Genomic DNA, 72,089 nt, shown 5'->3' on the forward strand with positions numbered 1-72,089 from the left:
CAACTTTAAGACATGTAAGGAGGGAAAAAATCTTCTTACCCTTTCAGATGTCCAGTATTTTTTTTACTTGGGCAAAATGTAATTTTTCTTCAAGCATTTGTCATTATTTCACACTTTCTGCCTTGAAACTGGTAAAACTGTACAAAAGGCTCAGAACAGTTCTAAAGCAGAAAGTGAAGCTTGTAAATACGTGCAAGTAAGAAAAAAATGTTACAAATTGGACCAATAAAGAACCTTTGGACAGCCTTTACATTTAGTGGAGTATTTCACCACATATACAAGCAGTCCCAGAGTGTTGGTCATCTGATCTGTATTTATCATGGGAAAGAACAGAAATGAGAGTAAGGCAAATGTTATCAAGATTAATACATGGCATGTCTGAAAACTTTCTATTAAGATTACTTTGGGGACACAGGAGATACTTTAGACTGTCTTACAACAAAATGGATAGCAACCTTTTAACATAAAGAAATTAATGTGTTTAACTGTTCATCTGTAACGCCCTTTCTCTTTGAAAAAAGTTTTCATTACGACCTGTACTAATACACACTGTGAAAACGCAAGAATTCCCCAAACCAAAAATAGAACCCCAAACCCTATATGCCTTTTATGACCTAGGTTTTTATCATTTTTCACAATACAGAAACCTGAAATCCCTGCATGCAATTAAAAAAAAAAAAATCTTTCAGTCCATTCCTTGAGGTGAACAAATACTTATCAGCTCACATGTTGACATGTTTGCAGCTGACTGGCACCTATTCCTTTCAACCCAATTAAAAAAAAAAAGTAGGTATTTTTTAAATGATGATGGAATGTATCAAGTGTTCCAGGTTGGCAGGTGACATCTTGCCATTGCACCATCAAGCAGAAAAACACATTTTTGCAAGTGGGTATAAAGTTGGCTGTTAGCTATAGACCCATCTAGGTGACCTGGTATATAAAATAGTGGTCTGACTCTTCTCACCGATCATGTGGAGCTTTAGTTCTAGTTAAAACAGTTTGTCAGTCCCAGATAAGATCACCTAACTTCCGTAATAGCATAACAATTTTGATAGTATTGCTAGAAATTTTTAATCAAGGCCCTGGTGAAATCCTGGACTGAACCTTGTATTCCGAAATTTAAAAAACCCTGCAGCCCATTTGCTTTATGTTTGCTTTTTTTGTTTAAATAAATGTAAGAATATTTGTCGAGGAATAAACAGCTGGTCTGCCCTCTGCTGTTTCTGTCTGTCTTCCAAGAAATGCACTGATTTTTACGTGGATTCAGAAGACAAATCTATGCATGTATACTATTATTCAGATAAGCTAGTCCAGACGGTTACTCAGTTGTCAGCAGCAAAACTGTGTCCTCTGCAATCTATGGCTGAGCACACTTTCTCATAGCAATAGTTGTGTTTTTTGGTTGGTGTTGCTTCACTCACCTCCGGCTCTGTAACTGTGATGGGGCTATCCCTTGCAAATACTTCCGTTGATTCCCTCCAAATGCAGTCTGCAGTCACTTTGAAGCTATAATTGTGACATTTTGGCCTAATCACTTGTGTTGTGTTGTTGAAAATCTGACGGCTGTTTGAAGTAGCAATTTTGATTTTCAGTGCAGCGTCGACTCGATCTACTACAGTGTAAGTACCTATACTTCCATCATCAAATCCAATAATAATATTTAAATGTCTCTGTGAGAGTGCAAGAAAAGTGGGAGTTTTATAAAGAGAACAGGCACCGATGTTTTTGCCATCTGCTAGCCTCATTACTATTAAACTAGAGACTGCACCATTGTCATCATCATCTTCACTGCGGAAACAGATGTACACAAGATAGCGGCCATCCCGAGACAGCCTCTGCCGCCAGATGACACCTGGAGCGTGAACCACACGAAGTTTTCCACTGTATAAATCAAGCACATTGATGTTCTCATCACCACGGGTTATAATTCCTAGCTTCCCATTTGGGGATATTTCAAAGTCTTCCAAATTTTTTAAGAAATTGGTAGGCAATTGTACGCGTCTGCAGATGACTTCCTCTGTTAGGCTCCAGATGTTCACAGTTTCAGTAGATGTTATAAATACTATAATATCTGGGCAGTCTGGTACCAGCTTAATATCCACAATGCTTGCACCATCATCACAGCAGAACTTCTTGGTTATACTGCCTGTCCAGAGACTCACTGCCAACACTTTATTCTTTGCCATTCCGACTACGAATGTATTTGCGGTTGTTATAAATGCATTCTGTAAGGCAACTAAAATATTGCAAACCCTATGTCCTGTAGCCAGTCGCCAAACTCTGGATGCATTTTGCTCACACAGAGAGACTACAAATTGATCGTTATGAGTAATCATTAGCTCTGAGATTTTTTGTCCATTAATGCGAAAGATATTTTCGCCACTAACAGTGTGCCATACGTACTGGCTGCATTTATCATCCGATGTAACCATTATCTCTCCAGAAGAGGTCAGCACACAGTTTTCAACGATACCTTCATGCTTGAACACGGCTTCAATAAATCCAGTGCTGAAGTTCCACTTATGGACAGAATCTGATCCATCCAATGTGTATATTAATTCACCTCTGGCTGGCAACACCAGTCTTTGGATGGGCTTGCCAGATTTGTCAATGTTGGACATAGCAGTTATGATGTCTATATCCCAAATAGAAAGGACACCACTGGTGGATAAGGATAGCAGCATGTTATGATGATTTGATTTAATTAGCCTGACTATGGTTCCTGAGATTTCCTGTAAGCTTGCCATACACTGTCCTGTATCTCTTCTCCAAACAAAAATGGCTGAGGTATTTTCCATTGAAGCAATTATACAGTTGCCATTTTTGGACAACACGGCAGATATAAAGCGCTCATTGTGTTTAGCTCTAAACTTTTCAGCCACCTTCCACACACGAGTGTCAAGAAGTTCAATGCTGACAGCCTTACAAATTAAAATTGCACTTTGGTCTTCAGAAAGCTCTATGTTGACAACTTCACTGTCTTCTCTCCTGCAGTCAAAGTCATCTGTAAGCTGGGGATTCGTGATTTCCTCTGTATTCCAAACAGAGAGGCTACCCTCGTTGTCCACCATCACCATTTCTTGGGCTGTGTCCAGAATGAGAAGGAATTTCACAAATCCACCAGAAAATTCAGAGGTCATGGTGGCCAGCTTCTCTCCGCTGCCCAAGTGAAAAATGGTCGCGGTGTTCAAATACTGTCCGCAGAATGCATAAACGCCATCTGGAGAGCACTGCACACAGGTCACTTCGTACCAGCAGTGGAAGTGATAGAGAGGCCAACCGTAAAGCAGATCTATTACAGTAACGTCTTTGCTGGCCTCCAGCCAAGCAAGCGCATGGTTGACTGATAATGTAAATCCATTTATAAAACTGGAGCCCCCCCCAATTCCACAATGTTTTGACCCCTTAATTTCCACCTCAGACAGAAGACAGGAATTTATGTTATCATATATCAGAAGAGTGTTTTTTGTTGTAGCCACTACAAGGTACTTTTCATCACTAGTAAGCTTCATCCCTAAGATAACAGATGGAGCTGTTGTAATCTGCCTTAGTAACTGGCGTGTCTCTACATCCCAAGTGCTGATGGAGCCATTTTCTAAAGCAGCAATAACTGTGCTGGGATTAAAAGTAGGCAAAATCTCAGTGACGTGCACGCAGCTGGATGACAGTGGCAGGCGCTCAGGGCTGTAAGTCACATCCATAGAGGAATGCAAAGGGACGATAGAGCAGTACTTGGGTCCATCCTTGTCACATTCTAAGAGGAGATGTCTGAGTTTGGGCAATGAACTTACTACTGGGAGAAGCCTCTGCTGCAATTCAGCGGAGAGTGAACCTGGGTATTTTACTACTTTGAACTTTATACTGCGGAGGGTACTGGCCAGAAATTTCAGCTCCTTTTCTTGTGAGTAGGTGTAAGCCAGTTCTATGTCAGAAAGTGCTTTATCAAACTGCCCTATTCTAATCATGGTGTACAGCCAGCTGAAGTTCATAATAACTCCGTACAGAAGATCATCTGTTCTTCCACATCTTGTCAAGTGATGAATAAGCTCTGTCATTTTTCTGTGATTGATAAAAAAGATATCAGGCTCTAATGGATTACACTGAAAGACCCATGGCTGATCAGGTGCCTGCCTGTCAAAAGCAGTCTGATCCATGCAGTGCTTTTCATCCTTGTTCAGGCCTCTACTGTCATGGTCAGGACAACCATTCAGATATTGGTCATTGCTGTAAAAAGGTTTTCTTCGTCCACCTGACCAAACACCAAGGAAATACTCTGCCATGACTGTGTGCATTTCCTGTAAATCTTCTTCATTGTGCAGGTACAATTTCTGGGCAATTAGTTGCAAGTGCCTATTTGCCCAAAGCAGCAGTGTTACATTTTTCACCTGTCGCTCTATCAAGTACCCCTGTAAGCCCTCTTTAAGCCTTGCAATGTATATATATGGAATTCTCAGTGGGTTACTTTCTCTGATGCTCTCACTCAGTTCATACATAACACTATTGTCAAGAGCCAAAATATCTTCCAGTTCCATTTCACTCAGGCCAGATTTGGACATAGTGATATAGCCAAGTGCTCTTGACAATAGTCTTGATCCACACTTGTTTTCCAGTGACCAAAACAACTGCTCTATGCTTTCATGGACAGTGACACAGAGGGAGGACTCATCCACATCTTTGTGAGATCTCCAGTTCCTGACCTCTCTGAAGGTTAAGTTCACAAACATAGGCAGTGTGCACTTGGAGAATGCTTCATTGACGTAGATTTGTTGCCCTGATGTTACTTTTCTTTTAACTCGCAGCAGCTGATGTTTCAGTACTTGGCTACACATCTTTCTGTCCCTTGCAGTCAATTCAATGTAGTTGTCTTCTTCATGAATAAGGCACCTCAGTTTTTGCAGGATCCCATGCTTGTTTGGCAGTGTTGACAAAATTATCCGTACTGAACGAGGAAGGTGAATGGGAAGCCACCAGAGCTTCCTACCATCATCACTATCTGTTAACTGTTCTAGGGCATCGAATATTATCACCAGTGGCCTGTGGAATGAAGACTCATTCAAGAGGTTGATGAACAAGTCCCGAAGGTCATGAATCTTTTTTGGGTAACTTTGTACGAGGCAACGGTAGTTGACTGCTAATTGTTCACAAATGCTTTGAAGTATATTCTTCAGATCTGTACTTGTTTCAGTGGATCCCAAAAATCTTATAACTACCACAGGGTCAGAATCTGGTCCCATCTCTTCTTGCAACCAGGAATAGGACTAGAATATAGAGCATAATGTAGTTAATATCTAAAGGAAGCACAGTAACAGAGTTTATAAAGAGTTATTGCCTAGATATAAACAAACATTTTTAAATGTTACTGGTTAAATGGAAATGCTTTCACAGGCAGAATTCAAGGCCGGTTTGATTTATATGCACTGAATGAAATTCATATCATATGTCATTTTTATTTAGCACAGGTGATATCCCAAAGCACTAAGACCCAGATCCACAAAAAGGCTTACATCTAAGGGGACACGAGTAAAATGTAGTCCATAAATCCCAGGGTACTCTGCAAAGTCTGTGTCTCACTTCTGAAAGTCCGTAGGTAGATTTTCTTATTAATAAACTTCCTTAGATACTAAGCAATGTCATCCTTGGCCAGGCAGACCAGCTTGCCACATAAACTTGTTTAACATTGATTCCCAGCTGAGTATAAATGCATACCCTGATGGTTTTGGAGGACAGGGATCAGAGTACAGATTGCTCTTTACTAGCAGGTTACCTTAATTTCTGGATCACAGAAGTATGCTCTGTCGTGATGTCCCTGTAACCTTTGCTCTTACATACTGCCACAAGGGGTAAAAAGTATCTCTTGCTGGTTTTTTGGTTAGCATTCTCTAAGCAAGTGAGGAATGTGGCTTTAAATCCTCTCAGTCTGCGCAGGCTAACACACTCAGTTCTTTTAGTTGCTAAGTCTTTTCACCTCACTTTAAGTTATTACAGAATATTGTAAAAGAAAAGTGTAACCAGAGTGTCTAGGTTAACTTACGTACTCAGATCTGAAACGAGATCTTGAGTTGCAAATCCCAATTCCATATACACAACTAATGTGAATCTATAGAAAGCCACATTTAGGAAAGACATGGATTTTAAACATTACTGTTCCCTTCTCCATTTCCTTCTGGCTGATACCACTGTTTCCCAGCCCACTGTGCTAAACTCTCTGAGCACCCTGCAGGGAACTCAAAAGTTGTGACTCCCAGCTGGAGATTTAGGCTTAGAGATGCCAGCTTGGTCTTTTTCTGCATCTGGTCTTGCCTTGTACAAAGCATTTCACTCATCTCCCTGTAGTGCTCAGCTCAATGACTTAAACAGCATATGTCAGATAAATGAGTACAGGTATTTTTGCAGGTTATTACAGATAGATTTGTAGCAAGTGTATCTGTAGCAAGTGTATCAGGCTAATTCCGGAATAATTTCTGATGGGAACATAAGATGGCATGACTTGGAAAGACATGTTGTATTTGTGAATAAGACTAAAAACAGCATATGATGTTTAGATGGTTCCAGATTCATAGGACCTCAGTAGAACAAGAAGGAGAGAGATCCTTCCAAAATACATGTTGTTAATTCAGAAATATATTGATTCCTATTAGGTTTTTAAGAGCTCTGATAAAGTATTTTTTGTTTGGACTAAGCACATGATACAGACATGTTACTATTGAAAGGTAAGTCTTTTTCTGAATATGTGTACAATAATATGCAGAATGTACTTTTTATTATTTTTATTTTGTATATTGAGGGCTGCTATCAGATCTACTGACAAAAGGAAGAATGAAAACTATGTTGGCCCTTACACACTAACGCTCCTAACATCACCGCATTATGTAAAGTATTTATTTACCTTCTTCGCCACTTCGGCTAATAAAAGAGTCTTCCCTGTGCATGGTCCTCCATATATGATAAGAGGGTTAATGTGTCCTATTTTGCTAGGTAGAACGTACTTGTGAACTATGTTTAATGCCTCACATCTGTATTCATAAAAAGTGGAGTACGTTTTACACAGCGATGAGTGTTGAAGAACTTCATCGTACAGCAAGTCTGTCTCGGTGTCAAAATTCTGCTGCACTGTTGCTTGGATTATATCAATCATGTCTTCATAGAACTGTTTACCAAGTCCTTCGATATAATGGTTCTCCACTTCTTGGGAGTAGCCCAGTTTCATGTCACAGTGAGTGACAGACGTGTACACTCTCAGATTGGACGATGCAACAATGGTAGGAATGAATTCATCCCTGAGCTTGATCAGTTTCTCATGGGCTTCGGGATCTCGTAGAAACTTCCCCGCTGTACGTACCACATCCATGTATTTTCCCATCTCTGGAATTTTAACAAAACGCTCAATGTTGGCAATTTTCCGAATGTAGCAAACACACTTCTTTAGGAAAGCTGGTGTTTGTTTACCCAAGGCAAAATCAAGTTCATCTTCAATAGCTGAGGATGAAAAGAGAACACAGAGTCTCTGTTATCTTTTCTTTATAAACAGTTCAAGAACATCCCCCACCCCCAACATGCAGGCTCTTAAATGATTGCATCTGTTTTCTGTAAAAAACATAAAAAGCACAGAAAAATCGCTGTTTGCTTTCCTATGGGTTTTGGTCTCAAGCAAGCACAATGAACATTTTTTTTTCTCTTCAATTATATGAGAAATGCTGACAGAAATATATTTTCATGTCTGTGGACAGGTTGATAGAAAAGATAATAAATGAATATATAGAAATAGTTAGTCTGAACTTTACCAGAGGAAAGATATCTCTTTGCTTGGCTGTGTTTCATTTTTCCTTTCTCATACAGCAATTTCACAGCAGTCTTAAAAATCTTCTTGATCTCTTCTGATATATCTTGCCATTTGTTCTCATTCATAGAGTTTGAAGAAGATTCCATCTTTTAAAAATATCCATAGTTAAACAGTAGCTGTAATACACACATCTACAGCTTCAGAAAGTAAAAGTCTAATATTCAACGTCATAAATGGTAACAAACACATACACAATAAATAAATAAGAATTCAACTTTTTATACTGCAGATAATCATAATGTATTCCAACTTAGAATTATAAAAGTTAGCTACTTTGAGTATTTTCTGGATTCCTACTGAGGAATCTAATGCAGTATATTTCAAGAATAAGACCAGTAACACCTTTATAGGAAGAGGGTTTTGAGAACCAAGCCTGAAATAATGTAATAAAGCAGTAGTAATACTGCTACAATTATCACTCCTTTAATGAGAAGTAATAATAATTTAAACTTGGATCTCAAAACTGAAAATGAGGTTCCTGGTACCTGTAATTAAGCACCTCATATTACCTACCATATTTGAAAAATAAGGGATTATATCTGACATTACTTTCGTTCATTCATTGCTATAGTAACAGTAATCTTACTGTCATCAGAGAGGGACTGTAATACAAGTTCACTAATCCTTTCGGATGGTATCTTGCAGATGCCAACGATGGAGGTTTCTCTAAGGCAGCTGGTAGTCACTGCTGTGTTACTGCAGGTGAAGTGTTTAAGGGGTCTCCAGTTTTCCTGGAGGATGTAATAGGAAAAAGAACAGCCTCCAGGATAAGCTCCCTAGCAACTCTTTCTTGACACGTTCAGAGCTGTGTATCTTTTACTACTTTCTGTAAGTTTATGAGATGTAACTCTATGTTAGCTTTAAGTTATGAACATCTTTTTACTTACTCCTGTGTATCAGTAGCTTGAGGAAAGGTACAAAGTTTTAATAACAAAACAGCCAAGGTTTATTCAAAGGGATACTGTGGGCATTAGCAAAAAAATGCAAAGTTACAAAATGTGCTTTCTCCCTTGTGATCAATACTTCAGAATTAGCCACATTATACTCACTTCAACTCATCAAATTTCTTTCTGTGTCTGTTTTCAATGTTTTTTCATGCAACAGAGAAAACATTCTGCTACATGATAAGTGAATGCATTATAATGGTTTAATTTAATTTTATCGTACAATAGACTACGCACTCAAAATGAAGGGAATACTCTGTTAAGGACTTCATTTTTTGTACACTGAAATCTGTCCTTGGGTATATAGGACATGTAGAAGGGTAGAACTGAGCCCTGGGTAATACACAGTTGTTACTGTCATCCATTAAAGATAAATGCCTGTTTTAAAAATGATAATTAACAGCGTTCAGAAATCTTCTGTTAGAATACAGTTAATAAGTTAAAAGTATGAGATCTGACTCGGGACAGCAGTAAGCACTTGTTTGACTGTTAAAGAGCTTTCTTGTATGGGCATAGAAGGGAAAATGTGTATTTCCTCTGCAAATCCTGTTCATTGAAATCTAGTGAAAGCACAGCACCAGGGCAGAAGAGCCTGAGCTCTCCCTATTCCAACATCAGGGAAGGGAAGAGAAATCTGTACAACTGTCCCACTAGTCCTAACAGGTCACGAATGACTGCAATCCACTTGCTCTAGCTGTTGTCAGAGGGCGCATCAACGCAGGAGTCATGACCTGCTGTGTTCCCTGGTGTTTTCGCAGCTGCTCCCTTCACCATGTATGGGAAAGGAGCATCGCAGCACCAGTTGCTCAGGTGTGGACAGGGCTGTAGAAGCTAATTCAGGGACAGCAGCAAGTGCCTGGCCCTGGGGACTGCCTGCCACTGTAACTGATAGAGAAGAATTTTGTAAGGAGGTGACTATGACTTACCGTATTCTGGTAGATCTTCAGCATTTCAGATTTTGGTCTGAGGTAATACGCTGGTGGCACTGCATTCTCATCCCTGCAGTACCACTCTTCTAAAATCCTTGTCTCTAGCTTGGCCTCTACAGCAGCATCAAGGATCATTTCAAATTCTGCTGACTCAACTTCCCCAGGTATTCGGATGTTCCCATACTTCTCTCCCAACAGGCCCTGTGTATTTGCAGGAAAGCAGGGATTAAATTTTTCTTTTTAGTTATGCAAAAACCCTCCTCAGGATCTGAATTTCATAAAAATCAGTGTGATAATAGTTTAATGACTTTGAAATTTCTAGGAAGGGAAACAGATACAGTGTAAGATGAATTACTGTTGAGGGTACTGTACTGAGCTGCATCCTACTATGATGACTTGGCAAAATTTGAAATAGATGCATTGTCTTTCTTAATAACTGGTAATAAAAATACAAAGGCATTCAAAAGAAGAAATTAATAAATACCCAACATACTTTCCTAGCACAGTATTGACTCATGTATTACTGATTCCCATTAGTCACAGGTTGGCATTAATCTCACATGCAAAAGCGAATGTGGAAATCCTTTTCTCTGGACTCAGGATGAGGATGCATCTCTGGATTCTTTACCTCTTGGCTTTAGTCTTAGTTTCCACAGTAATGGAACAGAAGATTTTATGTTCTGTTTGATGAAAATTCACATGATGTTATGTACAGCTCATATTGATATTATTAAAAATGTGGCTTATACCAGCAATACCAAGGATCAGTGTCACAGAACCACAAGCTGCTTTGCTGTCTCATATTCCCTTGTTGCAAAAATATTCAATGTTTTGCCCCAGTAGCTGTCCACTGAATAAACAGTGGGGCAAGGGAAAACAGTTTTGATCAAATAGAAACAGAAATTTTAGTACTTAAATGCACATATTTGGTATACAGGCAAAGGTTTGTGGGATTCATTTCTTAAACTGTGGCACAGGAGATTTTTCACCTTCAAAAGTGCGGATTAAAATATTTGTTGTGATGCTCTGAATACCTTTTATTGAATTTATTTCCATAGTTTGCTGTCCATAAATATTTTATAAAAAAAAAAAAATTGGGAAAAACTTTACAGAAGATAGAATTGCAGGACATTCCTGCATTCTTTTGACAAAATTTTTCAAATTTGTGATCATCAGCTTAATTCTGCATTCAAATCTTGGTCCACAGAAGTCAGTGAGAACTCTCACTTCCTTTAAAGGAGGATTTTTTAATTTCTTTTCTCATTTAAATGTATTCAGTAAAGATTTTGAGTTAATGAGGAGTACTTAATGTGGAGAGGAACCAACAGTATCAGCATCTTGATGAATCAGAAAAATCTCTTAGTAAAGTAATGCTAATGCAAATATAGTAGTACCCTAAAAATGTAAATTACCTTGTTTGTAAATAATAAAAATCTAAATATTCATTATTTTTAAAGCACTCATCATAATGAGAAGCTGTTTTAAACTTTTCCAGCTGTAAATAAACCCTGAAAATCAATAACTGATGATGATGAAGCTGGCTTCACTGATTATAAAAGTGTGAAGCTGCAGACCCCTTTTCTGAATCCAGTTGTGTTGGCAGGAGGTACTCAAGTGGCTCATCATGCTAGATGCAGTAGCCTCCAAGCAGAGATGTCAGAGCAGTGCACATGAACACTTCCTAACCTCTTTCAGGCAAAACCACCTCAGTTAGCTCAGACCACAGTTCACATTCTGTAAACTAACCTGGCTGATTTTTGCCTGGAGCAGATTAGGAAAAGCTCACATGAACTACTGTGCTGGCTCTGATGATGAGCAGTTGGCATCCTCCAGCAGAGGAGTAGTGACAAAGAGCTGGTGGACAGGAACAAGTCAATGTCTGTCTGCTGCTTAGAAGAAATGTAGGAATTGTGATAGTTCATATAATCCAGGTTTCAATCTCTGACAAGTCCCAGCTCCCAAGTACTTCAAGAAGCTGTTCCAATAGAGAGGCATTAGGGGAAAGATAGGTTTGCCTGGCTGCCCATTTATATCCCACAGTAGTTTCATTCAGGGTGCACATCAAGGAGTCAGGAGAAAGGAACAAACGTATTCAGTAACTAGAATTAAATAATAATGATTTTAATTAAATGATCCAGTATTTTATTATGTGAATTTATGTTTTCTGTGTGATCATACTAACTAGTAGCTCCCCTCACAGAGCGAGCTACGTTGCTCTCACATAATGAGATAACTGGGGAAAATTTCTAAGTTTTTACTGTTCTGTTCTATTCAGAGTGCTCTATAATTCTGGAATTCTGAAGCTGCAAAGGTTAAACAAAATATAATATTATTTTCCTTCTTTATTCAAGTGAGGTTAATAACTCATATCATGCTGAATTGCAAGCCTTTGCACATTCAGATTGATGTAGAAATCTCATAAATTTCCCTCAGAGGAGCTTTGCTATGCAAAGTTTGCAATTACCTTGTATAGCAATTATTACTTGAAATTCATTAGGCTACAGATTTTTGCTGAATTTAAGTCCAGTGGATTCAATAGACAGTTGCCCAAGCAAAGATCAATAGCTAGGCCTTTCATTAACAATACTAAAATGTCAACATTAAAATGTCTGGTTTTAGTGTACTGCATTTAATCAACTAGATTTGTTTTGGAATTATTCTGTGTACTTTTCTGCTTCTCTGGTACAGTTTGTGCTGTTCTCTCTTCACTGTACTATAGGTAAATAACAAAAGGCAGTAGTTTAAAATGAAAAGACCGATGTTTTTTTCTTGTATCTTATCTGTCACTGCAACAGACATTATGTAAATAATCCTGTATTAGGGATCATTCTCCTGGCTACTAGAGCAAAACACAATAAAAAGGAACTCTGACATGATCAGAATACTAGAATCACTGTGGATGACTGTATCATGAGCTTTTAAATAAAATGGAGGCCTATGCAAATACTATTTGGAAGCCTTCACATTTTTTAAAATCAAATATTAAACAGTAGAGGACATATATTTATCATGGTGTACCTTGGTGCTATAGACGGCATTGCTAATATTTTGCTGGAAGTCTAGCTTTAGTTGAGGGAAGAATAGACATACATAGAAAAGGAATCACGCAGACCAAAGAGTGTCCTCCATTTGGGATGATGGCAGTGAGCATCCATAAAGTGTAATAAACAACAAAATAAACCTTGTATCATTTTGCTTTGAGGTATCTCTCCTCTTCTTGTTTGGTTGTGGTGTATGGAAAAGTTTTAAGGTTAATCTTAAAAGATGACACATGCATAGTGCTAGGAAGAAAAGGAATGAAGACGTGTGGAGGAAAGAGAAGTCTGAGAAAATACACGTTGCACTGCAAGGTGAAAACTACGTCGAGCTTGTTATTGTTAACATTTAGTGTTTAGGAGAGCCTGAAGCTAACAGCTGTACCAAAAAAGGAACACATCAGTTGAACATCATGTAAGGATGTAAATGTGCTAAAACATTTAGTTTTAGAACTTAAAAAGTGGACCATGGCAAAAAGGAAGCTGCAGAGGCCATGCCACATATTTTTTCACTGAGAACTGCTCAGGGAACAGCAGGCAGCACGGTGCTGACCAGTCTTCTGTAACTGTGCCCACTGGACACCAGAAAACCATTGTAGGGATTGTGGTAGAAGTCCTTCATACAAGCTGCATGAGTTGGCCAGACTCAGAGGACACCTCTGAAATGTGGCTGTGTTTAACTCAGGAACGCTGCTTCACGTGGCTGGTGTGAGCAAGGACTCCGTGTTTTAGCCAAAACGTAGGCATTTCTGCAATTAAAGCAAAGTTATGGAGCAGCTGAACAGAGATTCTGAGGACACCTGTGGCACCTACTTGGTGAATATGTGCATTTAGAAAGGCAATTAAATGAGTTAGATTCTTTGATGCCCTAATACTGTAGAACTGACAAGTAAACAAAGAGAAATAGAAATAGGAACAGAACAGGGAATAAAAAGAACAGCACCGGAATGAAGGGGATTGATTACACAAGTAGGACCAGCAGATCATACATACAGTGCTGAGCAGGTCTATCACTGAGAGCAGGGCAGTCCCAGGCACTGCACTGCAGCTGTGTTCCTGCTAATGCCCCAACAGAAGTTAGCTGAGGTTCTGGTATTAGTACCTCATTCTGTGTAGCCATTTGAAAAATATGCTGGTAAAAAATTTTCTGTGGTAGAAAACTCTTCATGGAGTCATTCCTGTGCTTTCTGATAACTCCAGACTAGCCTCAGTTTACAGCCCAGTTTTACTGGCCATTTAACTACATCTTCCCGTGTTTAGACACAGAGGTGAGGCTTGGAAGTATCTCCTTCTAGCTGGTACCAGGGAATAGCCACCTCCCCTCCACTCTTTTGGTATCATTATGGTGAATTTGTATCTGGCTGTATAAGTGTAGTCTATCATGGTACCACAAAAACACTCAAACCTTTAGAGGCCTAAATGAGAAGCTCTGAATTGCCCTTTTCCTCCACGGGCTTCAGTGTCTGAAAGGCATCCATGCCAGAGGCTTGCAGCAGCCTCTGGAAATATCTGCCTCTCTCTCCATATTCCCTATACATTCAAGTAAGTGCAAATTTCTTCATAGAAAAATGAAGAAAAATGAAGCAACAGAATTGAAAGAAAATACAGTTTCTCACAATCTTCACATTGTTTCATACTAAGTCTGCAAGTAAGAATACTGTTATTTCAGACCTTTATGAAAACTACCACAGTACTCTACAGTAATAACCTAAAACTTTAATTTGTGATAACAACATGGCAGCATTTTGATGATTATTATAGGAAATTATTTTTAAAGGGAGCAGTAATGTTTACACTATGTTCAGTACCAAGAGACAGTTTTATATGCAGACTCGTGAATCAAAATCTCCCACCTGATGAGTCATTTTCCTTTAATAGTAAAACAACAAATTAAAGATTCATTAGATTGAAGGTGATTGAACTGTTTAAAGCTACCAGGCTGGCAAACATGTATAAAACCCTCAGCAACCATTTGTATCCAACAAAACCTTATAGAATTAACACAGAGCAACATCAGCAGTAGTCTTGTTAGCTTTGTTGAGCCTAAGGCTGAAGTTTCTATTAAATGAAGTTTCAGAAATTACTGTTTAGATCCAGGTGGGAAATATTTTTCCCTCTGATCTTCTTGGAGTAGAATGATATTAAAATTATAGGCACAATCACAACAGTGACCAAAAGGGGGAAACTAACCAGATTTGGATTTGATCGTGATATGATGGATTCACAGGGCATCTCATGTAATTAGTTCAGACATCATCACTAAAATGTTAAGGAACCCTAATACTATACCTTTTATTAATACATAACAAGTTGAAATTTTAGATATATTTAATTCCAACTAAGATATTTAGTGGTAATTATAATAAAAACAAGCTGTCAAATAACAGCAACTTATATTCATTACTGATTGATTTCATTAATCTGTTGTTTTTTTTTTTTTTTTTTAATTATATGTTAACATCTGCAAACCAAGTCATTGGAAAAGTCAGATTTGTAATGTTTTGTGAGGTGATTTCAGGTACTTGTCAATGTAAGAACAACATTTTTTTTTTCTGCTTTGCCAACATGGAAAGCTTCAGATTAATTGAAAATACAGTTTTGTAGCTGGTGAATGATCTGATCCAATGATCTTTTGCCGGGCTTCATGGGATCAGTCCTACCACTTTTACTTCTTGGTCTTTGTGAAGTTCCACATGTGACACTGAAGTGCATACATATGTCCTCTCTGCCTCTTCTCAGAGCAGTCCTGGATTGCCAACTTTTTGAAGAATAAGCATTCAAGAAATCATCTTTGAAGGAATTAAATCTAACCACAATTAATTTTTTAACCTAAGACACCTCTGTGTGTAGAGATCTAAGCACCTCTTAAACAATTTGGTTCTGCAAGATCCATGAAAGATTAGGAAGTATTATTGTCCCCATTTGACATAGGAAGTAGGTGCAGGGAATTGAGCCTGGGCAGGGATTCAGACCTGTGACAGGTATGCAGTGGTTAGCTATAACTGGGTAGTGGAAGTTGTTCCTAATTCTCAGCCCTGTCCTTCTTACAGAAACTGCTCATTAGTAAAGGAGGAAAGCCTTACCCACTCATGAATTAGGTCTTAAGTGACTCACATTTCAGCCTGCTAAATTAATGTCAGCTTAAACTGAGATCACTTATTCAAAGTAGAACAGCTCCATTAAGAGAAAGAGAGTATCTCACATTATTGAAGATGCAGTGAATGCTTGATGCTCTGGGCTGGAAATTGCCTGCAGGCACCCAACATCAGCATTCAGGTGCTACTGAGATGCACCAAGTGGTTCTTCAGCAGCTGCTTGATTTGTATGGACTTAAGTGCTGTTAAAATGCCTTGGGATGTTATCTTGTTCATCTGTTGTCAAGGGTTGGGAAATGCTGCTCCCACTGATGTCCCAGAGGTATCCTCCTACCTTCCTCAAGGGAACTGTGGACTGCAGTCTGGTAGAAACTCATGCCACACCTCACCAGGAGGCCTCGAGCAGAAAACTGGTGAGGAGCTGGCTGTAGCTAGTGGGTCATAATCTAAAGCAAGGCAGGTAACGAGGAAGCTCACCCATGGAGCAGGAGGCCCGTTGCAAAGTCTCTCCTGAACAGGAAGAAAGACAAGTCTGTGGTCACCAGATATGTACCCTACTCATCAGGCTTCTGGGCATCGGTGGTGGGATAGCAGTAGCGTGTCAAAGCTCCTGCTAGTGCAGCTCCTCTCTGTATATGAAATCACATGGCTTTGTATAAATAACTGCATAATAATTGTAGCAGGAACATGAACCTTATCTTTCCACAGTTTGCATGAGTGCCCTAATCAAGGGCTACAAAGTCAGTCCTCTGGATCCCTGTCTTTCCTGTGGTCACTTGCTCTTCACTGCCTTCTGTGAATCCTGGGGTTGGAGATCTAACTCCCTGCTTCCTCAGCCTGCGCTTCTAGGCTTCCTTCCTCTTGTAGTTAAATCTTTCTTATGAAATAAAAACTTTTTTCCTCTTTAAAGCCACACATTTCAGTCAGCCATTTTACTCAGAGAAATGTGTTTTTTGCATTACTGCTTACTGTGATGTTAATATATTAGCTGATGAAAAGTATGTTACTCTGTAATAGAGCAGACTGCTATAGACAAAAAAGACATATAAAGAAAAATACAAGTGAAAGATTGACATATCTATTTACCTTCAGTTTTAAAAGACCTCAAATTTCTTATGTTTTGTCTAAAAAGCATACTTATTATAATCAGATGCTAATACCCATCAATTTCTTTCAATTGATATATATGTATGTTTGTATTTAAGTCAGCATCACTTCAGCATAACTACAAGAAATGTTTTCAAACCTTTCAAAGAAAATGTTTTCAAACCTTTCTTTTTATACGTATACTGGCTACATTCTATGTCCTGTCTTTCATATTGAATTTGGATGTGCTAACACAGTGCATTTGCATATGCAAACCTGCCTAGGTGCCACGTTCAAGTCAGGGAAGGCATGCAGAATTTGTAACACGTAGGCGTGTTTACCCTCCTGGTCTGCAGAAATGTGGGCTTAACTGACATAACCAAATATACAGGTAAATCATGTCTTCAAAGTCTGGGACAAATGGTCAGGATACCAATTATTAAGGGCCTTTTATTTAACATCCCATTCAAAGAAATTTAGTATCACTATAGGTCTTTTTGGTTTGTTGCCAGTAGATTGCAACTCTCTTGTAACAGTATCCTGTAGAAATTACTTATGCGATATAAGATGTTCAGGCGCAGCCAGAGACATTCTGGGGGAAAAAAAACCCAACAAAGTAACAGGATTAGCTGGAACCTTGTTTCTGAGAAATAAATATGATTTGAATTGAAACTGAGAATTTACTACCAGAAACAAACAGAAAATAATGTCCTATATTATATATTTTTTTTATTCCTTAAGGCAACAATAGCCAGTTCTTCTCAAAGTGCAAATGCTAATGGATAAACAACAGTGAATCATCTGAACTGAAACTAGAAAAGTATATTTACTTAAACTTATTTTCAATGCACTAATGATTTCAGTAAGAAATAAAACAAATATATGAATTCACTGAAAATCTCAGTGGAGTATACATGTTAACTGCTTGGTAGGGTAAACTCCAAGGCATTGAACTGAACTGAAGTGAACAACTGAAACCAAGACGGAGAGAGCTGTAGTAAGGCACTTAATCTAAACCAAGTTTTAGGAAGCTGGAGTTCCAGAGCAGCTGGTGCCCAAGCGATGTCTTGAAAATAGCTGCTTCTACTCCCTTTTTTCCTTCTAGCTGCAAGGTGGTACAGTGTGAGGGCCTCCTGATACAGGCACAGAGAGAATATTCTTCAACTAAATACATTTGACTGCTTTTCTTGCCTATTCGTGGTAGCGATCAAAGGACAACAGTTATGATGCACTGGAATAAAGTCTCCCCCAAAAAATTCCATTAGAAATCAAAAATATGGAAAAAAAGGTTAAAAATATTGTAAGCTATGATTTCTAAGATGTACAGGTCAAAGTGCCTTCAGAACAGCGTTTTTCTTCTACTGCCAACAGCTGTAAGGCAGTGCAACTTAGCAGACAGAACATCAGAGCTGGTGCAGAACTCTTAAATCTTCTTTCCACTTTTGCTTCATCTCAGTATGGAAACTGGTAACTTCCTGGTGCTCTTGCCACTGCCTCAGATTGCAGATCTATAAAATGAAGCTAATGATAGCTTGCAAAATAAGCATTTCTATTTTGAGTGTTGATATGCAAAGGACCTGGTGTATTTATGTATCAGCAGGGATGGGACCGTTGTTTTACATTGTTTGTCCTGTTTAATTTGTAAGGGAAAAATGATACCATAGAGCAGTATCAAACATTTTAATTTTATTTTTCTCCATACCTAGGTGACAATAATAATGTCCATACCTCAGTCCTTTGGTTGAAGCTTTTGGGTAAACAGATCTAGTTTTAGAACTTCAGCTGACTGTACAAAACATAAAATAAGAAATATAATTTTTAATTGAAATTATTGAAGTGAGTAGAAAATTGAAGGCATAATAAAGACATTTCTGTGCTGAGAAATAGATTTTTTTTTTCCACCTGCTTGGTTATGTATTTATGTTCCTTGGCTTGAGAAATGTTGCTGTGCATTGTTTCACAGAGCCATGCCCTCATTTCTCTCTTTCTTTTTTCCCTGGAGGCACTCCAGAAGTACCTGGGGGGCTACAGGTATTTCAGAAACTTGAGACAGGTATTGGTTTCAGTTCCATGAAAAACAAAAAAGGGCTGTTGAGCTACCCGGTAAGAAAACTGACTGGAATTGGGACTGGAAGGATGAGGTGCAAGTTCTGAAGTCTTTTGCTATGAGTAACGTTCCTGACATAAGGTGTAAGAAGAAAATGATGGTGGCGTTAACTTGATGCTTAACCTGTCTTTCAGAAAATTAAAGAGAGCAGCTGAATCCAGCTGTAAATGAACCAATTCCCTCAACTCTGAACTTCACCCACAGTGCAATGTTTTTAAATCTCAAAGCTCTTCCCTAGTGGTAGGGAGATATGAAACAATGATGAGTAATTTCTCAGGACATAGTGGGTAGGAGCTATCATGCACAGTGAATGTGCTTCCTCAGAAGAAATTAATGACCTACTTCCCTGATACACTTTGCCTCATCAGAACTCTCCTTTCTCCTGGCTGTGAAAGTGTCAATGGTCTTCCACACTCTTTCTCCTGTCTTCTACATGATCATGAAGCACCAGTTTAATTCATTTTGTTGCCTTTTCTTTCACCGTCTGTCATTGCTGGGTCTTTGATCTCCCTGAGCATGGGTGCAGGTGAGAAAACCAGTCAAAAGGAATAAAGTCAGGAAAGAGGTCTGTTGAATAAAGGTACGGTAGAGGAAGGACTGGAGAAGATTTTGCCTACGTTTTGCTATAGATTTGGGCTGCTCACTCACTCTGATTCTCCTCCAAACAAATGTATCATTCTCACTTTGCTCTTTTTTTGAAATTGGGTGGGAGATCTCCTCACAGGCATGTACATTTTTCTTCTCACATAAAGCTCAGGACTTTGCAGGTAACTGCCACTGCAGTTCAGATTCCTGTCAACTCTCTGACAAGTACCGTAACACTTTATAACAGTGGAGCTGGGTAGAAAAACAAACTACAAGGGCTAGGTTTAATAAAAGACACTAGCACCCAGCCCAGACTGGAGTCAATAACCTTGTCTGTGGAAATCACGACCCTTCCTACAGGGAGCAGGAAACGTACCTTTTCTGGAAACAGCAAGGAGATCAATCTTGTCTTTTAGAGGAGGGCATGGTGGTGTAACCTCCCCTGCTTTGTAAAATAATCACAACACTTACCCAAGCAGGGAGGAACTGTGACAGGGTTTGAAATCTTGTCTTGCATCTCATAGGTGAAGGCTGGCTAATGGAGAAAAGCCTCTCCTACTGTTACTGTGTAATGTGCCTTACTGAGCATCCAGGGATACAGGCATCATGGAGCCAGAAAGGAAGAAGATACTCTGAGCCTATCAGTGTAGTCAGCTGGGAGGCTTCTGGACACCAACCCCAGGAGTTAAAAACTAGGACTCCTGCATCCTTACTGCCCTCTTTGGCATGCCAAGTACGTAAGAAAGGATGCTGCCTCATGCTGCACCCACGCACCCTCTAAAAAGAAGGGGCCATATCTTTGTTTTCTGGGAAATAGGATCTTGCTAGTGTTTATCAGAAGGGCTGCTTAGTTTCTCAGTTCCTATTTTGGGATGGTATTTAAGTGAAAAATGATAAGCCAAAGAGTTTAGATTAAGGTAATGTTGAACATGGCAGGAAGAGATGAATTAGGCACCTAAGTGATTAACAGAGAGGCACGTAGTCTGTAGACACTGCCAAAGTTGCAGCAACCGAGGAGGGGATTTTAGGACTACAAAACCTATCCAGACCCTACTGTAAGCACATACACACAATGGAAATTGGAAATAGACCTATATATTTATGCTTTTCTGTAACATAATTAAGCTGTGCTTCTCCATAACATATATAGCCACTATGAAGGTATTAGAAAGTGTTAATTAATGAGCATTATCAGAGGCAGAGATCACTGATGGTATAACGGAGTTTTTAACACTCCTCCCAACTTTAGGAAAATCGAAGCTAGTTGTAACATGATATGAGACTTCGCTGCAAATTTCTTTTTGCTGTTTTTTTCCCCTTCTTATTAGAGCTAAACAGATTGGTATTCATTGAGTCTACAAATGAAAACCTAATTTTGTAATTAAATGTCAAGGAAATGATTTCACAACTTGCATAGAATAATACAGTCCCCATGAGCCTGATATGACCCATAACTGTATAGTGTGTGGTGAAGCACCTAAAACACCATGAATAAACATGTTTATTCATATGAGGGACATAGGAAAAGCGAGGAGTACAGTCAGGACCCTAAATTTTAGGAAAGCAAACTTCCAGCTCTTCAAGGAGTTAGTCAGAAGGACCCCCTGGGAGACGGTCCTCAGGGACAGGGGAACGGAACAGAGTTGGCAGATCTTTAAGGACACCTTCCATAGCGCACAAGTGCTATCAGTCCCCAAGTGTAAAAAATCAGGCAAGATGGGAAGAGACCAGCATGGCTGAGTCGAGACCTGCTGGTCAAACTAAAGAGTAAGAGGGAACTGCCTAGGCAGTGGAAGCAGGGACAGGTGTCCTGGGGGGAGTACAGGGAAACGGCCCGGTTGTGTAGGGAGGAGGTCCGGAAGGCCAAGGCGAGGATGGAGCTGAATTTGGCAAGGGACATAAAGAATAACAAGAAGGGCTTCTACAGGTATATCAACCAGAAAAGGAAGGTTAAAGAAAGCGTACCCCCCTTGATGAACAAGAAAGGCGAACTTGTATCAAGAGACGAGGAAAAGGCTGAGGTACTCAACAACTTCTTTGCCTCAGTCTTCAACGGCAACTTCTCTCCTCACCCCTCCCAAATCGATGGACCAAAAGATGGGGACCAGGGGGGTAAAGCCCCTCCCACTGTAAGGAAAGATCAGGTTCGAGACTACCTGAAGAACCTCAATGTGCACAAGTCTAGGGGACCTGATGAGATGCATCCCAGAATCCTGAGGGAATTGGCTGATGGAGTTGCCAAGCCACTCTCCATGATATTTGAAAAGTCATGGCAGTCAGGTGAAGTCCCTGCTGACTGGAAAAAGGGGAATGTTGTGCCCATTTTTAAAAAGGGAAGAAAGGAGGACCCTGGGAACTACCGACCTGTCAGCCTCACCTCTGTGCCTGGGAAGATCATGGAACAGATCCTCCTAGAAGATATGCTCTAGCACATGGAGGACAGGGAGGTGATTCGAGACAGCCAGCACGGCTTCACCAAGGGCAAGTCCTGCCTGACCAACCTAGTGGCTTTCTATGAAGGAGTGACTGCATCAGTGGACAAGGGAAAAGCAATGGATGTCATCTACTTGGATTTCTGTAAAGCGTTCGACAGTCCCCCACAACATCCTTCTCTCTAAATTGGAGAGACATGGGTTTGATGGGTGGACTGTTCGATGGATAAGGAATTGGCTGGATGGTCGCATCCAGAGGGTCGTGGTCAATGGCTCGATGTCCACATGGAGACCGGAGACAAGTGGGGTCCCTCAGGGGTCCGTACTGGGACCAGTGCTATTTAACATCTTCATCAATGACATAGACAGTGGGATTGAGTGCACCCTCAGCAAGTTTGCAGATGACACCAAGCTGAGTGGTGCCGTTGACACACCAGGAGGACGAGATGTCATCCAGAGGGACCTGGACAAGCTGGAGAGGTGGGCCTGTGTGAACCTCATGAGGTTCAACAAGGCCAAGTGCAAGGTCCTGCACCTGGGACAGGGCAACCCCCGGTATCAGTACAGGTTGGGGGATGAAGAGATTGAGAGCAGCCCTGCAGAGAAGGACTTGGGGGTACTGGTGGATGAAAAGCTGGACATGAGCCGGCAATGTGCTCTTGCAGCCCAGAAAGCCAACCATATCCTGGGCTGCATCAAAAGAAGCGTGGCCAGCAGGTCGAGGGAGGTGATTCTGCCATTCTACTCTGCTCTGGTGAGACCTCACCTGCAGTACTGCGTCCAGCTCTGGGGCCCTCAGCACAAGAAGGACATGGACCTGCTGGAGCGGGTCCAGAGGAGGGCCACCAAAATGATCCGAGGGCTGGAACACTTCTCCTATGAGGCCAGGCTGAGAGAGTTGGGGTTGTTCAGCCTGGAGAAGAGAAGGCTGCAAGGAGACCTTATTGCGACCTTTTAGTACTTAAAGGGGGCCTACAGGAAAGATGGGGAGAATCTTTTTAGCAAGGACTGTTGTGACAGGACAAGGAATAACAGATTTAAACTAAAGAAGAATAGATTTGGCTAGACATTAGAAAGAAGTTTTTTACAATGAGGGTGGTGAAGCACTGGAACAGGTTGCCCAGAGAGGTGGTCGAGGCCCCATCCCTGGCAACATTCAAGGTCAGGTTGGCTGGGGCTCTGAGCAACCTGATCTGGTTAAACCTGTCCCTGCTCACTGCAGGGGGGCTGGGCTAGATGACCTCTAAAGGTCCCTTCCAACCCAAAGCATTCTATGATTCTATGATTCTATGTTTTGCAGGGATATAAAATAAATGAAGGACCAAAGGCAAATTTTTAGTATGAGACATTAGCTCTAGCAGCCACCTCTCTACAGCACCCAGAATTTGGTGTTTATGCAAAGCAAGTAGCATAATGTAACATCAGATCTGCTTTGCAAGTACACATGGAATGGCCTATATTGTTTATTTTGACTAGTTCCTGGATTTTGATGACTTTTATTTGATTTCTGTATCCTTATGTGCCATTGTAACAAAACATTCTTTTCTCCAAGCCAGCTGGCATAGGTTTCAGGGCTTGTTATTTGGGACAGTTGGTGGCTGGTACTCTCTGAACAGATACTTTATCATTCTAGTCCTTCAAAGATGAAAAGAAATGATTAGATAATTCCTTGCACAAGAAGAGACACATATAGAAAGAGTATAATTTTCCTTCGTCAACAATGCCAGCAGTATGATGGCCCAGTAAACTTAAGACTGATGTGGAACTATCGGTCCCTTCTCTACGTTCTTAAATTATTTGCATGTGTTCCCTACTTTTCACATGCTTGGAGGGGAAGAACCCTAGCATAGTTGCAGGATGAAAGGAACTAATTCCTATGAAAGGAACTAGTAATCTAAACTGTAATAACAGTTAAGGAGAGAAAGAAAAGTGTGGAAGGGGCCTTCAAAAAAGCTGAAAGAAAAAGACTAAAGCAAGCACTGTGATAATAGAGATTAAAGCTTTCCTTGGCTTCATAAACCATGCCCCTTACACACTTGACAAAGATTGTGGCTGATGAGGAATAGCATTACTTAAAGTATTCACAGTGTCAACAATCTTTACAGTTAATTCACATCACCATTATACACTCTGATTGTCTTAAAAAAACAGACCCAGCTACTGCTAGCTGGATTTAACAATAAGCAGACTGAAAAATGAACTAGTTACTTTGTGGGTAGGTGTTTGTTTCTGGGTCTGTCATTGGAGAACCAAAGGATCCCTGAAGTGAATGTCTGTATTTGAGAAAAGGGAAGGTATACACCCTAGGTGCAAGCCATAGCATTCGGAGTTCTCTTTGAACTTATCAACTGCCAGCTAAATACTGTAAAGTATGCTCTTTCTTTACACAGAAATAGAACTGCAAGGTTTAGGATTTCCCCACCGCCCCCACTTCTGCAGAACAACCAATGTTGGCTTTCTGATCTACAGTTTCATTTGTAGAACAGACCATTACATCTAGCTGATTACAATACTGCCTCAGAAGATAGTTTGGTAAAGGTATTCAGGGTCAAGAGAAAATAAATCTCATAAATCTCATGCAGCCTATTTCTTCCTCTACACATTATACATAGAATGATGGAAATTTGAGTTCATGCTAATCTCGTTCTCACTAATATGGTTATTTATATTAAATATAATATTTAACCTTTCTGGAAGGCAGCACCAAAGATTCTATTTATGTCAAGAAAAAGAAATACCATGACTTAGCAGAAAATATGTACAGTCTTCTGACTCTAGGCTGAAAATGCAAGCTATTTTAAGACTACATCAAAACCCATGCAGTTTCTATGTTCCATGGAAAAGCTGCCTGATGAATCTTGTAGCTATTTTCAATGGGATATGTTTAAAAAATGGGTAAGCATTTTTAGACCCTACATTTTAGATTTAGAGAATCAGAGATGATTCACAGGAAAATACATTCTCAGCCCTAAAGCAGATCAAGGAACTCACTTACAATAGCTTAATCATATAGTATCACTCCAGCTTGATTCCACTCTGTGTGTATGTGTGTTGTTCAGAGACAAACAACACAGAAAGGGATATACACCCTTTGCCTGTTAGTCTGGAGGCTGTGAAAGAAGACCAAGGCTTGCTGAGGGGCAAGTTGCATACTGTGTCTTTAAAATTTAATCACTTTTTCTATTTTGAAGGATTTAAAAAAATATAAAAAGCTCTACTTTGACATTCACAGAAAAATCTTTCCTGTTGGCCAAGTCCATCTAAAACAGGATTAGTATCCACACACATATACTTAACTTCAGATTAATGCCAGTAAGTCCTATGGAGCCATTCCTGATATGCTGTATGACCTCAAACCTACTTACGTTAGAGGGAGTTCTTATTTAGACAGGTTTTGAATCAGATGTGGAGTGAGAAGAAAATTCATAGTTTGATATTTGTTTCTTGGAATATACTTTACTGGGAGAGGTGCGCTGTTGTGCTATGCCTGGTTCCAGCTGTTTCTCCTCATTCACTTAAAAACTATGTATAGAGCTGCTTCCTTGAGGAAAACTGAATTCTGAAATGTACGAAGCATGTGTAAGTTCTGCTGTATTCCCAAAGAGCATTGGGTGCTTCGCATTTCCCCTAAGCTGGCTGTTTTACTATAGACACAATTTGACTGACTTTAGCCTCCCTAACTTAAAATGTGTGGCAATTTTCCCAGGACAGCAAAAGCAAAAAGTAACTCCATATACCGGTTCCAGAACCTGTATATACTCAGTTTTCACAATAGGAATAAACCCTAAAGTAACACCAGAACTGAAATGGGAGTTGAGGAGATTCAGCAGAGCTGGAGTAATATAATTTGGAATATTCTCTGAGCTGGAATGAGCTCAGAATTAATTATCAACCATTTGTACTAAGCAAAGAGAAGCAAGTAGCAGTGTACTTCATGGAATGATTAAAGCATGCATTGTACTGTAGGAACAAAAAGATCCAGAGATGTAAAAAACATTTCACTCCTCAATTTACCATATTTCATCTTCAGTTTCAGGGTGATTTAAGGACATGCAGAATACTGTAAATTGCTAATATTCTTTTTAAATCCTACTGGAATCCAAATTTTATAATGCTAGGTCTTTTTTAATAGTTCATTAATGCTGAAATTAACAACAAGCTGTCAATAATATGAGAAGGATAATGTAAATTACGATGTCTGTTCAGAGTAGGTAGAAAATGTTTTTACTATTCTTTGGACTAGATGATTTGAATGATGGGTGGGGAGAATCTTTTAGGTTTGTACAAACCCAAACATATTTAATTGAACAAACCGTTACAGGCGACAAACTAACATTTCATTTCCATTTCTCCCTTTCATTTTACAATTTTTCAGGATATAGTCATGCAAGAACAGCAGTTCAGGCAGAGACTGTGTGGTACTGCACAGATGGAAGAGAGCACCCATGTGTTATAACTTGCAGGGTGTGTTTGAAGAGAAGTGCAAAGAAGCCTGCCAGTTCTCTCATCTGTACTAAGGCGTAATCTACAGCAGGTTAGTGCCGGCGTATTAGTTAGGGAACACCGATAAAAAGGGCAGTAGACTTATTCTGCAAATAATCTCCATAGACTAACGACACTCTAAATAGCTCAAGGCCTTAATTGATATCAAGCAATGTACTTGGGTTCCTAAATTAGCAGTCTAACTCCCTAGTGTCTCCTTGCTGTTAATGGAGAAACAGTCACCCAGAAGATGACTCGGATATTACTGGAGGTACCTGTATCTTTCTATTAGTTGTCAAAGGTGTCAAGACTAGATCCGTAATAGATGAATCCTTTTCATGATCAGTACTAGCTGTGGGATGATAATATAACCTTTGTTGTCACTCTACCATCCTGTCTGTATTGCCATCTCTTATGAATTTACTAGGAAACATAACTCAGCAAAATGTAAAGGTTCCAGTGATGCTCTGAATGTATTTTGTCTTTGGTATCATTACACAATACAGAGTTTAAGCAGTTCACAATTTAATAAATATACTGCATTTCAATCTCCCCATGTAGATTCCAGAGAACACCAGTATGATTTCTGCATAGAATTTGTATGGAAAGCATTTTTCCCACAGAAACAGTACTTTTCCCCTCAGAAGTAAATCTTCATAAATTATTCTGTAGATCAAAAATAGCATGGTATGTATTTACCTACAGTAAAGGCTATGAGTTTTTAAATGATCATGTATAATAGGCACTGATTTTACACAGCAAAAAGCCAACCAAACAAAAAAACCAACCTAACCAAAACCCAAACAACTCCCCTCTGCCCTAATTGGATCAAGTGTTGATAGAGCTCAGGCAGTAGGTAAGAGGGGGACTGTACATTCCCAAAGACAGTGTCACAGGAAATGAATCACCCATTTTTTTCAGAACTGCTTCCTCCTTTGTGTTTATGAATATGTGTTCATTTGGATTTTGTTGTTTGGTATCTGAAGAAAAGCTTAGGACTTCCAACTTAGGCACTGCACTAATTTAAGAACTGAATTTCATTTTCTCTCCATCTGATACCACAATGCAGGCACAAAGTGCTGTGAAGAAACACTTTCTAAAATCAATCTATATCTGCTAGTTAATTCTGAATAGTCCGCTTTAATCCCAGATCTGTGTCTGAATTAAAGAAGTGGTAATTGAAAAGTTAAAAAAAAAAAAAACAGCTGAATGGAAGTGGCACATTGTATAGAACTTTCTCAAGAAATGGGAAGTTGCCCAAAGCCTGCAGTGCCAAAGTCAGTTTTTAATTATGTTACTATAAATTAAAACTAATTATGCTTGTTGGAGTAGAATCATCTTCAATTTGTGTTGCAAATGAAATAAACCCCATCCCACTAAGGTACAACAGAGCAAAAAACAAATGTGCATAAAGAGATTTCTGTAGTTTTGCCAGTCTAGTCGTTGGGAGAGCTATTACTCTGGCCCATACTTGGAAAACCTGGAATAAATATTGAAGTCGTTGGCTCACTGCAACCTCTTTGCTAACTGTTTTGTTCTGTTTAAAATTTCTGATTTGGCTTGATTTCTTTCCTTAGTAAAAATATCAGGCAGGCTGTTCTTAACAGCTTCAAAATTCTGAGCGGCTAAAATATGCAGCAATGGTACATGATGAAGTTTCCTTCACTCTCAGAGATTTTAGAACATCCATGTCTAAGGACACTGGGTGTTGCTACAGGAAAAACACCATGCCTTTCTGTTCCAACTCTGTTTTTTCCATCAAAGGGAAGATTAAAAAGTAGGAAAATAAACCCAGAAAACTAAATTTAGTCACATAAGATGGAAGCTATCCAAACTCTCTAGATATCTGGGCCAGTGTGTGCTTGTGACAAACAGTGTCATGACAGCATCAAACCCAGCCCAGACTCAGTACTCCAAGCACTGGGCTCTTTACGTTCAAGCGCTGAGAATGGCCTTTGTTTCCCAAGGCTCTGAAGCTAAATAACAGAGTGAGGCAAGCAGGTGAATGAAACAGAGCCAGCGAGGTGGTTGTAAGGGTGTGATAAAAGTACAGAACAACACATGCTACAGCTTGCTCTTTGTCTAATCTTTGGCATGGAGAGAAGTGATCTCCAGCCTTCACAGCAGGCAGTGTTTTGTATCCCTTCTGTCCCCACGGGATTCTGTGGTTTCAATTCACTAAATCTTTAAAATTCTTCCCTTAACAAAAAAAAAAAAAAATAAAATCAAGGACTTGCAGTTTTTTCAGAACTCTCCTCTGCCTTATTATAAGTCTAAGAATTAGAGTTTACTTAGCTACATTCAGGTATAGAGGAGACATCTACCTTTTCCAAATTATTTTCTTAGCAAATATATTATAGAAAAGAAAATTTGGAATAGCAAAGGCATGGTCTTAAAATTGTCTTCCACTGAAGTCTAAAAGTCTAATATCAAAACACAGGTTAATAAGTTGGAATTAAAGCTGCCAAAGGAGAGTGGCAGGTGTGCTTTGATGTCTGAGCGACAAGCATTTCCACTACCCTTCCAACTGCAATAAACAAGTGACTATGGAGAGCACAATCAGTAGTATATCAGCAGCAAACAGAAGCAATGTTCTTTTACTTTCAGACCAATCCTTGAAAACTTGTAAAAAGACATGTAATAGCAAAATGCTTGTAATTTAGTAAAACTCACACTAACAATTAGTGTAATAATTGACAAAATTAGTTAGGTAGAATTAGGCATCTTTACTTGAAAACATTCAGCCTGATGAATAGATACTGAATGAGTCTGTCTTTTGCCCTGTATGCTCTGGTACTTCTACAGCACTAGAATGAAACTGGAACTGAATTTATCTAATGTAGGCAGGATATCTATTTTTTTCTCTGCAAGCACTTTGTCTTAAAATAATGTTGGTTGTCTTCTTAAACACAAATGAAGAGTTTTATAGAGGTTAATTTGAGACTTATCCTAATATATCTGCAGTGCTACAACTATGCATAGAAAAGTAATTGTCATCCATCCCTCATTTATTTCTCACAAAGATGGAGCCTCAAGACAGATGATAAAGAATTAAATATGTTTTGGAATAATATAAATATTTATCTTTCAGAGAAGTATCCTTGATCATAGCAAAAATTGTGGCCATTTTTGTACTTTCACTGAAGTCGCCCTTGCATATAGTACTTATCATATACAAAATAAACCCACATTCTTCACAAATCATCTTGTATTTTGCTTTGATGCTTTAACAGATGCTGTTAAGTACGCAGTATATACCACTGAATAGCCAATCTCATTAGAGAGATTCTCATCTAGATCTACCCAGAAAGTTAAAGAACCGCGTTACTCTTCACAGATAAAGAGGCTATGCTACTCTCTAAGCAGCTGCGAAAAGGGATTTTTCAAAAGCCATATATTTTTTGTCTATGCACTGAAGATGAATACAGTCAGCATACCATGCACTAAACTGGTCTTTAAATATTTTTGAAGTTAACTATGTTCATCTTAAAACATGGTACAAATCTTTCTAAGCACAGAAGAATGAAAAAAAAAAATGCACTACTCTGAATTGTATATGTAATATAAAATCAGTGACAGCAAAATCTATTGTATATGATTCACGGGAAGGGGGAAAAGCATACCTGGAAAAGACCAGACAGCCTACTCCCAGTGCCTTTCAGCTATTAGAACCCTACACAATGTTTGGCATGACTTCATAAATTTATACTGCTTCAGCAGTAACAGCTGTGAGGGATAGCTGAAGACTGTTGAGCTTGATGTAAAAAAACAGGTTCACCTACAGAAAAAGACCTCTGTAAAAGTGGTTCAGTCTCTCCTTTAGGCCTAATAGGAAAAGCCAGTGAAGATCTATCTTTTTTGCCAGCTTTACTGGCTCTTGAAGAATCCGAAAAGCAACACTTGTTCTGGCAACAGTAAAGAGAATGCAGAGAGTAGGAAAACTACAAAGACTCGGAGCCTCCTCAGGTTGTCACCTACCTCCAGTCTTTTCACACTCTAATAACTGGCACCTTAACTTGTCCTGGGTTTACGACACAAACAGCAAAATGCAAATCAGAGCAGATAGTTCTTTGCTGCTGCTGCTGTGCTTTTGTAATAAGTCCTTCTAGGCCAGCCAATAATGCATGTGTGAGAAGTGCCAAGAATTAATTAATGGTGGCCTCCTTAAGCAAGCAGTCCATACTTCTGTTGTGATAGGAGTACAGTCATACCTTGTGGTTTCTAAACCCATCTTTCTATGGGTACTGATCATGAAAGATCCTTCTTTCCTATCCCCTAATACTGAGTAATCACTGTTAATCTACAGTGCTGTATAGGGAAACATTTGGATACACTATGTACAGCGAGGAATATAAAATATTTCAGAAAGAAGAAAAGAATACATTTGCTACTGAACCATGCATGTTAGGATAGCTAACATTATCTTTTTGTGGTAAAGTAAAACATTATGTTTATACCCACAACAAAACATGGACCTGCAGAACTCTTCAAGCAATCTTCTAACAGCTTCATACGAGTCTTTTGCAGCTCAGGACTGTCCCATTCATCTGCTTCAACTCCCCAGTATAAGTCTATGACCTGGAAAATAGTACGCAATGTTGTTACTTTATCATATGCCCTTTCTACCTATCAAATTAAAAATTAGCTTTGTCAACATTTCATGTACTGCTAAGCATTGTCCTGCAGTGCAGTAGAAGGCAACAAGGTCTATAACCAGTCCTTACACAGATTGGCAGGGCTTCCTTAGGTAAATGACAATTCAAGCCTCTTATTTTTCCTCCCAGATAGTCCCTCCTGGGACAGTCTCTCATTTCATATTCATACTTTTTTGCAGAGATTAGCATGACAAGATCTTTATTTGATGTAGTCTTTGCTACTAGATTGCATATAATGGATAGGTAAGAATGACAAAAGCATAGATAAAATCCTGGCTCCATGGAAATTAATGGGAGTTTTGCTGTGGATCACAGTCAAGACCACAACTTGACACCCTTTGTCACTTGTATCCACTGGATATAAACTCATCCTGTGGACATGGCTCAAAAGAAAGAATATGTGCGGTTCTGTAATATCGTAACGTCCTTTGTTAGCTGGTCTTTGTTATTGTGGAAGCAGAGATTGTATAGATAGCAATGGCAGACAGCTTACTGTCTAGCCTTTCATCTGTAGCTACAGACTCAGTGTTGTGATGGTAATTGGTTGCAAACGAACTCCTGGAAGAAACTGGGATATGGATGTTAAAACTTATTTGAAGAAATTAAGTGATGAAGCATGATTTCACTACACATTTCAACTAAAACACTGAATTCTTACAGTTTTTAAAAGAATTTAAAGGAATAGGGATCGTATGTATGCATTTCTTTCGGAATAAAACTTACAGTACATGCTACTACTCTCTCATTTAAGCTACTATTGATTGTTATCATCATGTATGTAACTTGAACAAAAAATTCCAAATGGATAGTTAAAAAAAAATCAAAAGTGTATTAAGACATATTACAATACTGTTTACTGTAATAGTATTTGTACTGTGGAAGCACTCTGCTGTTTCCATAAGAAACAGAATCACAAAACTAGCTGTTGTCTAAACAGATCATAAAATCAACCTGAAGACCTAATATAAGAACTAATAATGGGTTGATGTAAAGGTAAAATTCACCAGTTTACAGCTGGTTAATCTCCTTGGAAAATTTCTCATAACAATAAATGCCAAGGTTTAAGACTTAATCCTAGAATTATTTATGCCCATGTTTAATTTCGCTACCAACAGTCTTGTTGGTTATTTCTGCCAGAAAAGTTTGGGATGCGTGTCAGTGTTTGCTGGAGTAGGCACACTGTTGCCAAACACAAGAGGTAATGTACCGTCTGACTGATATGTGAAATAGCCCAGTGTATAGAATGCATTGTAGCTTACACTGCCAAGAAAATCCACTTAATATCTTTAGTTTTTACAGAAACTGTGTTCCAAAACTTTGCTGGAACAAGTAGCTTCTGCTTTATAAAACTGCATCTCAAACAGCCTTCCTATTTCCCTCATTTGCACTGATTTCTTCTCTGTCCTTTTCTCTTTTAGTCTCATTAGGAAAAAAGTGTTCCCTTCTTCCTCTCTCCCTTCTGTTATTTATATATATGACTTCATTATTGAACTTCACATTGTAGTCAGCCTGTCTGATTACTTGAATGATGTATGATAGAGCTTAAGTATTCTAGTCATAAAATTAGAGCATCTTAGCATACAGTAAAAAATATTTGAATTACTGGTTGAATGAATTTATTGTGCTGCTCAAGTTGATCTGAAACATAAAAGCAACTTCTGTTTTAATAAACTGTTCAGAAATCATGTTAATTCTGTAAATTTCTGAAGAGGAAATTCTCTGGAATAGCAGATATTGTAGGGGCTCAGCGGCTGCCTTCTGTGTGCTATGATGTTATAGATTATTTTTATGGGGTAACACAATTTTGGCGCACAGTATCTTAACGTGTTAGAATTTTGTCCTGCAAGAGGAAATATTTCAGCCATCAAACCTCTGAAGACACGAAGAATTTCAAAATGAGGGGCTTATCAGTTGTTCTTTATGCTAACTAAAATAAGTAGAATTTACAAAATTAAAGAAATGGAACAAGATGACAACTGTATCTGATGTTGAAGTACATTTTTACTTACACTTAGAAAAACTCTGTGACAAACACCCACTGTAACTTTCAGTAAGGCTACCAAGGTGAGATGACAACGAGAGTAAGTGCGAGACCTACTTATCCAAAAGTGGACTGACACCAGTCTAGTTCAGTTCCACACTAGTCACCTAACAGAGACTTTTCATTCATAATTCAGTGTTTCCTTTTGCTTGTTTTAGCTTTTGTCCTACAAACCTTATAGTTTCACAAATTCTTCTAGGGAAATAAAGTAATTTTATCTTTATCGGTTCCAAGTGCTTAAAAAAAAACAGTTACAAATTTCATTCATGCAAAAGTCCACTTTCCTTCTAGCATGTATCACATGGTGAAAATCATAGAATCATAGATTCATAGAATGCTTTGGGTTGGAAGGGACCTTTAGAGGTCATCTAGCCCAACCCCCCTGCAGTGAGCAGGGACAGCTTTAACCAGATCAGGTTGCTCAGAGCCCCAGCCAACCTGACCTTGAATGTTGCCAGGGATGGGGCCTCGACCACCTCTCTGGGCAACCTGTTCCAGTGCTTCACCACCCTCATTGTAATAATGATTTGAACAGTTCACTGTTCCCAAGAAGAAAAGAGTATGCTGCTAACTAATTGTGGTTAGTTATCCTCCAAAAATTTTCTATTATTACAACTACTTTCTTTAACCTCTGTCCTCCCCTAAAAAAATACTGTATTTCAGGTACAAAACACCATGCACTCTGGAAGCCTCTTTCTCAGCTTACTTGCTTTCTGTCTTCACCAATATTTCTGTTTTTCAGAAATATTTTCTGAATGTATGTTCAGTTCTGCTTCCACACACATGGTGGTTATGTTCCCTAACAGCTCTCACCAACTTGAGGACTCCTGACAGACCTTACGCTTTGCAACAACTGAAACACTTATCAGTGCAGCCAGATGACCTAGCGGAAGCTGGACCAATGAACGTACTCACATCCATTTCATTTGGGTCATGATTTATAAGGAAGAGGGCGTCTTCAGGTGGTGTTGGGTTGATGGTTGGACTGATGATCTTAGAGATCCTTTCCAATCTTAATGATTCCTAGTTTTTACTTCCATTAAAAATAATCCTGCCACCAAGCCAGGAAACATGAAATTGCTACTCTACCCTTAACTGGTTTAGTGTGGACTTGGTAGTGTTAGGCTAGTGGTTGGACTGGATGATCTTAAAGGCCTTTTCCAACCTAAATGATTCTATGATTCTGTGATTCAGGACACCCTATGTTATAGCGCTTGTGGTAGTCAGACGCAAGGTAGTTCTTGTTTGGTCAGTAGAAGATTACGTATCAGGATTAAAAGTTACGTGTTCTGCTCTGTACAGGGAAATATAAATCCCGTACTATTGCTGTATCTGAAAAGTACATAATATGTTCTTGACACCACTGCACTAAAAACTGTAGTCTTGATTTTGCATGCTAACCTAAGAAACTCAGCGTATCAGGAATGGAAAAGGCAACAAAAGATGTTTTGATAAAGTCTACCTTAGAGCCTCCTCCAAAATGTTTTACTACTTTCCCCTGGTAATTTGTTGTACAAGTTTTCCCACTTTGCTTCCACAGAAATGTGATAGCTTTCTAGCTGTTTTCAGAAATGTGTTGGTAGAGCTGTCTCTCAGACCTCATATCACATAAGGATGCTTCTGGTGTTGAAACTATATAATAAAATAATTTGCTTCCATGAATATCAACTAGAGTAAACTTAATTATTCCTCCCCTAGAGACTACATTACAATCCGTTTGAAGAAAGACATGTTTCCTCTCACAAAGAATTCAGTGGATTATGATCTACTTGGAAGAGACATTTCCCTCCTGACACTGAGATGTCTCCTCAAAGATGACTGAGAAATAGAGTTTATATTTTCCATTAATATCACATGGTAGTAACAGGAGAAAAATGCTTTATTGTTTAAATATCTTTTGCTATTCCTTGCATGTATCACTGCACCTGGGACTTCCCAATCAGCTGATGAGCTAGGACCTTCAGATGAAAATCTTTTATAGCCATAATCAAAAATCACTCTGGAATTTACCATCATGCAGATTCAGCAACTCCACTGTGACTCAGGGAATTAAAACCAAATATCCTAATTTAAGAACTTGTTATTTTGATTAAAAACCAGCTGCATGTGCGTCAAGAGTAATACACTGGGAGGAACAGGATGTTGCATAAAAGGCATTAGCTGTTTCCATGTAAGCTACACTCTGGAGAGCTGAGTTTCGGGGGTCACTAAGATGGGAGGTTAATACTAGTATGTGAGGAAGGCTTGTGGAAGTAGAACCAGATTTTTTTAAAAACTGAACAACGTTTTTACAACATTGCACGCTGTATTTGTTTCTCCTAGCAGAGAGCCAGTTCCAGGCCTGCTGACATGTATGGGACTTCACTGTATGACTTTACTGGACTGTGAATTAGGATATACCTGACTTAAAAGTACCAGTAGCTTTAACCATGATGCCAAACTCATGTGTTTTAAGGCAAATGCAACTGTACTTATTACCAATTGGCTTTTACCAAAGATGTGGCTGGGTCTATGTCTTCCGTAACACAAAGGAAAACATGAACTGACTGAAGCAATGGGAATTTTACAATTGACATTAAAGAAAGCAAATTCCATAGTATGTAACCACAACAGAAATGCTCCACATGCAATTCATTTTGGTCATCAGTTTCAATATTCACCTCGTTAAATTATTTTCCACATTACAGTGGAAGACAAACCTGTAGTTAGAGTAGATAGATATACTACAACAATTATGTGAATATACAGATGGTGCTACTTCAGTGATAATTACATGAAATTAAAAATAGGTTGCATTAACTTAAGTTTCTAGAAGTACAACATGGTAATTCAGATGTAACATTATTTCTTCTTAAATACTCTGAATATCTAAAATAGAGGTGGTTTCATTAAGTTTCTAATGTGAAAGTCATCAGTTTGTTGCCATATTGCTTTTACTGCCAGTGCAATGTTGCATTGTAAAACTGTGTAGTTTTTTCATCTATTCAGAATCTACCTGTAATCTGCCTGTAAAATAATTTAAGTACATCAGTTCAGTACAATTAACATACGAAATATATTTTTTGCAATTTTCTATTTTACCAATGATACTTAAAAATGTTATCTTTTCTAAATAGAGTTGATTTCAAGAAAAAGTAACACAAGATTCAACACAACAAAACCTACCTGAAATTCCAGCCCATAGTTTTCCCTGCAGAATTCTCTCAGCTTAGGATACACATGTTCTCTTAGGGCATTCCTTTCTGCTATTGTATCTGTGTTGGGGAAAAAGATGTTATTAACAATATTTATATGAACTCTGTTCTTTTAGTCAGAGATAACAGATTTATCACATAACAAAGAGCCCTTAAAACACGCACATACAAACACCACCACCACCCCCTGCCGAAAATCAAGTGCTGGGATTTAATCTCCAAACTCTATGTTGTACAAACACATACATGTGTTTATATGTGAAACATTAGGCTTCATACATATCTTAATATTGCAGCATATTTCAGTACTGTGTAGCTGAAATAACTTTGTAATTCAGCAGTCAGAATTTCTTTATCAGTCTGACTTCTATTTAATTTTCAAGCAGCTGAATTTTATGAATGAGAAACACCATGGAACAAAGAAATATACCAAAGATGAAATAGATCTCTATACTTAGAAATACATCAATAACACGGATTAATGACATTGTGTCAAACACTATCACTTTCTTCACCTTCTTTAATCTGATAGTATCTTAAAAGGAAGAAAGCTGTTAATAGCATTATTTATAGTATCTTCTGGTCCACACGATTCCTGCTATCATGCTAAATGCGCAGTTTGCATGTTATTCTCACCATGCAAAATGACGAGTGTTTTGGTAACAAAGTACAATATGGCATGATGCCAAAATTAATATTAAGTTCTGTGTGTCCAAGTTAATCTGAATACATTTATATAAAATGTATCACTCAAGAAACATACTGTCAAATTTGAAGTAAATTTGGTTAGTAATGAAAACTTGCAGAGATAATAACTTTTATTGTCTCCCCCAGTAAGACTAAGATATGTGATGGATTTTGCTAGGTCTAGATTGTGACCAGTGTCGACTGAGTTAAGACACAGAGGGATGACACCATTGCTAAGTTATTTTCAAAAATAAAACACAACTGATGTAAACTACTAGATCTGAGTGCCACACCTGATGAAAAATAAACAGTGTTAACTTATGAATGATGGAAAACATCTACTGCAGTTAAAGCAATATTTGTATAACTGCACTGAAACAAAATAGTGGTTTAAAACTGATTTAACAATCCCCATATTGTTGTAAACCAGAGATATGTGTGCAAATCTAACAATGTTTTGTTTATCAGAGCCCCAGCTGATACATCTAAGTCAGGAGGTGTGTTCATAGAATCATGGTCACAGATTTATATTCTTTCTTAGTTTGACGATTCTAGGAGAGTGTGAAATCCATAATTTAATTAATTACACAAAAATCTTAATATCCTTCTTAATATTTAAATATACCTTTGAAATATTACATAAATGTGTGCTATAAATACCATTTTAAAAAGTCAAAGGTGTAGTAGTTTTTGTAAAACATCCTCTTTAAGTGCAACCATATTATGTATTTATGATTTCATGTTTTAAAATATACTAACTATGCTAATGTGTTCTGAAGACAAAGAACGGTCCAGAGCATAAGTCAAGTTCTTTGTCCATTGCAAGCTTTCTATTTGACTGTGGGCAGGCCACTCAAGGCGAGATCCTAAATCTGCAGTGCCCAGCTTTTATATATGCAATCTGAACAATGCAAATACGACAGACCCTGCTCTGCGTTACATTCGGAGGAGTGTGGCCTCACTCCCTCTCTCTTCACTTCCCTCTCGGGAAGTTATTACCCTCCTCTCCTGGGCACTGAAGAGGCTGCACCAGGAGTGCTGTGCCCAGCTCTGGGCACCCCAAATCAGTAGGATGGGGAGGAAGCTGGAGAGACTACTGAGATGGTCAGGGGCCTACATGGCCTACAAGGGGAGACTGAGGGATCTGGGCTTGTTTAGGCTGGCAAAGTGTGTAAGGGGGACCTAACTGCACCCTACAACTACTTCTAAGGCACTTACAAAGATGATGGGAGCCGAGCTCTTTGTGGCAGTGTCAGACAGTACAACAAAGGCAACGACAACATATTACAACTTGGGAAGTTCAGGTTGGACACTAGGAGAAGCTCCTCTGTCCTTGAAGCTCTTCAAGACTTGACTAGATGAGTTCATGGTTGACCAAGTTACTGTTGGGAGCCCTTGAAGAGGGAGGTTAGCCCAGATGACCTCCTGAGTCCCCCTTGCAACCAGCAGTGATCCTGTCTCTCAGAAGAATCTGCAGGTTTGGCTTAGTCATCCAGGCCCCTCGTGCAGTGCCTGGGAAGACTTTTGCTACTGCGTGGGCCAGTGGGAGCGAAACTGTAGAGTAAAATAGCTGGTGCCAAGGACCCAATGTTCATGCCATGTGTATTTCAGGGGATTTTACTTTGGATTGGGCTCAACCCCCACAAATATTTGGAGTGCATTAGGTGAGATCCTGGAGTTATCTTCCTGTTTTTCATCCAAAAGGAACCCAGTTCATGCACACCAACACTGCTTACGATGTGAGTCAAAGTATATCATGATCAAGACATTCACCTCAGAAATGTACTCCAGATCTGGATGAATACAGATGCATCCTACAAATATTTAGGAATGGAGTGCAAAAAAGAACACTCTCAGCCCAGAGCTACCTGAGTTAGTACGTAAGGAATAGAGGGATGGATGAGTTGCTCCCTCCTTAGGATCCACAGTCATAATCTTCTCTCATACTTTCGTGCCTAAGTCAACCTTTTCTTGCAGAATGTAGTACACAGCTAACAAGGTTAATTAGCCAGAGGGTTGTACTGTGCCAATGCAGCACTATTATTTTGGCTCCAAAGCAACTTTTCTCAGTGCCAGCTTGGAGTCACTGCACTGCACGGTGTTGCTCTACCTTGTGATAAAGCTACCTGTGCGCTTTGCTTCATTTGAAATACTTTTCACTTTTTTTTTTTTTTTTACCTTCACAGTAACTGAGGCCCTTAGACCAGTCAGTGATAGAAGACTATATATTCTATATTCTTTGCCTTAACACAGGCTAATTTTGGCATGCAAGTCTACGAAAACACAGAGCATATCTTCACAACTGAGTAGAATAAACTCTGTTGAAAACCAACTTACTACTCAGTTACTGAGCTAAAACAAAATGATTCTTGCCTCCCTAAATTGAAATTAATCATGACTACAGCTTTGTTATTAATGAAGCAACAATTCACAGTTACTGTTTGCAGTTATTTAAATGATCAATGTGACAGCAGACAGAACAGTCTTACTAGGGAACTAACATAGGCTAAGTTGCAGGAACAACAAAAAAAAAAAATTATTGGAAAAGGACAGAAGTTAAGAGTAAACATGATTCAATGATAAGTGGGAAATATATTGTCTGAGGTATACAACAGATAAAACCGCATTCTGCTGCTTTCCATTTATGCCCATAGGACTTACCCTGCAGAACCCCACTGGCTCTAGTTTTAGAACATGATGCTGTTCCCCGCAGCATAACTTGTAGAGCTTGTTCAGAACATGAAACAACACACTGCAAGAGTAGTGCTACATTCCTAATACCTTATAAATTAAACAGAAAGAGATAAAACATTCCTTCAACTAGAACCGTGTTCTGGATAAGACACTCGGTATGCCCATTCTGTATTTTTATTCCTACCTCCAAATCTAATGGAATGTGCTTATCTAATTGGAGTTTGAGTCTGGTGCTTATGTTAATTAATTTTAAGAATTCCTGTATTTGTAATAAGTTGTGAAACTTGAAGGAAACAGAAGTGCATATAGTTAAGATGAACTACAGTAATTAGTATGGATGGCAGATAAGCTGGTTTAATTAAATAAAATCTAACCTGATTTACAGTGACAGCAAATCTGTGAAGCTGGCAGATCCTAACAACAAAAATGTCACACAGGCAAATTCCACCTTCCAAGCTGCTGCTGGAGATGAACGGATTAACTAAATGACATTCTTCTTGCAGCCAAAATGAGACAGTATCTGTGAGATGAGCTTTATATATCTCCTAATGTTACTTCTGATACTCTGAAATCCAAAGGATAGTCCACAATAAACTGTGGGAATGAAACTACATCCGCAAAAATGTTAAGACAAGACTTAAAAAAGCCCCAACCCTAAATTAATCTCCAATATTTAAATCAAACCAAAAAACCACCCTGTCCTGAGCGAGACAGTGACTTGCTGAATGCGTATCTTTCTTGCAAGCGCTAACTCTTGCAGATGGTTGCCTCCTGAGCCAGTCCATAACCACACCATCCTGCCTACCCCTACACTTTGAACTGACTGAGAATGCCATCACAGACCTCCCTCTCTCCGTGCATCCCCAGTGTAATGTTGAGGACAGAAATGAATTAGGCGCATATGTATTTATGGTCTTTCTGCCAAATAATAGGCAATTGCTGTTTAAACATGACTGTTTGTGTGAGGTGTGATTTCTGAAGGCTTGTAGCTCAGTCAAATCACTGCCAGTTTTCATTAGAGTACTCCAAGGTGCTGCTTCTCAGCATGAACTATTTCCATGCCAAAGTCTGACCTTCAAACACAAGCTGTTCTGCTATTAAAGTCGCTTATTTTATTTTTAATAGGGAAAGTACATTTTACATTCTTGTGTTAGTAAACAGATGATGTGTATTTACAAACAGTTGCCAAACAATCTCTGGGATAAAATAAGTAATGGAAAATAGCCTAGTTGAAGGAATTTTCAAAACATATATGCAAGTGAACAGAAAGAGTTAACACGGAAGCCTGATGGAAACTGCCCGCTTCCAAGCTCCAGTTACTCTGCCCTAAGACGAAACAGTTTCTCTTCTTGCTGGTGGTCAGTCTGGTCTGAGCTCAGCCACAGTGAAGGGAATGGCTGTTTCGTGTGCATGGGCTGCAGTCACACGACGACTCTTATTCAGCCAAGGCTCGACACAGCTGAATAAGGAGGTTGCTCAGGCCCATCCTGTTACCATGTGTTGCACAGGGGGTGCCAATGTGGGGACAGTGAGCCCCACTCGACCACCCTCAAAGGAGCAGCACATTCAAGTTGAGTCTGTTCACAGAAACATAACCTGTGAGTAACCTTACCCAAGCACGGTGCAAGCTAAGGCCCTCAAGCAGGGGAAAGTCCTAAGCAGGGAGGGTGTTTGCGCTGCCACAGTTTGACTGACAGAGGAACACAGCATTACCCAGCTCGTGGGAGCTGGCAGGAAAACTGTTGACTGACATAACAGGTTGAGGCTGGCAGCTGAACCTGGAAGAACCACGGCAGAAAAAGAAGAAGAAGAAAAAAGCTGCCCTGGCAGCTGTTCAAGGTACCACAGAAATGAACGTCATACGGTATCAGAGAGCTGCCTGCAGGTTTCATCTCCAGCCCATCACCCAGGAAAGAGCAGCTCCTTGTATGCACAGAAGAAACAATTTCTGTATTACCCCCCCGTGTTTGGTGTTCCCGTGCTTTGCAGTGGGTCAGGACAGAAGCTTGCTGGGGGTGTTGACCTCACCTCTTTCACAGCCTACTTCTCTGCTAGTTGAGTCTCCTGCACAAATGCACACAGATAGATTTATTGTCACATAATTATGGAGCCTTCTGTGCAACTATGGAGGCCTGAGGCCCTGGATGAGCAGAGAACATCTTCTAATCTAGTCCGGAATGTATATCCGCTAAGATACCCAGCCATTTGCTTCCTCTAAGTATTCTAAATGCTTAGATTTGCAGGGTGGGTAGGACAGATTCTTGTCACAAGATTTTTTTTTAAGGCATTGCAATATTAAAAAATGTGGGTATTTTATAACTGTTGTCTACTAAGTGCAATGAGAATTTCTGTACTTGAATTATCTAAGGATATGATGCAAATAAGGTTAAAAATTACTTAGCAGCAATACCAAGTAAGGAAGTGGCTGCCAAAATTCTTAATGCTAGTATGTTCTTGTCACATAGGACTATTCAATTGAATTACTTCTTTTAAACTGCCTTTTTAACTAATAATGCACAATAGCATTGTATATTACCCCTGATACTAAAAGCTTTGAATACCAGTAGGTAGCAAATGCCCCTAAATATTATGGAAACCTTGTCTGTGAAAATAATACCATAATAATAAGTCATTTGCATTTCTATAGTGCCTTTCATAGAGAATCTCAGAGCACTTTGCAAGCAATGAGTTTGAATCACGTAGCTGGTAAGAGAGGGAAAAATTACTTGAGCTACCTAGTACCCGTGCCTTCCTAGAAAATTAACTCCATAGACTCTGTTGTCATTTCCTTCCCTTGGGGTTTCTGTGAGTAGAGAGCATTAGAACAAGCATCCAAAGCTCCCCAAGACTCTTTTTAAGGAATAGGAACAGATTGGTTTGGGTCACTTCTTCCAGCGTGCCCTCCGCAAACAACACTGCCAACCTTCAGGTCTCTACTGGCTCTCTGAGAAAGCAAATGAGAAACTGGACAGATGAAATTAAACTAAAACTCACAACTGACTGTAACCCTCCAAATAAATTCTGACTAGTAAAATACTGCAACATTACTGCGATGTACACAGCTGCTTGTGGACCTCACCCAGCTGATGGTGGGAGCTCTCTCGTGGGATGTGCGGAAAGTGTGCGTGACTCTGCCAGACTAAGGAGGACCTAGACTGCAGTCCTTCAGCTCAGAGGTTAGCGCTCTACTTAGCAGGATATTGGATAATAACATTGGTGGCATCTCCCTCTCCTCAACCTTCTCAGTTCTTAAAAAAATAAATACAGCAACAGTGGGCTGAGCATTTGAGCCCAAAGGAATGGCCGGTTGGCATGAGAATCAGAAAAAATAATGGAAAATAACATTAAAATAGTAAGTAATCCTGAAATGTGTCTCTCAATTGTGAAGAAATGACAGGATGTGACTACAAATTTGTGGTCTACACCAGAACATTTAAACAAACACATTTTCAGAACAAAAGACCTAACTATCTGAGGCAGGATTCAAAATGTACAGCATTATTATAAGCCTAAAACTTCTAGTTGCAGCAATTAGCTTGTCTTTTTTAGCCCCAAATCAAACAATATCTGATTTAAAATGAGGTGTAGTTTTAAAACCTATTTCTCAAAAATGTTCCTTACTGTCAGTTCTGTAAGATGACAAATTTAAAACAACACATATAGAACATGTTTTTTTTTTTTTCTAAATTACAATGCTTAACAGCTGGCCACATTTCACAAATGACATCTTACTTATAAAATACCCTGCATCTTGACTGTTAATATGATTAACCAGTGCCACCTATTGGCTTCACAATAACACCCAGCTGTCAATTTATATACATAAAAAAATGAGGCAACTCGTAAAATCAAAGGGGTCAAGACCCATGTTAAAATACAGAATTGTGGGGAAATATCAGTATGGAACTGTCATGACAGAAGGGAAAAGCAGTTCCTATATCTAAATATCAAAAGACTTTTGATTATTCACACATGATTGTGTTCCCAATTTAAAATAAATGTTGGTTTCTGAGAGTTCTGAGTTTTATTATGTGTACAATATGCTTACATGAAACAAATTTGGATTCTGATCCAAAGGTTGGTGAAGTTAATGGAAAGATCTGTTAATCTCAGTGGATCTTAAATGAAGTTCTACACTTGTGGCATGTACTGACATCCAGTACCTTCTGATGCCTTACTGACTTCCACAGAGTTTGGATGAAATCCTTCAATACATAAATAAATTAATAAATAAAACCCCACTACATACTCATTAAATCTAGTGGGTATGGTATGAGTGAGGAGTCCGAAGCAGAATTTTATCTCATAATGTATCCTAATAACTAGCCTCGTATTAACCCTTGGGAACACAGCACCCTTACATGTAGGTGTTCTTAAAGAAAAATGAAGAGTTAGGTTGACCTGGAATCCTTTCCCAATCCTGCAAATGGTCCCTAGATTGTAGCTTGGGTGCCTAGGTGTCCTTGCATCCCTCGGCTATGCTTTGTGGCAAACACTGCAAATGCAAATGCATCTGCCGGCAAATGCCAATGCACAGTGGGAGCTTTAGCGGCACCATGGGTTGAAGGCAGAATCTCTACAGGGGGAGAATTTTGCATTCTGCAAACTGCGCAAGTGGAAGAATTCAACAAAATCTAATTCTTTCATTTAATAAAGCAAACTAGGAAAAGCTCTTGAAAACATGACAATTTACAAACAATTATTGTCACACAATTAAATGATGTGACAGGAGAAACTGAAGACACAGCACATTTAGGGACACCAAAATTAAGTCTGAAAATTATCTCTGCAGAACACCAAAGCTTATTACAACTAAGCACTGGAAAACAGCAAAGCCTGCAAGGACAAGAATTTGCAACTATAATCAAAATTAATGTGAAAGAAAAACTTCTTGTGAAATCCAAAAGAGGACTTCTGAGTGAACAGTGCAAAAATGCATAACAGAAGACTTAAAAAGGGCCAGTGGAGTAACAAAGATATGTGCAAAAATCCTACTAATTAATCTAGAGGTGTCAAGTCACACTTCAAAAAATTACAGAATTACCTAGAGAGTGGAAAAAAAGCTGTACAACACTGGAAAATGTTTTTAACAATTAAGTTGTGTGTACTGCAGTAGCTTTACTATTTTTTCTCTGACATCACTAGACCAAAGAGAAAACAATCAGGGTACGTTACTAAAGCACTTGAGGTAATGAGGCAGTGGCAATCAATAAAGCAACGGGATGTCACAGACATTTTGTCGCCTAACTGAACTGCAGATTCAAGTGCTGGAAGCAAAGAAGTAGTATGTTGTGGCTTTGAGAAGGCATAAAGCAGAGGCGAGCCATAAAAAACATGAGAAAGCAAGGCTTGTAAAAGCACGCATGTATTTCACAGTACAGGCCAGCACAGGCCCATTAAATTCTAGTTAAAATTCTAGTTAAAGATGTCCCTGCTCACTGCAGGGGGGTTGGGCTAGATGATCTTTAAAGGTCCCTTCCAACCCAATGAATTTATGATTCTATGAAACACACCTCGTTCTGAAGAAATTCCAATGAACAGTTATATGTGACCTTACAGTTGGCAGCGCTGCAAAGCTATGGAAGAGCTCTGCAAGCACTGCTGGCTCTCCAGTAAAGTTGCCCTTCCCTTCTCTAAACTTTCTATTTAAGTTCACAAGTCACAAAGTTCTAATCCAGGTTGTATCCTTCCTTAAATTTGGTGGAACATGGCCATGGTTTGGGTCACTACAAAACTGCTGAAGTCAGTGGGGCCAGCTGGAAAAGCATGACTGATAAATGTAGCCTACTGTATGGGCTTCAAGTGAAAGATGTGAAGACTTCTATGCCAGAAGATGAAAAAGTTTTGAACCTGACACTTATGGGTGTGCAGAGACACCCACAGAAGAAGTGAGAGGTGCTGCTTGCTCTCAGTGCAGTAAATCTGCATCAATAAAGTAGGAGCTTGCTTTGCAACAGACTTTTTTTTCCTGATGCTAAATGGAGAGGGCTATTAAATAACATCACTGCACAGTCAGAATAGTACTTGGCTGCTGTAGAAACAGTTATGAAAGATGAAGAAACTAAATGACAATCCTGGCAAAGGAGAGCAGCTGCAAGAGGGCACTAAGCGCAGAACAACAGGACTACGTGAGGAAGGGATGCCAGAAACACAACCACGCCTTGCCTAAAGAAGAGAATCTCAACTGATTTCTTACAGGACTATTTCACAAACAGACAACTTCTACCTAGCTGTAACTACCCACTTACAGGCACTGCAGTACAACAGTTTTTAAAACCGAGAATTCCAGGTGCAGTCTGTGCTAAAAGTCATTAAGCATGACCAAATAATTCACAAAACTGGCTCGTTTTGGTGGATTATGTTACATCTGAGAGGAAAACAGTGACTGACATGTAAAGGAAGAGTGATTTATCTTACCTCCATTCTCCCTTCCCTTTTCCAATTCTAATGATTCACCTAAGCATTATTTTCAGTGAAGATTATATAATCCAGTTGAAAAGGCCATTTTAAAATAAATTTTCAAATCTATCTGTTTTTATGAGTAAAGTATTTTTGCGATTACTTCATTTTACTATATTTTCTTTTCTTGTTCCAGATTTTATTAATTTCTTCTGCTTGCTAACCACATTTATTTGATGATATATATTAAGGTAATAGTAAATTTGCAGTTTAACAATCTTGAGGAGTTAGTAATTGAACAAGGACAATACATATTCTAATCACTTACCCCATCTGAGAAGCAGATGTAGTTGAAACAACTAAGTTCAATTTCCCACTAATACATTTCACAAACAGAAAATACTACTGAAGAACTTCCAGAACTGGCATACCAATTTAATCAATCGGTGACAGAACTATACAGACTGTCTTCCGAATTAGTACTTTCAAATTACTTTAGCCATCTTCCCCAACTCCTTGCTCTTATTTTCATAATAATGATACCCAATGAGCGACAATGACCTTTAAAGAAGGATAAAGATCTATGATGCTATACTCTCAACAGCACTGTAGAAGATGGCTGAAAGCGTGGACTGGATTTCATTTGTATTTCTTGCACTGCCAGACACTATCAGCCTTTCTCAATGCTGATGAAGGTATCTGTCCCTTGACCACAGAATATCTAAAAACAACTGCAAGTCATCTTTTACCTTTTACACCTACATATGGTTAAACACAACTGAATCCACAACTGGGGATCTCATTTCTTTTATTTGAAATTATTTTGAATTTACATAATGACTATGAGGAGCTGACTGTGATATTAACACTGGAACAATACACTATCAATGGAATTGCTCAGTAGAATTATATAGTATTATATACATAGTTGATTATCAAAAGTATAAACCAGAAAATTCATAATTAAAACAGGTGGAGTGTAAGGAGATTATTTGCATTTTTAGCTCTGTTTTCTGAAGAAAGGAGGAATATATGATGATCTGTGTGTCTTCTACATGTCTTCTGTTCTCTTTTGAAAAATATTTTTAACTCATGACTGACACTAAACAAATCTGACAGAATGATATTAATCTCAAATATAATGAATATCCTATATATGAGATATAGAATATCTCATATATAGGATATATAGGATATTCAAATATAATGAATATCCTACATGAGAATAAATCAGCAGGTAAATAAGAGAAATCCTGTAAATGAGTCTCTTCCTCCCATTCATAAATAAGCCATCAAAGGGAAAGCTGTAACACGAGCTTAGACACTTCATAAATGCCTTATTTGCAGGAAAGCTCCACCTGAAACAAGCATTCCTCTGCAGGACGTACAGACATGGTAACATAATCTTTCTGGGAGTTTATCACTTTATATTATACACGCTTTTCTTGGATGCATAGATCGCCTTCCTGACATGGTAAAAGGATGAAGAAGCAGAAACGACATTTGAGAAATTCAAGAATAATGACATAGACTAGTGAAAGTTACTGAAGCTCATTCTAAGCAAGGAAATTTTCAGGGAATTTTTTACCTTTGGTAGTTTCTATTGACTAATGAATTAATTTTGTGTCTGTATATGTTGCAGTAAGCACTACCAGCAGTGCTATAGAAGACATAGTGCAGCAGTATGCTGTACAGTCCATTTTCCTACGTATTTTCTTGTTTGTTGTTTGTTGTTTGGAGACAGCTTATGAAAAGCTAGACTATCTTCTGTCAGGAATGGCACAGCTATGTTTGATCCTGCTTCAGGCAGGAGGACAGATCAGAAGGCCTCTAGAGGTCCCTTCCAGCCTCCTGGTCTGTGATTTGCACAACAATAAATAACAGCTTAATGAAATAACTCCCTAAGGTCCTTTGGACCTCTGTTATGGCCTCATATTTCATTGAACTCAATGGCACTCATTTTGCTCACCACAGATTGCTTAATTCTTTATAATCCCATGTTGTAAATGACTTGCATTTCAAAGTAAATCATCATACAAACTTTGCTAACGTCTTGATATGCCAAATTAGGGACCACATACACAGGAATGCTTCAATAACTTGCTTCAAGAGCATTGCGTAATTCTTCATCACATTTAAATGTAATCCAATAAATATATAAGTAAATCAAGACCATTATCAAACAATAATATGATTTTATCATTTTCCTAACATTTACCAGTAACCCTAAAAAGACAATCAACACTTAGTGCTCACTGCTCTCAGTATCTGAGCTATCAGAAATATTATAGGGTGGAAAATGAGGAAGAAAAAGAGGCATTTTCTTCAGAACAAATAACTTTGTCTTGCCAGAACAGTACAGGCTATGGATCTAGCCACCAGGATTATTATCAAGTAAGAAAATATTTTTCCTCTGATCTCTTTTTCTAGAATTTGTGCAGCCTTTATTGAACAACAGTAGGTACAAAAAAAAAAAAAGATTAAGTCCTTCATTTTAAGAAAATCACTTATAAAGCTGTCATACATGATTTCTGTTATGTTTGATTATGACAATAAAGCAAGACCCTCTAGATGTGTCATGCTGGCATAGGGAGGTGTGGAGAATTCTTGGTAATAAAATAACCCTTAGATTAGAGTCCTGCGTGACACACTGGACTCCTTTAGATTAGAATCCATACCTTAGGCTCCTTAGAGTATTGAACACTGTCACTTCCTTATTTATTTCTTAGTATGGCTCCATTTTAATAACCCCATGGAAATAAGGACATTCAGATACCTAGGTCTTCACAGTTAACCTGTCTTTCTATATACAGATAGACAAAAATGGATCATTACAATGATGGTTTTGGATAAAGTTACTCTTTTAGGGAGATCTGCTTTTAGGTACCCTAGACCACACTGGTTTTTGAGATCTCTTCTTTGGCTGAATACTCATGGTCTTGTTCATACAAAATTCCCACTGAAGTTAGTAGGATTAGGCATTTCACTGGGCAATAATCTATTTTAAGACTTAGAAAGGTTGTTACCAATTACCAAGACTACTGACTAATTAGTAAAGCAACTAGACAAATTCATGGAAGCAAAGGACCTCACATATTATTAAACACAAAGATATAATCTTTGTGTTCATGATATAATCAAAAGGATATACTCATTTTGTCCCTGTTGTGATTTCTTACTCTTTTGTCATGCATCTGAAACTGCCAGGGTCACAGGAGGAGTACTGGGCTTCTTTGGTCTAACTCAATATGCCTGATCTTACTGCATTTGCTTCTCGTTTATCTTATATATAATAGCTGGTGTGCATAACTCTACAAGTACGGATAACTCCTCTCATCTAAAAGTATTAAACCCACATGGCTATTCAATGGTTCTCAATCATTTGAAAGTAATCTTAATCTAGTAAAATCCAGTCAGTGGGATCACTTGTGAATAAACATTGAGTGTAAGCTCAGGCAGTGTCAGGGATTCTGTTACAAATATTCTAAAGTGCCAGTCATTTCTTCCTACATTGCATGGTCAGGCATCAATCTTGTACAACACAAAAAATACTGACTAACATAATATATTGAAACCACTATGCTAAAAAGGGGTTTTGGAGGGTTTGAACAAGCCATTTATTTTGCTAATGATTTTTAACTTTGAACTTCTATATGCTTATGAATGTCTATTTTGTACATTTATGAAGTGCTATAGCTTGTAAGAAATGCAAATGCTCTTTAGTAATATGAACACATCAAAGGGTCTAGGCTTCAGAAATGCCCACCCATAGCAAACACTTCAGTTGGGGAGCTCTCTGAAAGTAAGGCTGTCCAGATAGAGCTCTTAGTAATTAATTCTCATTTCATCTACTGTTTTGTAAATGTTACTAATTAGAGACTCTAAATAATAATTTTACAAATAACATTGCTATGTGTTATACACACTATAGTAACTACATGTCTCAATACCCAATTCAGGTAACGGAGAGTTGGAGGAGAAAGCAGATTTATAAACCATACGTGAGACTGCGAAGGTACTCAATTGCTGGTGAGTGATACGGACTCTATTAACATTTTTGAGTGTTTAATCGTAACAAAGACACATGTTACTATTCTGAAGACTGCAGCTGTGCCACCGCAAGCGAATGCTAGAGGCAGGTTGTACAAGACCATTTTTCAGGTTCTGACAATTTAAAATCTGATCTGTTCAGCTATTTGATCAGTCCCAAAGACTAATACTTAGCAACAGCATGACTCCAGATTAAGCCCAGTGTGGAAGTCCTGCCGTTTGCTACTCTTTCCAGCTTCTGGCACCAAGTGTATTTGGAACAGCCTGATAAATCCAGTCTGTAAAGATGATTTTTTTTTCTCCGGATCCAGATTTTGTACAATAATTACCATAGTTGGTCAGGCATAAGGTCTGTCCAGCACAGCATTTGTCTCCAACAATGGGCATTAGCAGATGCTTATAGAGGGAGTTTAAGACCAGGTCAAAGATAGAGGTAGGCATGTAATTATGGTGGTGATGGGGTGCTTACGAGAGTTGCATGTGGAACATCTCCTCCTTGCCTGACACAGCAGCATGCACATAGTACGCTGCACTAACTTGGGGCTCTCCTCTTTACCTTGCTACACTCCCTGCTTTCAGCTACCTGTGGTTTAGCCCTACTGCCCTTTTGACTAAAGATTTTGGAAGTAAAAACCTCTCTCTGATACAAAACCTAAGTTCATAAGAGTAGCATCAGGCCAGTGGAGTTATTTTAGAGTTGCACTGGCACAACCATGATTAAATTGGGTTCTCTGATTCTATCTGTTATTATCCTTCTTCAGTTGAAATTCCAGTAAGGGCATAAAGCAGTGGTCTTGAACAGCACTGCCTATATTAAAACCTGCCAGATTTCTCTGTATTCCATACACATGACTATCTATGACTACATTATATTTATATCTACCACCTTCAATATATTAAAACCTTAAATTACTGGTAGCTAAATATTACTAATGTATTATTATTGCAGCCTGAAAGGATATCTTATCACAAATACTCTTTCAGCAGATGAAAACTGAAAGAAATTTCATTTGTTTCAGATGAAAAAAATTCCTGCTCAGGCACTTCCCTCATATCTTGTATTAGAAGTTCAGTAACTCCTCGATCTAAAGTTTTCCTTCTGTAATAAATATTTAAAATTTTTCCAAACAAAACTTGAAGTCTAATATAGGATTTTCTCTTGTGTGTTTACACATCTGTGAACACATGCATATGCCTACATAGTCATGTGTGTAAGTTTCTTAAAAGGAGTTATTTCACCGCATAAGCTTAGAGATAGGATGCCAAATTATGTACCCTTTGTACTACACTGTTCTTACACGGTTATAGAAATCCCAGCACAGAATACATGTGGTCTCCTTGAAACGCAGCCTCAGAAATCCTCGTTAGCTTGCTGCACAGCAGACTGTTGCTCAGCTGAGAGGTCACCCCACTGCCCTTGATCAGGCAGGAAAGAAGGTCCCCTGTGTTGATGGAGGAAGGCACTGTAACGCTGCCTGCAAGGTGCTGCCTCTCATTTCAAGCTGGATCTCATGCCTTGCTCAGGGAATGATTCACAATAAGGACTCGATTCAATACAGCTGCTGTCCATCATCTAACATATTATTTGAGAAATGAATATTACATGGAATTTGCACAAGTGTTTCATTGTCCCTCACTGTACTTAGAAACTGTGTTGAATGTACAGGGGCTGCCAGCTCCTCTTTGTCTGTCACTGAAAGGATGACCACTTCGCACAAAAACGAGGCACACTCCAAGTGCCCTACGCGCATCTTGACTGCTCTGTATTTCTAGTTTGATAAAAAGATGCATGCATATACATACATGTATATATACACAAACTACAACATATGGAACCAGTCTAGCATGCAAATACACCTGAAGAAATAAAGCAGTATTTGCAAAGTCAGAAAGGAAGAAAAGAAACTGTAGGTTCTGCTCTGTTTTAATATTATTTCTTCAACGCTAAGAAAAAGAGTCATGAAACCTAAGCTGCAGGTGCATACAACCCTCATTGTTTACAAGTTGACAGTGGATAAAATCTAAACTCCTCTGTAAAGCTTTTACAATAGCATTTAACAAAACCTGTTCTTCAGTAATGCTAGAATTACAACCTTCAGTGATGCCTGTTGAACATAAATACCCAGTTCTGACAAGGGATCCTAACAGCAAGTTTGAAGATTGTTTGTGATAATGTGTCTTGAATTTTATACATCCATTTATACCATTTTATACAGTTTATACTATTTTATATAATTTGTGTATACATGTGCATGTGTGTGTATATAAACTATAGACGCGATACAAAAATTATAGAAAAATACAATTTAAATAATTTTTTTAAATTAAAAAAGAATGGTCATGTGGTTAAAAATTTTAAGTGCTGTTTTTTAAGTAGATAGGGTAAATACCTAATCCAAAGTTTTGGAGCTGTTAATTCCAGATGCTGCTTAGGAGGAAGGTGACTGGGTTTCAGGTAATTTTGCTTTTTTCTACATATCAAGAAGAAACAACAAAAGTAACAAACTAAATAGGTTGCTGTTTACTAAAAAAAAAAAAACCCGAACCCACCTTTTGATCTTAGTCTTCTTCCCCAAATGCACATCCTACCATTTGAGTATATAAATGAAAACTTTTGATGAAAATTAAACAAAAGTTCTCAATGTTTCCATTTGCATATTTGGTACGTTTAGAGCAAATCCTTAGCCCAGTCCCCAAGCCACATAAGCAAAGAACCCACAAAAAGAACAGGGGGATATGAAGAGCAGTTCTTTTCATACAGTTTATCAACAGTTTCTCAGGTTTATCTGTCCAGCAGAATGAACTTCAGCCCAGGTCAGTCTCCATCCTAGCCCTAAATGATCATTTCCTCTAACAGAAACAAAGACTTGAGGATCTGCTCAGCAAAAAATAATCTTGTACTGGTTCTGCTTGAGATCTACCATCCCTGCCTTGCCAGTAGTTAAAAAAAAGTTAAAGCCTACATGATACTTGGTCTTACAGTATCAAGGGGAGTCAGATCTTGCTTTCTGCTCAACCACACCAATAACAGAGTTGTTCTGTGGCACAAGAGGAAAGAGAGAAAACTTTGCGTAGCAGCAGAAATACTGAAAATGGCAGGCTTCCTTCCAACCTAATGAACTCCAGGTATCTCTGACCTCCGGGCCTCCTGAAATAAGACCTATTTCAAATCAAGGCCTATACCAAACCCAGGTAGTTGAACCATGCTGCTCTCCCAAACTTGGAGATACTCAACTTTATCTCTAAAACTACTGAACTTTCTTTTTTTCCCAAGTGTAGCTTGGTTTGTAGCTCTTAAATGCTACAATGATGTGCGTCACATAAACCCATAAATAGCTATAACGTTAGGTAACCAGAACTAACACTTAGCATAAAAAAAGTCCTGCAGTTATTTGTCTCCACATCTCCGCAACACCTCCCTTGCAATTTCATACACTTGAACATCTGTGTTTTCCTTTAGCTACGGAATAAATTCCACCCAGATTATATAAATCTGTCTTTAGAAAAAGATCTTCATGCAATGTATCCAAGTAGGGACACCATATGGTATTTTGGGGCTGGCCAAAATGGACCATAGTTAACTAAGCATTACTCTGGCTTTTGGGTATTTTTCCACATTAACGTTTCCTTAATCATATTTTTCTTAAGAAAAACAACATTTCAGGTAAAAATAATATAATGCACCTAGAATATGCTAAGAATGAAAAGTTATACCTTTCTCTTATCACATATGGCAATAACTTTGTAATTAAAGCAATCATTCTTCATCTATGAGTTATGCACTGTCATGTTCAGTAGCACTAAACTACAAATGCACATAACATTTTTTTTCTTTCAGATGTACATCAACATGTATAAAAATACATGTAATTTCTGCAAAGCAGCCTACAACAATAGATCCAAACAAAAACATCAGTAAGACCCATTTCTGCAATCCTTATTTATAGGAATAGTCCTTATCTAGTCAACAAAGCTAACTGCAGGTGAGAATTTTGCTTTATGTAGCATGACAAAATATGTAAATTGGGCACCAAACATTTGTGCTTTATTAGAATCGAGGGTTTTTCAAATTAATACAATGTTCTGGATGATGCATGTCAATGGAAACTAAACTAAGTTGAACAGTTGTACAGTAACTCAAGAAAACTCAAACTCATTCAATAGTGTAAGATAAGGAGATCTCACTCAGGCAGTCTATGGGGAAGCTGGTAAAGTTCTAATTGTACAGGTTAGTTTTATACCATGCTTGTACAATGGAGGCATTAAAGTGGTGGTAATATCAGTAGTATCTTCTACTAGAATAAGATCTTCATTTTACATTTCTATATATATACATAGGACTTTATACTTAAGATTGTTAATTATGCCAAAACTATTATTAGTTAGGTTTTTCATAAGTAGTTGGTTTTATAGTTTTAAAAAATGGGTACTTGAGGCACAGAAACCATGAGGAACATAGCCTATCTGTATTAAAAAGGGATGTTAAAACAAAGCTTGTTCATGATCTCATCACAATTGTTTCTGTTTGTACAACAGAAATGTTTTGAATGGCTAAAAATGGCTAAAAAGTATTAACTGTCAAGATCCAGTAAAAAGCAATCCTGCGTTGGAACTTAGGAGGTATGCAAAGGTGCTGCACAGAGGAGACTGAGCAGTATGCAGCTGATACAATGGATGCAAAAGGGAACACCCTTAGCGTGTGAAATGTTAAATGCAACCCTGTTTACTCTTTGAGGTAAGACTCGCTAACACCACCAACATCAGGACACACTCAGATGCTATATGAAGGTATTATCATCCTGCCTTCAATGGAACCACCTGTGTGTAGGATTTGGCTTTATACATATCTCTCTTCAATGCATTTATTTGTCTCTGCTAAATTAAAGACATGAAAGGTACCTTCACAACCCAAACTTGAAGAACTCAGAGTAAAAAATTATTGATGTCTTAACTAATCAAAGCAGTAACAAGACCTGAAGTCAAACTAGCAAAGGGCTAACTTCCCCGCTTTCAGAAGAGCCAAGAGAACTTAAAATTAGCAGAATTTTGACTGTATGTTCCAATTCACAGGGTTTTGTTTTCAAGACAAATTCCTAACTCCAGTTAAGGCATCAGTTTCAACCAGGGTTTGTAATACCGCCTTGTATCACCACATAATTTCTTGAAATAGTGAACTTTGCAACTCAAATAATTTTCTGCTTGAAGTAGTGATGAGAATCATTGGAATGTTCTGAACCTACACAGGGCTGATGTCACAGCTCCATATAATGGGACCGTATGGAAGTTTATACCTGTTGTATTTAATAAGAACTGTATGTTAATGGCAGGCATCTATACAGGTACTATTGAGTAGCAGAGAAACTGTCGTTAACTGATCGCTGTTACATTCCATAGATTTCTACATGTAACAGTAAAAGCACTTATTACAGTCAGGTGAATATAACTTACTTTTCTTATCACTTTGAAGAAACAAAAATATCTTGAGAAAACCAATGAATTATTTAAAGCAAAATCTTCAACATCTCTTAGCCAAAATACATATTTAAAATATGTCTGATTGCTTATATCTACTGAAATGAGAAAACAGACTTACTTATATTCAAATAATAAAGCAACTTCAATGTTTCTAAAGATCCAATAATCTTCAGTGATATGAACATTGATTAATTGATATCAACAATTTGAACAAGACAATACTGTTAACCACTAGGGGAAAATACAGTTTCACTTATCTACAAAATTTCCTCTAGAAAACAAGACTGTAAAATGAAGCAATTTTGTTTCCATTACCCATGCTCACTGTCGCCACTTACTGTTCTTTTTAGGGATTTCTGTTTAAGAAACGTTACAAATAATCATTCTCCTAGTTGCATAATAAAACCGTAGTATGTTTCAGTCATACTAAAGTATGTTCGTAAAGAACAGACCAAACACTGATTCACCAGAGTTCTCCAATATACACTTACTAAATTGATAAAATTCAATAAAATCTTTTTAAGATTGTACACTTTAAGTTGCAGATAAAGCTTTCTTGTGACTGCTAGCTTCTCTGGCACCACAGTTCTGATATGTACAAGAGCACAGCCGGGGGGATTCACTTCTACCCCTGGGAGTCTGGGGACTCACAGACCCTTTCAGGAATGCTCAGGACTAAGAAGAACGGAGATTAACTGTATTGATACGCTGAAAATTAACAAGAAAGGCCTTAGCCATGCAAATATACATTGTGGTTTGGGGCTTAAATATGCTAAATAGTTTACTAAGTTGAAAGAATTTAACCTTTTTTTCCAGAACACTTGCATTGTGAACTCTTCTAGGTATTTTGCAAACAGCATTTTTATTTCTAAGTACTTTACTGGATGATACCTAAATGCCACCGTAGGCTACTTTTTCTTGTTTATCCACATATTCTTTTTTTAAGGTCACATGCAGTTAGTAATACTTCTGTGTCAGTGATACCACTGATAAATAGTCATGGTTGTTTCTCATCATTTAGAGTCCCTAAATGTTCATGTTAAGTGGCTCGCGTTCGTAATCAAAATCTGTAACCACTCTGAAATTTCTGTCCCATACTATCATTTCTGAAAGCAGGAGCAATGTTGCAGTTAAAATTTTGGACATGAGAAGTGTTAATCATTGCAATCATATGATCCTACAAAGAAGCTAATATAAATAATCCTAAACTGACCGAATTACTTTCTTCCTCTTAGTGTTTTTTTTTTAAGCTGAAATTTTGAAATAACAATGCAAGGGTAAAATCCTGCAAATGGATATATATGGCTCCAAACCCCAACTTTTACAATTATTTTGGGGGGGGGTATTATTGGTTTTTTAGCAACTATCTAGCTAACATACCAAACTGTCCTGATGATAAATGCCATTCATGTCAAATACGGAGGCATCAGTAGCTCCACAGTTAAGGCGATGCTGGCAGAAATCTATTTCTAATATCTTCTAAACATCCACACCAATTTTATTTCAAAGGCAAATAAACATTTTTTTTATTATCGCTATTTATATGTCTTTGCTTAGATTGCAACAACGAACTGCAAGCATTTTCACGCCCTCGTTAAAGAATGGCATCTTTTCAAACGAACAGGGATGTTGGATGTGAGAGCTGAGAGTTTCCTTGTGTGAACAGCAACTCGGAAGACCTGGAGGTGTGGGAATTCTTCAAGGCAGTGCTATGCCCACTTTTTTGCCTGTGAGCGCTATTCCTCATACTCACGTAAGTATTGGTGCCAAGACAATTTTCACTTCAAAATTCAAACTATTTTGTCATTTCAGGCATGATTTTGAGATCTCTGATGTTTGCATAAAAGGTGACAGTATTGTTTAATTAGAAGCGTTGGGGGGGAAGGTGGTGGGTGGTGGTGTGAAAGAGAATAGTGAATACAGCAGGCTCGTTTTTACAGAAAAGAAATGTCGTATGCGTGAACGGTTAATTTATTATTTCCATGCTTCAAGTGGGAATATGCTTCGGCAACTTAAATCTTACGAGTGGGAATGACACCTCCTGAATGTATGCAAATTCCTCGTATCAAGGGGTAATTTTAAAAATAGTCTTTAACTAGCAGGATGCCTAGTTGGTTCAGATACCGAGCATGCGATCCCGACTTTATTAAGCTAAAATTGCAGGTTTCCGTGCATGCTTCCTTGGAAGCAGAGTGTGACCGGGATCAAAGGATCGCATTCGCTGTACCCTCAGCCGGCGGAGACCTGCTTGCAGCGTGCTATGAAATCAATCGGAAACTCTATTAACCAGCCTCCCCTGGAGAGCTCCACACCACGTCCCCCCGGAAAAGCTTCCCCTTCGCTAGAAGGCAACCCGCTTCCCTGTCCGAGACCCCCGCGTACCCCGTGCCCCGCTGCTCCGCCACCGCAGAAAGGACAGACCCCCCCCGCCGCCTTTCAGGCGTGTCATTCACAGGCATAAAACTTCAGGAGCGGAGCATATCGGTGCCTCCGAACCCCCACCCCACCCCCCCGAGCCCGCACCCCGGCACCCGGCAGGGCGAGCGCCCAGCGCGCTGCCGCCCGCCCCGACACCCAGCGCAGCCCCGGCCGCGCCGCCCCGCGGGGCCAGGAGGGGCGGGGAGGCGGCCCCGGCCCCGGCCGCACCGCGGGCCCCTCGGCGAGGGCGCCCGGCGCCGCCCGGCAGCCGCGGGGAGCGGCGCGGCGGGGCCGGGGAGCGGCGGGGCCGGGGAGCGGCGGGGCCGGGGAGCGGCGGGGCCGGGGAGCGGCGGGGCCGGGGAGCGGCGGGCGGCAGGGGGAGCTGCGGGGCGGGCGGCGGGGAGCGGCGGGGCCCGGCGGGCCGCGGGTGCGTTACCTTCGGGGTTGGCGCTGATGAAGACGCGGACGCTCCTGCCGCTCGGCACCAGGTGGGACGGCAGCGCCGAGAGGTTGCCGGAGAAAGCCGCCCGCCGCAGCGCCGCGTCCCGCGGGCAGGGCAGCCTGCCGCCCGCCCCGGCCGGCCACATCCCGCCGCGCTGCAGGGCGGTCCTCGCAGGCGGCCGCCGGGCCGCGGCTCAGGGCAGCCCCCGGACCGCGGCGCTCGCCGGCGGCTCGCCGGCCGCGGCCATGCGGCCCCTCCGGCCGCCCGGGGCCGCCGCCCGCCTCCCCGGCGGCGGCGCGGCTGGGGCCGGGGCCGGGGCCGCCGCCCGGCGCCGGAGCGCGGGGGCGGCGAGGAGGCGAGGCGTCGGCCGCCCCCCGCGCCGCTCCCCGGCGGCGGCCAGCGGCGGCAGGGGGGGCGCGGGAAGAAAGTTTGCGGCGGAGCGGGGCCGGGCGCGGCGGCGGCGGCGGCGGCGGCGGCGGGACGGCGGCCCCACGGCGGCAGCCTGCGCCCCCGGCGCCGCCCGGCCGCCGCGGAGAGCAGCGGGAGAGCCGCGGCGCGGTGGGGCCGGCGGGTCTCCCGGGACCCCCTCGGCCCGCGAGGGGTTGCGGTGTCCAAAGCAGGGTCGTCTCCGGCAAGGCCGACGGCGCCTTCCCTCCTGCGAGTGTCACAGCCCCGGGATCGGATTTTTATAGAAGTGCCGCCGGCGCGTCCTGCGGGCTCTGAACTCTTCAGAGCCCTTCTTGTGTTTTGTTCTGTAATCGCCCGCACAGGAGTCCCACCTGCTCAGATACAAAAGAGAGATGCTCTTGCTGCTTTTTTCTTTCCTGGTTTTTTTTTTTTTTAAATCAGTTATTTATTTATCGGAATAAATGAAAAGCGCCGGTTGGAAGAATGAAAGAGGAAGGAAGCAGCGAGACAAGCAGCCGGCGGGATGCGGTGCCTTTGCAGCAGTCAGTGGCGGGGCATCCCGTCGGGCAGCGCCGATGAAATATTCAGGAGGGCGGCGGGGTCGGGCGGCGGCTCCGCCGTGCGCCGGGGCGGGGGGGCGGCGGGCCGGTCCCCGCCGGAGGCTGGCGGTGCGGTGCGGTGCGGTGCGGCGGCCCCGGCCCCGGCCCCAGCCCCAGCCCCAGCGGGCGGCGGGCCTTGGGCGAGCCGCGGAGTTTAGAAACCTCCCAGGGAGGGGCGGGCAGGCAGGGAGCTGGCAGCAAAGCGGAGGGGAGGGGCTGGGGGGGCAGGGGAGGGCTGGGCACGGGGCCTCAATTAGCCTGATGGGGCTGTTGGCCGGGGGAATGCCTTCTTGGGGGGGGGGGGGGGGGGGGGAGCTGCAGACTTGGGCACCGCGGTTTGCGGGTGTTTCTGCATCCTTAAAAAGGCTGGCGAGAAAAGTCTTTAATACGGGTAGTATTTATATAGGCTGTTTCATCTGCCATATCTGACACAAAGCTGGTTTGTGGATTTGCACATATTAAATGTATAATACGCTATGTTTAATGAATTTAAACACACACCTTACTGTGTATCTACACAGAGGATTTAAAAGCTGAGGTCTTCCCCCCACGTCCTTTCCGTACTCTCTGTCTTTCCCCCCTGCCCCGCCGCGGTGCCCGCCGGACGAGTTGCCCGCTGTGCCAGGCAGTGTCAGCAACCGGGAGGCTGAGCTGGCTCTCAAGGAGGTAACGCTACGAAAGTAGGCAAAAGCAAACTGCTCAGCTCTCTTTCAGAAACGAAGGTGACAGCCAGATGGGTTCCTTAAGTGTTGCTGAGCCGATTTTTTTTTTTTTTTTAAATCCTGATTTCTTAAAGAAATCAGGCATATTCAAAATTGCATCCCATGTGTATTTGCATGTGAGTATAAGGGAGTAATTTTGCTGCTGTTTGCTTGCTGTTGCTTTAATAGTTCTGCACCCAATAAATTTTGAGCCGATTTCAACCAAATGAAACAGAGGGGCAAATTTTAAGATGTTAATTCTCAAAGAGATAACATTCTTCTAAGTTCTGTGAACATAGCTGGGCAGGGGAGAGTGCGCTCATCTGCAAAGAAGAAAAATATGCAGCATACATTTCAACCATTAAAATTGAAATGTCAACACTGGACGAAGAGGTTGTGCCACTGTGTTGGGAACTGAATTCCTAGGAATTGGAAAATCCTCCTTTCAGTCAAAATGTATATTCCTTTGGGATTCTGTAGTGTCCAATAAGGAGCAAGTGTCACTTGAAGCCTTTCACGGTAGGCATGCATATTTCCCTTCTCCATGGATTCTCTGATGCTCCATTTAACAAGCCTGAAGCTTTGGTATAATTTGGTTAAAAAATCTGACAGTCATGAGATGCGATTCCCTAGGAAATGAGGCTTCATATATGTCACGGCTTACAAAACTATTGATCTTATCTGCACTTCACTTACCCTTTGTATAGCCAATGTGCTTAGACGCGCCTTTTTCTGGCTTGTGTCATGAACAGGTAATTTCTCTTATACAGAGCTGAAAAGCAGATCCTTGAGGCTGCAGACGGTTAATGAATGCACGAAGGAAATGATTTATAGCGTAGGCTGAAGTACGTCTTACGCACTTTGCTGGGACTCTCAGCTGGGCTGTCTCCTTTGCTTCTCCAGCATAACGTACTAGGCCGCTCTTAAATATGAATTTGTTTGTGGAAGCAGCTCCTGGGAAGGATGCAGAGACTCTCACTTCATATTGCTGCTGCCTTAGTATTATCATCAACAAATTTCTCAGACAGCTTCTTCGGAAGATGAGGGTCATTGATCTACCCCTTTACCATGCCAGCCATAATGCAGTGGTTTTTTAAGACTCTCTTTGGCAGTCATCTTTACTAAGTTGAAAACTTGAGTTTGCGTCATTTGAATTCTTTTGGAATTTTTCTTTGACAGTGTTGACAACAGCATCAGCTTTTAAATGAATATATTGTCTCATGAACCCAGGCTGAATGAAACAGGACCAGGCCTATCATTTCCAACTGTTCACCCTGTCTGTTTGTTGTCTGGGTGTTACCGCTCTTTCGGCAGGGCTAGTTGCATTGCATATGAAGCAGGTAGTCCATGCAGCTTGCAGGCTCCCACTATTTCTATTTTGATCTGTAAACTGGATTGCCTTTATGCATGACTCAGCTTCCTGTCACGGTAGCTGCCACCTCTGCGAAAGCTGAAGTGGGCAGATGCCTCAGGGTGGGAATCTCTTCAGCTGTCCGGCTTCAGTCTGTGCATTTGGGGCTCAACATCCTCCGATTCAGTGCCTGTGAATATATAATGCTGGGAATGAAGTACAACGAGGCTGAAATGAAGAAGGTAAAGAAAGGATTAGCAAGAAACTAATTTATCGCTTTACCTGAGACTTTATCAGCATGAAAGCACTCTGGGTTAACTTAGTTTGGAGATTAGTTGGTAACTTTTCTTAAATTGAAAAAAATATTTTGTTAATTCAACAAAAAGAAAAAGAGTATCAATGGATGTTAGGTAAACCCAAATATGAATCGTAAAGAGGGTACTGCTGTGTTCATTATAAAACATACATCAAAATTGTCCTGTTTCATATTGAATAACAGATTTTGAAAATTTTTCATTTAGCAAAATGTACTATTTTAGAACTGATATTTTAGAATCAGTGTCTGTATTTGAGTCCCATACCAGTTATGTGGAAGCTGCCTGAGCAGAGATTCTTGTCCTGTAGAAAGGATTGGAGGGCACTGCCTGAAGGCATGATCCCCAAACTTTCACACTGACTTTACTGTACTTGGAGCAGATCTTTAGTGTCTGTCATTAAAGTTAATGCAAGAAATATCCTTGTGCTGAACAGGAATAAAACCAGAACTGTAATTCTGCAAGTGACTTCCTATAAACGTGGCTAGTAGCTAGATCCTGAAAAGCCATAAATCAGTAAAGTGGCAGAGAATCTTTACTCATATGCATTCAGTATACCCTTTTTCCTTCTTTTCTGGATGTTTCTTGGTTATCATTCTGGCCTCATTTGCTCCAAGTTCAGATATATTTAAATGAAGCTACAGAACACTTCCCTTGGTAAAACACATGAGTAAACCCAAGTTATTCCTGATGGCCTGATCCTGCTGTAGTTCAGACAGAGTAGTGCTTTACTTCTTGAGCAGTCCCACAGGAAGTGGTAAGACACTGGAGGTATAAAGTACGGCTCCATAGTCCTGTTCCAAATCCACAGAGATCAACAAAAAATGCAGCAAGTTGTTTGGCTTAAACCCAGCATGAATAAGGGTTTGCAGTTTACACACAGCTTTCTGAGACATGTCATTCTGAGTTCAGTTTTGTATAAAAATGAGCATTGTAGATCAGCTCAAATAATCTGAAGAGCTTGGGAAGTAACCTGAGTGATACACTATAGGCAGTGTTGTGATACAAACTTAACTATGAAAAATTTATTCTGTCTGCAAAGCTAAATTTATGTTCTTGTTCATAAGTGATTAATACTTTAATGCATATTGTGGGGTGTGCAAAAGTGCTCGGTAGTCATCTAATTTCAGTCTCACTGCAATCAGTGGAGACATTCTCAGTAATTTTGTTGAAGTGAAGGCATATCTGTAGTTAGCACTTTTGGAAATCCTATACCAAGTATGTGATGGGGTTGTACTAGCTGAGGGGGTTTTTTATATCTTTCACCCTGCACTAAAATACAACCACTGAGGTATGACCTAGGTACTTAAAATACCCATCAGTTCTCAGATGTTTAGAGCCTGGTTCCACCAGGGGCTGCACGTTCAGCCTTCCTATTGTCTTCTTTCCAAAATGGTAGCTATTTGCAGGGGTTGGGAAGGCAAAGTTTTAAGATCAGGTCAAAAATCAAAGTTTAAGGGTCAGCAAATTGACCATCATCTCCCCTTTCACATAGAAGCTAAAAGACTCCTGTGTGGAGTTGTATCTTCTGATTGAATACTAACTTAAAGCTGAGAGTTTTTATGCAGCTCCCTAGCAAGCTGGCCCAGTTTTAGGAGCAGGCAAAGCAGGCAGTTGCCTAGAGCGACAGACAAAAGGAGGCAATAAAATCACATTTTAAGCAAGAAAGGGACCCTGTGACTCCGTGCCTGTTTCTGCCTGTTTAATGAGGACTTGATGCGTCCCCCAGGCATCATTCTCCCCAGGCTGCTGAGGTGCTGGGGCTGAACAAGCTCCTTACCACAGGAACATGGCCACGGTCCTGTTGTTTGAACATCCCATCTATTTTGTTCTCGTCTCTGCTTCAGCTTGCTGCTGCTGAAACTGAGGGGAGAAACTTCCTGTGCTCCTTCTCTGCTCCTTTTTTTGACAGTGCTGTGTTACTTTTGCCGGGGTGGTTGGATTGGCAGGAGAGCAGGGGCAGATGTGCTAAGACTAAAGAGCTCACAGAATTCATGCTTCACTAAAAAAAACCCTGTTGTTATTATCCTTGCAAATTAGGAATGACAGGCTGCCTAGACTTACTGAGTTTATATTTATGTCAAGAAACTGATTGCAAGAAATAAGAAATGTCTTAGCAAATCTTACAAGGGTACTGGGTTCCTATAAGGACCTTTTACAGCCATTTCAGGGCTCAGTTAACTCTGCTTGATGTAGACTTCTATTTTCCACCCAGTTCTGAGTGCTAAAAATGTTTGTTTCCTTCCTTTTTTTTCCCCCCTCACTGCTTGTGCTCTGACACCTCTAGGCTTTTGGGTTGAATCTCTTCCATGCTGTGAATAGGTTGCTCTGTCAGGCTTTGTCAATAGATGGACTTGATGGTAGCCTTCGGTCTCACTGACAACATGGTTACAAGCTGTAACAGAGGACCTGTCCAGCGTGATGGTCATTTTGCTCTATTGCTCTTCAGAGGAGCTACTTGGAGCAGCACAAGGAATGCTACTTTATCCTAAAAACAATGCACCTAAGGAATATGCCTTAACCCCTGGAATGACAATGGTCTGGAAATGGAAGAGGTTTGCATGGGCTTTTTTTCTTTTTTTTTTTCCCTTCGTTTTGAGCTTTAGAAATTTTCTGTTTTCTTTGAAACCTAGCAAGGCAAACGTAGCCTTTTCTCTTAAAATGTTGTAAGTGGCTACACCACATCTTTATTTTTATCTCATGTCACACTTGATTGAAAGGTTCTTCTCAGCTAAAATAACATGATGAAGGCATGGAAATTATTTTTGTCTTAGTTTCTACTGGAAGCTTAAAAGAAACCTGTTTCTTCATGCAGAATTAGTGTTCTCTTGCACGCGTACATAGATGTACGCTCCCCAAGGATAGATGCATACACACATACACACACACGCAAAGACACACAAGGACGTATGGATTGCTAAATTCACACAGGGAGTACACAATAGTAAGATTTCCAAGTTAGTAATTCAGATTTGCCCATATAGCTTTAAATTTTTACCCTGTTGCACATATACATGATAGCAATCTTTAATTAACTGACCCAGTACTCTCTTTTACCATCCCTTGACATAACTCGGTGCAGAAGAGAGGGGTGTTCACTTAATGAACACTATTCAACTGTTGGTCAGTGTGCATTCGGTGGCATACTTGGCGGCTCACTGCTCAGACACTGTTAGAAGGCAGAAGCAGTCTTTTTGTCCTGAGCACTTCCATATAATTTTCCAAGCTAGTAAGTATATAAGCACTTCCAAAATCTTAGTGACACCCAAGCCAGAGAAGGTTTCACTATTGAAGCATACGTGTTCCACTGAAGCACAGGAAAATTAACACCTAAAGTATCTGTTCATTTTGGATGCCCTCTCTGAGATACCAAGGACGGTGTTTTTTTCAAAGTAGCTGGTATTAGATACTAACTACAAGACACAATTTTTTTTCAGCTTCAGTTGTAGCTGCGAGTGTTCAGCATTTTGGTGTTTTAACCTTCAGACTTCCAAGTCAGATGGCCAGAAAATGAAGAACCTACAATTAATGACCACCCCTGAAAAATTTAAATGACTTAATTAGCATCCTAGGGTATCTGTGGTGGAAGCCAGGGTAGAATGTAATTCCCTCCCCCTCTGGAGCAACATTCCCTTTCCTAGCCATGTAATGATCTTTTCCTGTAATTCCTTGCCTTATTCCTGCACCTCCTAACCTCAGCTAAAAATAATCAGCAGTCTGCTTTGTTTTATGGTCCTGCATCATTCTTAAAGGTTATCCATAGTTACAACAAAACAGGCAAAATAGGCTCCCATGTGTTTTTAACTCATTCAGTAAGCTGTAATTTCCTCCTCAGCCCACCATCACAGTCTTCCAGCATGCTTAGTCTGCTTCCTTAGGGACTTTATCCTTCTTCATTCTCCACTTCTTTATCCCATTTGGCTTGTCTTGCCCAGTCCTTTTATCCTTTTCACAGATTCTTGTCCAATGTGTCTGCCTCTTGCCATTGCCCACCACTTATTTTTTCCCTCTTTTAGCTACTGGTCCTAGTCTCCCATTACACTCTTTTTGTGCAATCTCAGTGTCTTTTATTTTTTTCCCGTCTTGTACTCGTCTCTTTGGCCAACCACTCACTCTTAGCTCTTCTGCCCCATGCTTTCTAGGGATTATGACTTTTGAGCTCCCCTTCTCCCCAGTTCCCCATCAGACTTCAGTCCTCCCTTTCCCCTCTGCCTGCTCTGCTCCCCACTATCCCCAGGAGTGCTGGCCCTGCCCATGCTTCTCCCTGACAGACACTTCTCCTAGGACTGTAAAAAGGAGCTCTAGTCTTTAAAAATATATACTGGTAGTGGTGGCAAGCATGGTAAAGTTCCATACGGTGAGAACATTTGAGATGGACCTAAAGGCTTCTCGGTCTAGAAGTTGCTTATGGCAGCACAGAAGATACCGCGCTCCCTCTGAGGAAATGCAATACAAATACAAACCAGAATGTAAAGGAGGAGAAGGGACAGAAGGCTGAGATGTTTCTCAGTGAGTGTCCAAGTTTCTGTGCCGCTGCTTTTGCATAGATTGTTATGGCAAGTAATCTTGGAATCGTATTTGAAACGACAATTAGGGAGAGACTGAACCTAGCGAGTATGCATGTCTGCAGCAGAGTTAAGAGAGGGCCATCTGCTGTGCAGGATTTTATGACTATTTTCTTCTAAGTGAACTACACCTGTTGCACATGTGGCAAGTGAATTTTAAATAGACGAGTCAAAATATTCATGCTGCAAGGTTGCTGATGAATAAAGTTTAACAATCTGATTAAATGTGTGTGTGTGTATTTATTTGTGGACATTATGTGGAAAATAAAATCACTACTCTCTGATGTGTTTGTGCTAATAGAGAATGAAGCCATTTACACTCCATTGTTAATGTGATTTTATGGGATTTATTGACATGGAAAGTTTATTTTAGACATATGAAGACCCAGGGGAGTGGGATTATAATAGCAACATTAATTTGTCTTCTTAGTGCTAGGAAACAAAAAAACCCCAAACTTGTAAAGCATTGTTTTACCTGCAGGGGTTCTGAAAAAGCAGCTGTCACTTCTTTTAGTCTTATTTAGTATATGCCATCATTTTTCATCTGGCTCTTGAATTGATACTGCAGCTATGCTGGAGGAAAAGGAAGCTCTCCACATGCTCCAAGTCCTGAACAAAGTACTTGATCTTGGAGACAAGCACTGAGAGCAAAAAGGATTTTCTCTGCATGAATCTGGTTGATCTGCCATAGAAATGATGGCAGTGGATTTCTGTCTCTAGTCTACTGTTGCTAATACTGATTTCTGTAAGTTGACGGAGCATGGAGTACCTTATTACCAAATGCTATCACAGACATGTTTTGCAACCACTGCTGTGCCACGGTTGTACAGTGCTGTGCTCTGAAGTGTTATGAAGGCCCCTAGGCAGCCTGAATGTAAAATCATTCACTGAAGAATCATGAAGACAACTGTCATCATCCAAGGGTGAATATTAATGTGAAATGTGAAATAATCTTTATCCCCAAATAAAATCTGTCATTTGGGTCATTGCTTCTGTAAATTTTTTTTTTTTTTTTTAACAGAGGCAAGAATAGTTTAGCTCTGTTCTTGGTAGTTAATCATATTTGGTAAGCCATTTAAATAATTCAGTAAGTCTCTTTTATGAGTTATGCATTGCTTATTGTAAAGAATGACATTGGAGTCTGCTCTTTCATCAATGTAGGTCTGTATAAACCAGCAGATCCAAAAATGTTTCAAAGCTCCCAGCTATACAGTCACACTGAAGGTCTCTGTCAGGGTGAGATCATGTACCCGCCCCTCTTGTGCATTGTTTCTCTCCTGAAGAAAATCTGCACCTTTGGGCTAGACGGGAGCAGCAGCAGGCACCATACAGAGAGACAAATGCCCCGACACTCACCGGCTGCCTGCTCCAGGCACCAGGCTCTCGCTCTCTCTTTGCCGAGTGCTCTGCAAGCAGGTAAGTGTGCTGAACCTGTGATTTAATATTTCCTATTGGCTGAGCCGCCTGATGGGTGCAGCGGCTCCTTTTACAGTTTTTCTGTGTAAGAGAGTTGGCGGCTGGTCTTCCAAGGGACACGGTTTTCTCTTGTTTGTCTGGATGCCAACTGAAACCAGTTGGACCGCTTTAAATCTTTTATAAAAACAGCTCTCTAAGTAAAAGCTTTGCTTTAAGGTGTCCAACTACCCACAAAAACCCTAAAAATAATAAATTCACTCTTGTTCAGAAATAGAGCTGTTCTCCCACGAGGAATGCGTGAACTTGCTTTCTTGGCGTTTTTTGTGGCCCTCTTCTATTGACAGAAGTGAGGCCTGGCAGTGCTAAGTGACAGTTCAGGCATGTTTGGGGAACTGAACCCCAAATTCTTGAGTCCTGATTGAAGTCACTGAAACTCAAGTTCAGTTCTTACTCTTTTTCTGTTAAAAAAAAAAAGGAATGAAAGCAACTCCCCCCCGAATTCATTTGTTCATGAAAGCACATAAAAAGCATGCAAGCTGAGGAAAAGTGCTGTCCTTGGAGGACATGAATACTCCCTGCTGATTTCAGTAGGAGACAGAGCACAGCGAGAACTGGGATGAAGCCCTCTGCTTCCCGCTAGGTTGTATCTTGCTTGTACACACACAGTTAAACAAATTGCTAAATCTGAGTCAGGAAGACGATTCCCTACAGGCCAGGTGGGCTATTTTTGCTATGCACTGTTATGGGTGGCCTGGTCTGCTTCAAGCAGTCATTGAGCATATTCACCCCACAAATTCTCATGCCTTACAGTAATTTTGTGGCTTTGTAGTGTTGTACAAAGTATGCAGGCTTCAGTTTGTTACTGGCTGATGAAAAATGTGTTACGGCGTGTAATAATATGTAACTAAGTAAAATGGATTTCCTTTTAGGTTTTCTTTGGCCCAAATATATGTTATGTATTCTCTTCAACCCACTGAGAGAATTGTCTACTGAATGAGGCATGGTCAGGGTGTCAGGAGACTTGGATTTAACACCCAGGCCTGTCAAAATTTCCTGCGCAATGAGTGAGCAAGTCAATTAGGACTAGATCTACTGAGAAATCTAAGGATATAGCTCCAGGTGATCACGATCCTTCTTTGGCTGCTGTTGAATCCTTAGTTCTGTAATTGCTAATTTAGGTTACTCAGCCTTATGGCTTCTGAGAGCCTCTTTCCTCAGAAAAGAATTCTTCCCATGGAAGTTCAGGAGCCAGGGAGTCAAAGCGGGGGCTGAGGACTGAATAGCTTTAGCGGTAAATTTATATACATCTTTTCATCATTTCTAAGCTGTGAGGGAGCTAAGATACAAGCTGTAGTATCTTCTCACCTCACAGGGGTGCTGGAAGCATTGGAGGTCATGAGGAAAACATAAGCATGAGACCCTCCAGGTAGTACTGGATGTCCTTACAGATTTCAGTGGTTGTGATCCTTAAAAAGGAAGAATTTAATTTAGAAAATTGAAATAATCTAATTTACCAAGTCAGAGTTTGGTCAAGACAGTGGATCTGAATCTACTACTCTTGAGAGGATTGCTTTTGGTAGTCTCATAATGCAAGTACATAAGACTTCATTTAGCTTTTCACCTGGAAAATAGCATTTCGATCCACATCCTGTGCTAAATTCATCCCATGGTATTGAATCAGTGAGAGCACATAGGCGTTACAAGTTACCATGGCACCTCCTCGGTGATTTCCACTTCATGGTTCCCTTGAGGAGCAGTGTCTTTTATGCGAGCACTGAATTTTTCACGACACTGCTTCCTGGGACAGTGTGTTTGTATTAAGTGTTCCTTTTTCTGTTTTTATTTCCAGGTATAACACTGAAACTGAGCTTTTCAGATCGAACATATTTCTTTGAAGACACAAACTTCATGTGTGAAACGTTACGAGCTCAAACCAGGTCCTGAGGCTGTTTGCATTGCTGGGTCTGTCCACCTCTGCAGAGCTGCTTGGCAAGTAAAGTGGTCACAGTCTGGCAGTATTTTGGGAAGTCAACGCCGCAGAGGGTTCTTGACATAGGGGTGGCCTGTATTTAGGAATGAAATAAAGTTTCATTCTTCATATTAAGGGTGTCACAGAGGTTGCTTGCTGCTTTCCAGAGGAGATGGGCAGCTGAGCTGTTCAGAAGATAAAAGCTGGCTGCCAAATAATCTGTTGAGCAAATAACTGGCTGTGCCTTCAGAGAGCAATGATACCATGACTGTTCGGAAAAAACAGCACGGAAAATGTCTGAGAATAGTAAAGACTCCCAAACTTTAATCTCACAAGCTTATTACTCACAAACTTAATTAGGTATCACAGTGAAACATATAAAGCTGTTTATTTCTGTACTCTTAAGGGCTTTTGTGACATTTTGCAACAATATAGAAATAGGTGGCAACTTACAGCTATCACATTTCGGAGTCTTGCTGTGTTTTCAGGAGGCACTAAGATGGTCAATGGAGATATTTTTTCTCTTAGTTGTAAAACTTTAATTTTATGTGTATTCCAGGTAAACAGGATTAGGTTTAATTAACTGTAATATTCCTAAGTGTGAATTAATTTGCTATCATACCTATGCTATAATTTAATTCATGTCTTAACGGATACTTACATTAACATTTTTTGGTCCCATCTGCCCTGTTTTCCCTTGCAAATAAACATCCATGTTATAGTTAACAAATTAGTGGATGATGAAGAACAGAATTGCCTTTTCTTCTGTGGTGCAGATTGATTTGAAACCCAGAAGTGACAGCAGTGGAAGGGCAGGCACCACTAAATTACAGGGAAGTGCATCCATATTCAGTGTGGGTTGAAATGCAGTTTTGAGATGTCTCTCCCAGTTGTCCCCACTTACTGGGTTTTGGCTGGCATCATACAGTAGTCTTGGAGTGCACGAAATGGATTCTTTTCAGGCAATATTAAATTGAAAGTCATGCTGTGGCATTCAGCCCATGAGGCCAGACTGGAGATAATCTGAAGTAAAACATCAAAACCTAAAATGTGTGTGCTGTTGGTGTCAAAACCTCTGCATCAACAGTTTTGCTCTACAGAGTAAATATTACACTATTTGCTAATGTAGACCTAGCTAAAAGGTAGCACAAAGTAGAGTCTTTTTCTGTTGATGATTTCCAGAAAACAGGGAACAGAAGATATCCCTCATCTATAGAAAGACAGACCTCACAATCTGTATTTTTTCAGTAGTCAGAAAGGAGATAGCATTCTTGTGCATTATTACTGATTACTTAAATTGCATCATTTGAATTCCTGTGCAATTGAAAGATCAGAACTAAGGATGCCAGGAAATAGTTTAATCTGCTGCTCTAGTTTCTCTCTACTGCTAGATAATCAATTTTTGATGGAAAATGTGGCCAATGTATTGTCCCCTTTAATTTTAGTTTCCTGTGTTTCACTGTTCTGAAAAAATTAAATTACTTGTCATGAAACTTAAGGTGCTTCGAATCAGCCCATCCATGTGCATTGGCTGCTTGCAGCTGTGATAAACGTACTGTGTGAGGAGGGCTACATGATACACCAGCACATAAACACACTCGTTTAAGCACACTCATATGCACATACAGGAATGATCCAAACTGATTAGCAACATCCATTCCAGTGTTGCTAATACATTTAAAGCCATGAATGCCAGATATTTCTCAGGTCATTTATTATAAGATAATAATATAAATATTATGACAGATATTTAATAACATTTAATAACATGTAATAACATATTATTATAATACTATGTGATGATAGTAGTATCATATAATATAATATTATATAATAATAATATATTATATTATAATAATATTGGCAAGTGTCTTTCCTCGGAAAATTTTTCACAAAACTTTCAGTTCTTACATTCGGTAACAGGGGGTCCATAACAGAATAAAATGAAGAGAAAGCATATAAATGTACAGCGTAGTCTGTATGTTTAATTCCTAATGAGACAAGGGAGAGCAGGTTCCTTAGTTCCAAACCAACCAACTTTTCATTGGCTTCAAAGCGTTTTGGCCATATAGATTCAGCTCTTTTGAGTCCTTTCATCTGCCTCACTTCCAGCAGCTGGGGCTGACTTCTGTCTCTGGCAGGATGTATGTGCAACTTGAGGAGGATTTTCATTACT

At 39.9% G+C, this 72,089-nt stretch overlaps 1 protein-coding gene across 1 annotated transcript; it reads right to left on the reverse strand.

Moving 5' to 3' along the window:
• Positions 1-1,322: 1,322 nt before the first annotated feature.
• NWD2 (NACHT and WD repeat domain containing 2) lies at positions 1,323-58,735 on the reverse strand. Its single transcript, XM_075709746.1, has 7 exons — positions 58,585-58,735; positions 36,397-36,485; positions 30,997-31,113; positions 9,711-9,914; positions 7,782-7,926; positions 6,887-7,476; positions 1,323-5,258 (listed from the first exon to the last, which is right to left on the reverse strand). The coding sequence occupies exons 1-7, from the start codon at positions 58,733-58,735 to the stop codon at positions 1,323-1,325; spliced, it is 5,232 nt and encodes a 1,743-aa protein (XP_075565861.1).
• Positions 58,736-72,089: the final 13,354 nt, after the last annotated feature.

Source organism: Pelecanus crispus, chromosome 4 (assembly GCF_030463565.1).
Source record: "Pelecanus crispus isolate bPelCri1 chromosome 4, bPelCri1.pri, whole genome shotgun sequence".
NCBI classification, from domain to species: Eukaryota; Metazoa; Chordata; class Aves; order Pelecaniformes; family Pelecanidae; genus Pelecanus; species Pelecanus crispus.

What these genes read in the sequence shown, in the direction of transcription:
- NWD2 (XM_075709746.1), bottom strand. Translation starts at nt 58,735, where the DNA reads ATGTGGCCGGCCGGGGCGGGCGGCAGGCTGCCCTGCCCGCGGGACGCG. An exon ending in CATCAGCGCCAACCCCGAAG is followed by an intron (nt 36,486 to 58,584) that starts GTAACGCACCCG and finishes TCCCCAACACAG; the next exon opens with ATACAATAGCAGAAAGGAAT. An exon ending in TGAAGATCTACCAGAATACG is followed by an intron (nt 7,927 to 9,710) that starts GTAAGTCATAGT and finishes TATTTTTAAAAG; the next exon opens with ATGGAATCTTCTTCAAACTC.